Raw genomic sequence first — 60958 nt, 5'->3', positions numbered from 1 at the left:
TAATGCAGATCTCTCATGTGACATGGCTATAGCTCTGCAAACAGAGCTGTGTCATGTTGTTCCTAAGCCAGTGTAGTATTTTGATATTTACATCTTCAGCCAAATCATGACCAGGAAGTGAAGAGGAATTTCTGGGGATAAACATTCATCACCTAAATTGGCTTGATGACTCACATGGAAAGAAGGAGTTAGAGAGGAAGAGTGTGAGGGAGTTTGAGAAAGATGGGTCAGGGAGTAGTCACAGGAGTGAAGCCACCCACACTTACCACAAAGGCTTGAGTCATGCGGTTTGGTTGGCACACGGCTGTGGGACAGGGACATTACACTGGGTCTCCTCTCAAGGATGTGATGCCTGCCCACCGAGCTGGAGCAGAGCGGAAGCATCCAAGTTACTGACAACAGCTTTCATGACTGGAGCCACAGTGACTGGTGGCTGATTAGAGTAGACACATAATTATCTAAATCATGACATACGACCCTGCAGAGAGCACACTGTCACAGCTTGCTGTCATGCATGTTGTCTTGATTCCTACTATAGTGAGGGTGTGTAGCAAGCTTCAGTGAATAACTGAACTCTGCAAGACTTTCTGATTCTGTTTGTCTAATTATTTAATTTTCTTTATTTAAAAAAAACATATTTTTCTAAGAAAGGGATATATAACTTAGAAAAGGACATATAACTTAATTACAGACAATGTTTTGCACTGTGTTTTGACTGTGGTTATAAACACTGTTGACAACACACTGATTGGCCAATTGTGTGCTTGTTATTGTTCTTTTTCTGCAATCTCTAATCAGTTATATTCACGTTGCATAACAAGGTCATTTATTTCTGTGTGATTGTCAGAAAAAATTAGACAGGATTCCAGGATAACTTTACTTCACAAGCCAAAGTAAGGCATCTGAGAGAACTGTGGCGATTTATTGTTTTCATCCCTAGTTAGCTATCAACACGAGGTTATGATCATATGTAACACCTGATGTTTTGGTAGATTTAGCACCTGGCCTCTCTTTCCTGTTTTCCTCTCACTGTGTTCCTGGTCACTTTGTGTACACTCTGCGTCCCTTCAGCTTGTATAGCCAAGCTGATAAAACCCTCCCTCCTATGGACACTAAGATAAGAGCCTGTGATTACGACAGGTACTCAGCGTGCACGACACACATGTGGTGTGTATAAATCTGTTCTTACCAGCTCTCCCAGGTCTTAAGGGTGTTTCCTGATTGGTTATGTTGAAATCTTCTCTGCTACGGAAGCCACACGGTGACACACAATGCAAAAACTTTCCTGGAGTGCGGGTTGTGTGACATGATTACTCAACTGCCCAGGGGCCTAGTTGTGTTTGTCACAACTATATTGAATTAAGAGCAGGTCCCAGCTCTGCTGTTAGTCAGCTAGACCGGATGCTGAAAACTAGTGACAGATGAACAACTGGACAAGAAACTACAAGTACTGGAGGTAGGTTAAAAGTATTGCATATTTTTAATTTAAACACCTGTGCAAAAGACTGGCCTGCTTATACAGATTACTGAATTGGCATCTTAAAGTAATCATGACCTGTCATTGTTCAATGCCACAATGTTATCAAAAGCATGGGAAATGTTAAACAGTTAGGAGCCAGCTCATCCTGGAGTCAAATCAGATCTTCATTGGAAAGACCTCAGTGAGTCCTGGATCCAAGCACACCGGCTTGTTGGAATAATGTTGTGGCAAACCCATGTGTTTACAGAGCTTCCCATTGTGGTAAACATGGATTAAAAAGAGTCTGACAGCTTTTAAACTCCCACCACCCACACTGTCTCACAAAGGCAGGACGCGGTTGAGAGCGTAGCTTTGACTGGGTGCAGACCTTCTGTTCCCACTAACTGCATTTTGTGTGGCTGACTGATTTGAGTCTAGTATTTCATACACATACAGAACCCACACATTGTTTGTTTTACTTGTTGCCCTAGTGATAGTGGCATCTCTCAATAGTTGACCTGAATAGATGGCGTGGGGGTAGCGCCGGGTAGAGCTTAATTCACTTTGCTTCCGTTAAACTTATACATAGAATAGCAATACATCAGACATATTCTATAAAGGAAATCAGTATGTACTGGGTTTATTTGTTCTTGGTAGCATTGAGTATACAGTGTCTTCTTTGTTAAGATTCAATGTCAACTGCTGATATACACTTACAGTGCTGCTATCCACAAAGCTTTGTATTAAATAAGAGCTTTCTAGTAGTTAAGTTCAAAATTAGATGGTCACTTTTGGTGCCGAGTGTATGATTGGTAACTCTACCCAGAGTGGAGGAAGTCTGGAGTGTCTGTACGTGGCATTACAAGTCTGTTTCTGGAGTGACAGTGATGGAGAGAGACCAAAACAGATGATCCTGGCCCAGTGGGGAGGGGTGGTGGTAGGCTGTATACTGTTTGTTTCTGGATCAACAGGCTGTTCCTCTCCCTCTCTGTTAGCTATTTGATAGGCAGAGGGCTGTATTACTGCAGACTGATTGCTTTACAACCCATTGGCACCAGACCGTCTGCCTCAGGTAGGATCCACACTTGTGTGCTCAGCAAGACTGATAGGGAACTAACACAAACTACTACACACGTCCTAAGGCTTCAAAGCTGACTGTCTCCTGCAGAGTACTCAGGTGCTTTATGAGTAAGTGCAGTGTGCAGAGTCAGATGAACCTTTACAAAACTGTCACACCTTAGAAGAATGAATTTGATGCTACTGTGCTGTCAATATTACCATAAATATTCTTAGTGACAAAGTATGAAATTAAATTGGCTCCAATTGGCTTACACTGATACATGTGTTTAAGACTGAATAATTTGTGCTGGGCAAACTAATTTACAGAATAATGCAGGAAATTCAAATAAGTTGTGACTTTTGCACTGTGAAAACCTTGGTTGCGTTATCAAGAAATCAAACTTCTTCAAAGTAAGACTCCTGCAGAGGGCTCAAATGTCTGTCAGATAATCGTGGGGCAACACTGAAGGTTTGTCATCTGTGACTGGTTGGACCTGATCTGTCACATGTATCTCTGTCCTCTCGCTAAGCACAGAGGGTGGGGTTTACCCCTGGCCTGTCTGCAGAAAAAAAAATATTTAAACTGACTGTCTCCTCACTTTCTCAAAGTAAATGGGTAAAAAAATAAAGCTTTCTTTGATCAAATGAATTGGAAGTGAAATGGGCAGATTGTATAACTAGTAAAAGTATGTCACTAAAAATATAATGTAGCTTCTCACTTTTTATATCAACAGGCTTCTGAGAAAGGAAGGCTGCCTATTACTGTGATGCTCTGACAATACAGATACCGGTATGTAGTTTATAAAAAGTGTCACATATGTTTCTAGCAGCTGTGGTACACTTTATCTTCACCATCTCTGATGCATGACTTGGATCCAGCATGCACTCACTGAAAGAAGACAGAAAAAAAAACAGGTCAGCATATTGTGCAACCATTTGGCACTGGGATCGTTGTGTTTCAGGTCATGCAAGTAAATGTGTGCAGAAACACATGCAAAAAGTGCATTTCGTAACCTGAGCAACATATGCATTGCTGATTGTGTGTCCACCCACATGTAGAATTATTTTCTGTTAGTGGAAAACACGTTTTATATGGACACATTTTGCAGATTGAAGTACTACTGAATGAGTCAAACTTGGCCTCTCTCTGTACTAAGGACGCATTTAAAGAAAAAGAAAAAAACCTGAAACGTCAAACAGGAAAGTCAGGATTTTTGAAAGCAGAAAAATGTGTGGCTGCAAGGTTAACCCAGTGTTGTACAGGAGAAAATCTCAAAGTGAGCAACCCCCTTTAATGTTACCCATCATTGCCCGCCTTTTAACCTCTGAACATGAGTACATATGTTTCCATCACCTGTGGGTCTCTGCATATACATGTGCACTGCAAGTTCTCAGTGTGTCATATGGTCACAGTTTACAAACACAGTCTGTCTCCCGTTACCGGACACCGGAGCTATTCTGGCCTCCTCTTCCGATGCACACCATCCTAGTGTCCGGTCTCCATGTGGAAGTCTGCAAGCCAAGGTCACCAGGTCACATTCCTCCAGCTCTTTGGCATTCTGCCCCAGGGTTCAAGTAGTGTGGAAGCGTGTGTGTGCGCATGTGTGTTTGTGTGGTGTGTGTGCATTAGTTGTTTGTCTTTCATGCCACAAACTGCATTCTGTTAGAGGAGAGGCATTGCCAGAGAGTTCTGTGCTGGTGACAGATAGAGGTGCGCACACATACACACACAGAGGTTGTATTTGAAATATAGAGCTTTAAAAGGACATGTTATACAGTGGGGTGATTAATGTGGCTGTCTCCACACATACTTTCAACAGTGCTGGTTGGCTGAGAGGTGAGCGTTATGAGAAACTGCTGTTTGCTTGGGGGTGGACACTGATCCTTCAGGATCAATTGCGGACAGACATATTCTAAGTCTATCTGGTTGATTTAGACTCTGTCTACTTGACACTTGAGCACACCAGCGGAAGTAAAGAGAGTCAGTACAGCACTATAGTGTGAGAAATTCTACACAGTTTGGCAGCTTAAAAGCCAGTCACAGTGATCCACCAGAGGCAGAGACTAGAGAAATAAACATGTTTTTCATACTGGGTGCAGAACCACTCAATGATTAACTAATTTCAGAGACGATTTTATGATTTTTTTAAGATAGTAGCTCTGGATTTACATCCTTTATGTAAATAAAAGAAGTAATAACACATTATAAAAGACTCCATTCAAGTAACAGCCCAGCATTAGTTAAAGTATAATGTAATATCAACAACACAAAAGTACTCATAATATGTTTTGATCTCTTCTGTCATTGAATTATTACTGATGCATTAACATGACTTGATTTTTTAGTTGTAGCTATTAGAGGTGGAGCTAAATAACACTAATGGTGGAGTTTAATCTGTAGCAATGCATCACATTTAATAAACTTGTCACATGTTCTGCATGTAAAATCTAAACTGTGAAGTTACTTAAAGTACTTGTGTGAGGGTACTTAGTTTCATGCCACCACTGGCTATCAGCTTTGAATCTTATGCAAGATTACATGCAAATTTCTCTCAAACCCACACACATACATACCCACACACACACGTTTGGCCTGCTCATTCTCTACCAGGAGAGTTATCCGGGTGCCCCAGAAATTGTGTTTTGCCACGTAAAGACCTGTCTCTGGTCCCCATGAGGACTGCTGGTCCAACAAGATGAGTGTTTACACCAGAAGGTCCCCGATAGGTAACAAAAACACGTACACACACAGTGTCAGAAATTGGTCTTTCCCCTGAACTGACATGTTTGTTTTAATAGCCCAGTTAGGGAGAGGAGGCCCAGGTAATCCCAAAATGACAGATACCCTGTTCTTGTCTTGTCTTCTTCCCTCTCTAGCATCTGGAAAGGGAGGAGCCATCTGATGAGCTTGCAGAGGAAGGCACACACACACACACACACACACACACACGCATACACAGCAGATCTCTGTCTGTCTGGAGAGGGTGGGACGAGGGGCGTGGGAGGCCAAGACAAAGCCTTTTTTCCTGCAACAACTGTGATTACATGACAACATCAGCCAATCACCAACATGAGACATGTCTGATTGCTAAAGACATACTAAATACAAACAGCGCTGTGAGGTTTCTTGTTGGATGACCAACTGATTTAGTAGTAGTAGTAACGATCTGTGGTTAAAACATTAAGCAGTGACTTTGTGTGTATATCTATCTTTCTACATATTCAAATATGACAGGTGTAGGCCTACATCTTGAATTGTCACTAAAAAGACAAAAAAAAAAACGCTAGGGGTCCTATGAGGTCATAATGCTGATTATACAACAAAGAAAGCATATTACCATACCTTTAGTTATGCATGTTAACTACTGGTCAGCATGTAACGTGAGCATTTTAGCATGTTAAATGTTATCTAACATTTACCTAGCATTCTAAATATTAGGCTACATGCTAAACTTTTACCATGTTATTTTGGCTTGTTAAAATAATATTGTTACTAAACTCTAACATAGAGTTGCAGCTCAAAATTTAACATGTTTTCTGTGTTAGCATGATGATATGCTTCATTTAACATGTTAGTGTACTATGTCAACAATAGCACATTAGCATGCTACGTTACGATTTACTTTAAAGAAGAGCTGAGGAATTGGGTCATCATTTTTCAGCAAGCAATAAAAGTAAGTCAGATTTCTCCTCTGGGTACTTTAAAAGTCAGTATCCAATGTCATCTCAAAAGTTTGGAACAACTGGCCTACTGCTTTTATACTAACAGCACATATGCATATGATAGCATATTTTAGCAGGTTGAGAATGTCTAACCTAGAATCTGACTATCAAGTCCAAATGTAAACAAACTACGTACCTAATTAATAGTAATAACCCATGTCCAGTTATGAGGGCAAGAATTGAATAAAAAATAGAGACAATGTGTCCATCAGCATTTTGGAAATGGTACATTATGTCTTTTTCTGACCTCTCTTACAAGACTGTCAGTGGGTATAATATGCATACTTTATTTTAGTTTTATAGTTAGCACTCACTTACTGTACTATAAAACATTAAACTTCTGCAGACCAGTTGAGTTCATAGCTCTGATCTATGATTAGTTATAGATCAGTCATCGATATCAGTTTGTGAATGAAATCAACCTTACTGATGTAAAATACAGTTTTTACCCTTCATACCTATCATATCCATTATACTTTAATGCTTCAAACTTAATTTAAACCTATTTACTAAAACTTTATTTGTTCCATAGTAAAACCACTAAAATTCTAATTTGTTAAATAAGAACATAACAGATATATTATTTACAAGCGTGAACCCAAACAAGGCCATATCCCAGAGCTTCCGGGAGTTCTGTTCCCTGAAATTCCAAGAGTCCTGCCGGAAATCCAACATGAGGCAACAGGCCGCCCCCTTGAAAGGGTCGCAGAGTGTGAATAAGTCCACAGAGCGAACATGGCCGTGGCTGACAGACGGACTGAGTCAGCGCCACATTCCAGTGGAGTCAACCATCCACTTTACCCCTCAGCACACGCACCCCTCCGCACACAACACACATCACCTCTTTACCCTCTTTTTTTATTGCTCATGCCAGTATACTGTACACTATACAGGTGTATCAGGTTTATAACATCCAACTTATTCTAACAACACTTTTCCTACTTTCACACAGTCTGACTCATGTGCACATATACAATATATGTCAAATGCACATCACTCTTTGTATAACTTCCTCAATCTTGCCATCCAAATGTAAACATATTAGATTTTAGATCTGTTAGATATGAAGAGTAGCTCCTCCCTTCTTTTTTTCACTGCCTGCTGGTTTGTCCACTCAGCTAGAAAACACACACACACACCCACACACACACTCTGTCTGAGCAAGCTGGGGGCCAATGGCAAGTACAGGAGAGCTGCCACATGACAAGGTCTGGAGGTGAACAACAATAGCTGTGTAGTTCACACTGCTATGTCTCTCAGCAGTAGGCATGGGAGACTGACTGCTCACCGAATGTAAACTGTAATGTAAATGCACCTCTCTGTGACATGACAGTCAGAACAGTATATCCCATGCAGCTGCTAATGGATGTCTGCATGCTGCCCTGTTTCATCTTCTCACAGACAATTCCCCTGCCATATCAATCCAGTCAGCCATACTTTACAGGAAATAGAGTTTTGTTATCTGTAAAAACTTAATATCTGCATAGAGTTTTGTTAATCTGGTGTTTTAAAAATAGCAAAAGTAAGCTGCACTGCATGTCAACAGTAGGGTCACCTAAACATTACACCCATATATCTCTAGTTTCAGGGTCATGGGCATTAATACGCTGCAGCAACAGCTTCCTCTCTTCTGGGAAGGCTTTCCATAGGATTTTAGAGCTTTGGGGATTTGATTAAGGTCAGGTACTGATCTACGAGAATAAGGCCTGGTTTGTATTGTGATCCCAAAGGTGTTGGATGGAGTTAAAGACAGACAGGCCAGACACACCAACCTAGTAAACTGATTTCTTTATGTTCTCTATTTCATTATAAACACAGGGGCATTGTAATATTAAAACAAAAAAGAAAGTAAAATCACACTATTCATCAAAACGTCATAGACAGGGATGTCCATATACTTTCTGTTTACATCTTTCTCTGAATCTTTCTCTCTGGAAAGAACTTTATTGACTACAGTTGGATAAAATTTTCACAGCACTGCATAAACATTGACATTCTGTGTATTCAAATAAGTAAATGTGTAACAATCAAGGACTCAAAGAAAAGTATATATATATATAATATACATATATATATATATATATATATATATATATATATATAATATGTAATTGCAACAGTCATTTTAACATGCCAAAGAAAATGCAATTGAAGAAATAACATGAGAGAATTTTATTTTTCTATCGTGTGTCAATAAACACCAAATAATAGAGTGACGCAGGAATGAGTCCTAGTTAGCATTTTAGCACTTCCAGCACCCTTGATGCCTGAAATATAAGATCTATGATTAAGCTTAAGAGATGTTTTTCTGTTTTGTTCTATGACACAGAGTATGTCAGTAAATACCCCACCTGTGAATTCTGAAGCTTTTACATGTCTTAAAAAGGGCACCATTGCTAAAACAAATTGATGTATGAGACAAAGTGACATTAAACATCAGCACACCAAACCCAGAGACTTATCTCCTCACTAGTCTGGCTTTACATCCTCATGTTAGCTTTTTACTTCTGGTGTTTGCTTGTATGCTTAAAAAATCATAACAGTGGTGTTGAATTGTGAAAATGATCTTGCTAAACAAAACATGTGATCATAATTCTTTGTTGTTTATCCTGTTTGCGTTTTGTTGAAGGAACCAGGGCGATGCTAACTTCTGGGTTGGCCTACAAACATACGTCATCAATGCAGAACTCTACCATGAATTATTAATTAAAAGCTATTTTTAAAAAGACATTTAAGGTCTAATATAGATCAAACACAGATCAGTCTGAGTCCGTCTCATTGTTGGCTCTCTTTCTCTTCCCTCACTGTGGAACAGTGCAGGGTTGTTCTGCTTTGCCGTAAAGGTGTGTGATTAACTCTGCGTGAGTCAGATACAGGTGTTTTGCAATTTGAGGGAGGCCACCCCCTTCCCCAGGTTTTTTAGGTTTATAGTTGTGAGGCAGCCTGCATGTTCACACGCAAGCCTGCTGTCAGTCAGGAGGAGCCGAGGCGTACAGGTTATCATTCATCACATTGGAGACAGTTGGAGGGTCTGCAGCTGGGGTGTCTGTGTTTACACGTTGACAGATTTAGACCAGGCTTAGATATGACTGATCTCTCTCATGGGAGGAAAGTTGATAGCAGAAACAGGTAGAGTTTGCTCTTAGTGTGGTTAAGGATAACAACCACTGATAAAGATTGCATTAAGCACCTTAACAGAGAGAAACAGGGTCAAATCTGGGTGTTCAGATAAGATACACTAACACAACATTCATCCTAATTTACATGTAGGGAGACGGAACAAAGTCTGGGGTCTGCAGTCCAATCCAGAGCCCTGCCCTGTATCACAGTGCTAGCATGTCATCATGAGGGCTATTACCAATGTATGATAATGGTGATGACTGGTATTGTCACTTGCCGGGAGTAATGCAATGTGGATTTTCCTGTAAGGTCACCAGAGTGACGCAAAACCCGTGTCTCAAGAGCACAGTCATCTATCCAAATAAAATACAGTGTTCCTGTCAAATGTCTATTACCTTGTGTTTGAAATAGTTCTTCTACAGGTTTCAGCTTGTGTCGATGACCTGTGTAGGTCATATGTTATTTAATTTTGTAAAAACATGATGGCTCAACACTATTGCCTCGCAGCAAGAAAGTCGTTCAAATGTGACCAGGTCCCAGTTGACTGTGTGGAGTTTACATCTCTCCATATGGGTTTCCACTTTTCCTCCCACAAGTCAGATGAACTGATACTGATCTGTATCACATCTTCAACAATATGCCAAGCTCATACAAAACAGAGAACATCTTAAAGGATACGATCACATTTATTTGTCTTAAACCAATATTAAGCCGTTTGTGTTAGCCAAGCGGGTATCTTTCAGAATTATGGTCTTTTTCATATGTTTTTCTATCCAGCTGAAATACCTCAGCAAGCCAACAGTCCTGGGAAATTTCTTACTCAAAAGACTCTAACTTGTTGTAACTTTGGAAGACAGCCTCTTGAATTGAGCCTGTGGATTTTGTCCCCCATCTCTTACAGTCACAGTACAAAGGGATCTCTCCACAGACTTTTTGATTTTTGACTGTTTTGATTCACTCGTTGCTCTCACAGTGTAATTTGTGGCTGCAGCAGACAGCTGTATTCAGCAAAAAAAAAACCTAAAACCCACTGTACTCTACCTGCCCAACAACACACAGAAGACAAACAAAGTTAGCAACTAGCGGGTGACCATAGAGGAAGATTTAGAAGCGTAGGAGCCAGATATCTCCTTCAGGAGTTAGTGGAGACAACAGAGCTAAAAGGACAGTGCATGTTGGATCTATATATATTTACCAGGTGGACAGGGCAACTTCACATAAATGTTAATGTAATTGGCAACTGTTTCCTAACCAGAAGCTAAAAAACAGTTATTGCAGGTTTAAATATATTAATTACTGTTAAATACTGTTCAATGGCCAAAGAAAGGAATTGAAAGGAGTTTAGAATTTATAGTAGGTTCATCTGTTTTGATACAGTAAACATACCACCTGGAAACCATTCCTCCTTCCTGAAACAATAAATCTTCCTGCTTCCTTTTTTTCTTATTTTACCTATTTCCCCTTTTCATCCTTTCTCTGTCTCTCGTTTCTACCTCCTTCCTCCCACCCACGCGGCTGCCCTTGGGCTGGCGGCACTAAAAATAATTGAAATAGTGATACACAGTTAAGCAGCCTTAATGAGCAGCTGGAAACTGCAGAGGTACAACTGCCTTCATCTGTAACTCATCAGTGATCTGGAAAATATGGGCCAGTGATGGAGTGATAACAGTAATGCGAAGGCGGCTTTAGTTAAAGGATGTTCAGGGTTTGCAGCTTTGCTTGCTAATGAGCAGGTAACTAGCAGCCAGTGTTACAAAACGATTCTGTGTTTCCATAGAAAAAGAGACTGTGCATGTCTGAATGATTGTTTTTTCTTAAACTATGTAGCACTGATAGGCGCTGTATAAACATAACATAACACATGGTCTATAACATTTTGTCTATATAGTTGTATACCGATATTACGTGTTAATTAATGTTTTTGTCAACAATAATAATCCCTTCTGTTGTCAGCTTTAAGTTGAGGCTGCTGTATGAACAGATAATGATTGAAAATATAGTAAAACACTGTTGTAATAATATAAAATAGGACTTTATAGGATAAATTATCATTGAAAAGTACTGTATACAATACTTAAGATGTCCTAACAACAGCTCGCAACTATTAAGTAATTATCCAGCATTTCAAAGTTGACCAAAGACGAGTAATTTACCCAGAAAATGCAAATAAAAGCACCACCTCACTCACTTAGCACTGATGAAATATATGAAAACATGTCATAATGTTTCCGGTGTGAAGTCTATGTCTGGAAACGGATTCAGTTTACCTGAAATGACTGGGCGGGCATGTGGCTGCATGGGGCAGTTCCTAACCTGTGATGAGGAGGACCCCCCTGAGGGTCAAACTGTGGCAGCTGGTATGTTTCTAAAAACAGGCAAGCCTCCCACCCCCCGCCTCCTCCTCACTCCTTCCTCCCCCTCCTCCTCCTCTGTTCTTCATAGCAGATGCTGATCTCTGTCTGTCTTCAAAAGGAAGTAATTATTGAGTCAGAGGGAAAGACACACCTCCTTTTAATAAACCCACATCAAATCATCTGATGACTGACAGCCTCAGAGTGTGACTCACGTGTTGGACGGAAACGGAGAGTGAAAAGGTTCAACAATGACAAAGAGAAAACTGAATTAGAGGTCTTAAGAGAGGTAGAGTCATGCAGTCAGGACAGAGCTTCAGGCACCAGACATCCCAGGCTTTTCATCCCCCTTCATTTCTCTCCTCATAAACACAATTTTCCTCCTCCACCGCCTCCCCTGTCTTTTTAGCTGCTCTCCTCTCCCTGTCTCTCTCTCTGTCTGTCTGACTGTATGACTCTTACCCTCTGTCCTATGTCAGCTCAGCCTCTTACATAAGGTTGACCTGGTAAAATTCCACAGTGCTTGCTTGCTCCCTGCTCCTCTAACTTCCAAGTGTTTCACTCCGTAGCGACAACAATTTGTTACTGTTCGGATCCAGCCGCCCACTCATAGGATGTTTTTCCAGCTGCTCACAAACAGGCTACCTCACTTCAAATGAGGCTTGAATGGCAGAGAGGCTTTACTTTTAAGAGAGTCCATCATGTGAAAGCACTGTGTGTCATTGTTGTGAGTGGTCTTGCCTCCCGGTCTGAAGCATCTCCTGAAGCTACTCATGTGACCTGGAGACGCTTTGGCTGCCACTCATTTGAAGAACATGAAACGGCTCTTTTATTCATAGGGAATTGGAAATTGGCTTGTCTGGCTAAATGTGCACACTGTGATCATCAGATTGTCTGTTTCATATGGCAGGAATACTTTTTTTTCTCTCTTTTTTTTTTTAAAGTACTAACTTATTTAACCATATTTAGTTTGTCATTTTAAGGTCATTGTACACATGCTTCAAAGTTTAACAACGTTTTTTATTGTGTGCAACTGTAATAAACAAAAATCATAATGTTTTAATACAAATTAAACCTGCAATAATGTATTTTTTGGCTACTTGGGGGGCAGTGGAAACAACAGACATTTCACCTTTTATATATATGGCGAACCTGTTAGCAAACAGTTGCTTACACATCCCGCAGTTAAGGATTATTATGATAATTTTACCCACCTGATTAACGTTCTCCAATATTCTCTCTCTTTTAGCTCTGTTTTTTGTCTCCACCAACTGAGTGTCTGGCTAGCTGCTAAATAATCCACTGTGTTCACCAGCTAGTCACAAACTCTCTGTCTAACTGCTGTTTGCTGCTGGACAGGTAGTGTGCAGTCGGTCTTCCGTGCTTTTTTGCTGAACAGTTGATAGTGAATCAAAACAGTAAAGTTGGGGACCGGAGAGCTAAACAATGAGCTGAAACTTGCTATAAAGCTCCGTAAAGCCAGAGGAGCCGCAGATTCAGGTGATAATTCTCTGTAGGTTCATCACAATAAGTCACCCTTTTCACATTATTTTTACATTGTCATTTGATATGTAGTTATGGTAAAAATATAAATCTTAGCTGATACGATGTATTTGAACATTTTAGTCTCACTCGTTTGAACTTTTAATTGCTGTCAGTTTAATCTTTACTCTTTAACAGCTCACATCACCAGTTCCAGCAGGTAAAAACCACAGCAAGAGATCAGACTAACTCCAGAGATCACAGATAACTTGTCTGATGAGTCACAGACCTGAGGATGACAGATGAGACCGATCAGTTAACTTTGGGATGTAACACGACACCACAGGAGTGCACACACACTTAAACACACGGATACTCAAACATGACAGATATAAAAGTCAGATATTAAGTGCTTTCTGCTGCATTACTCATGTTCATTTGAAATCCATAGGTACACAGAGTGGAACATCAATAAAATGGATCAGTTACACACATCCTGGCTGATGCAATTCACAAACAGACTGCTGTCTGGACATACATATGTGGAAGGAAAAAAACAGAAAGTGGTGAGAGCTCTATTCATTTCTTTCTTTCTTTTTCTAAGCACCAACATCAACATAAATTATATCTGAAAATGTCTATATAGTATGATCATAATGATGTTCCTTATCAGATGACCAAATAATACCAATGTGCAAAATAACAGCTGAGTTCTGTTTAACATGTACAGTGTGTGGTAAGTGCATTTATTCAACTTTAGCTTTGTAGGAGTCTGGAATTGGTTGTACAACACAAACTGTACTAATCTCCAATTCATTAGTCCACAATGTTACAGCTGTGACAACCTGGCTATCTAAACATTGTGCATTTGCACAGACTGAAAGATAACTGAATCAATACATTGATCTCTGAAATTCAAGGTCCTTGGTCATTCTGTCGCTACCCCCTCCCCTCTCCAACTTTCTGCCCTCACAGTCTGAATAAATCATGCAACATTTCCAAGACTTAAAATAGGAACTTTGGCGTGACAACTGTGCAAGTCAGTTGTTTGCCAAACCCTTTTCATTTCACACACAGAACAAGCTTCCAGCACAAGGTGAAACACTTTTCTCTTTGTTGCTCAGATAATTCAACAAGCTCATAAAATTGCTAATGCTTCGAGCCCATGGGCTGCTGTGACTCAGTCATTCACTGCTGCTGTAAGTAGCAGAGCAGACTGGCAGAGATGAAGCCAAACACTCTTGTCCCTGATTTGAACTGTACATGCCACCCCCTCTCCCCCTCTCCCTCCCCTGACCTGCAGGTTAGTCAATCCAGTGTGCAAACATCATTGTTCAAGGACTTGGACTTCGCTGACACAGTTAGAAGAATCTGTATAATTTGTATGTCCTTTTTGTGGAATTTTATCATATTTTTCTCACTGCTGTGTACAGGAAAATGTTAACAGTAGCCATGAAATAAACCTCCACAGAATCACGTGATAAGTTCAAGCACTAGCTGACTTAAAATCGACTTTAAGTACAATAAAACAATGCACAATGATGTAGTCCATTGTTTATATATCCCTGCACATGTGAATGTATGTACAAATACAAGTTGCAACACACTTGTGAGCCACACGCACACACACGCACAGGCTGAAGACACGAAGAAGAACAAGTTTTACTGCTGGCAGGGGGGAGGATGAATCCTTTATTTAACCCTTCAAGGTGAGGTAAAATCACCTCCATAACACACACGTGTTCAGGCTGTGATAACACGCACAAGCTTTTTTGCATGATGTTGTAAATTGAGCCATGTTACACCACCATGGCTAGTTCAACCCTGACCAGCAGCCCCCGCTGTCGCACAACAGGATCTCGTCGTTCCCACATTTTCTCCAGCGTCATTGCCACAAAGCTGATCAAGACAGATGGTCTCATGTCCAGCAGCACAGTTTAGTATTCTGCTGCCTGGCTGCATGGACTCGCTGGCTGGCTGTACTCACTCTGCACAGAGAGGCTGGCTAATAATTTGTCAGCCCCTGTGGGGTATGAGGCCAACATGTCAACAACGGCCCCAGTGTTTCTAAGGCCAGCGATGGAGATTAGAGAGCGAGGCTGATCTGGCCATTCTGCAGGCAAAGGGGGGAGGGGGGAGTAGTGGGAGGGAAGCAGGGCAAAAGGAAGCAAGGGAGAGAGGGTGGTATTCCTGGGTCTCTCTCTGGGAGGGAATGTTACCCAGACTGTGTTTTGCAACGGTCACAGCCATTTGGAACTGACAGAAGGGGCACTAGAGGCACATTATGTTTGCCACAGTACATTACCACTTTCACAAAGGCACAAAGTACCCTAACGTGCAAGACTGTCTGTTTCTTCACATCAGGTCGCACGTTCCCTTGATCCCTGATGCAAAGAACGTCTATGTTTTCTCAATCCAAGAGGTGTTGTGCAACAGTGTTTCCTTCATTGCAGGTCAAAAGGCTAACCCCCGGAAATCTACAGACAAACACAAAACCTGTTTCTACAGAGTGAATCAAAATATTAGGACCAAGAAAGTCATTTCAGCATTTACGCAGGTTGACTCCCCTCTGTTATCAGTTGTTCAAACAGCCCTGTGCTACACAGTGTACCTGCTGCCCACACAGCTACAGGAAGCTCCACCTTCGCTCCATCACCAGAACAACACAGTACGTCTCCTTCTGAGTTTTCTCACCTCAGGCCTGTAGCTCCTCATAACATAAATATTACCATTCTGTGTATGTCCAAGTAAAGATTTCAAACAGACCTACAGGCAAGGCAGACTGTGTGAATCCAGTGGGTGAAGATGATAAAATACACACATCTGACATCTAGTGGCAGATTTATGTAAATGCCAGCACTCAGTAGATGGTGGACTTGATGCACCAGGGTGAATAAATGAACATAAACTGTACAGTATCAAGGCCAACAGAGTCATCCCAGACTAAAGTATAAGTGTGGTCAGTTCACCCAAATTATGGAAACACATTTTCTCACTTACCTCTAGTGGTATTAAGTCAAGTAAATTTTATTTATAGAGCTGCAACCAAATCAGTGGATTAATTGATTAGCTGATTGTATTAAATTAATCAGCAATTAATGGTAATAAATTCATTATTAATTTCATTCATTTTTAAGCTAAAATGCCAAATTTGATGGATACAGCTTCTCAAATGTGAGACTGCTGCTTCTTGTAGACCTTACATTGAAGTAAATTATCTAAATGTCTAACAAGACATTTGAAGACATCATCTTGGACATTTTTCACTGTTTCTGATGTTTCATAAAACTATGAACAACTTTTCAAGTCAACAAGAAAGTCTGATAAATTCCCTCGAGTGATGTCTCTTGAGTCGGTTGGTGCAGCAGACTATAAGTTTGAAAATGAGAAAAAGAAAGAGTTAGAAAGAAGTGATCTTACCTCACCTCTGCAGCTCGCTCCTCATCTCAGCTTGAGGTTAGTGGCTCAAGGCTACATTAGACACTACTGGCATAACAAATCAACATCTCCAACCGAACTGTCTGCTGAGTTGCATTGTGGGCTATGTGGGTGCCAAAGAAGAAGAATGTGTGGAATAAAAAAGACAATATCTTTGTTTTTGCTGCATCAATTTTGATCTTTTTTTAACTCTCTATTGTGAGTCCAACAATGTTATCAAATTGTTTTCAATAAAAACAGTTTGACAGCAAAATATGTGGATTATCCAGAGTAACTGGGGCATTGCTTTTGTAATTTTTCAATGCTAATGCACCACAAACAAAACTCAATTCCCTTTCTTTGTGATTGAAGCAGAAATCAATATCCAATCAATATCACAAAACCCAGAAAAAATAAAACAGAAACTACTTGCATGGTAATTTTGAAATGACCCTGTCATCTGAGGTTTAACAAGAATCCATTCTAGGGAGCGCACTACATCTACTAGCAATAAACTACAACATTGTTGTTATGCATTTACTGTTGAATGAACCATCCAGTGGTGGATTACTTTTATGATCATCAATTGTCCCAGTTTAATCATAGTGATTTTCCATGTGCCAGTTGTGCGTCAGGCCAATGAGAAATTACTTAATACCTAGAAACAAAACAGAAAATGTGTTTGCATGTGTGTGACAGTAGCGTAGATCATCAATGAAAGTTTTCCTTAGCTACAACACACAACAAGGCAAAAGGTGAATTCATGCTTGAGAAAGAAAGCTGCTCAAACATAAACAAGATGTTAATCTGAATGCACTGTCTGCACACAACAACAGTGCAGAAACACTGAGCCCACACTAATCACACACAAGATCCAGTCAAAGACGGGTATGCAATTTTAAATGTATCTGCAAATAAAGTGATTCTGACTATTCACAGGGAGGATAAAATCTTAAATACTGGCTTGTGGTAGAAGAATGAACTGTAGGTGGAACAATCAGACAGGCAGTACTAAAGAAAAACATTGAGTTTCATCACCGGCCTTCTTACGTCAAGATGACTAACAAGATAGACGAGAGAATACCTCCTTTATGTCCCTGAACAAACCCTTCCTGTAACTGATGCATCCTCAAATCAGGCATGTTCACCACAAAAGATAAGTGTAAATGGCAAAAATGGTAATGAAAGTAAAGAAAAGTTTCAATCACGTACAATTACAAGAGCTTAAGCTAAATGTGTGTTGTTTAATGCAAAACTATTAGATGGGAACTCTAATTCTAATTCCAATTGTTATATGCTATGAAACATTTTTTAAAACTCAACAATAAATGAACAAAAACTATGTATTGTCAAATGTATTTAAAGTAAGTATGTAAATAATTAAGACCAAAAAATATGACTACATAGTATTTTTTCACATAAACTACTACTTCAAATCACTGCAAGGGAAAAAAAGAGGTCATAGGAACCAATTTTACTCTACAGTTCAGGAAAAGTACAGGAAAAGCAATTCATTGTGTGAGTAAAGGTAGAAACTGACATGTCCAAGTAAGCTTCAACTAAACTTATATTATTCATGAATGACAAAAACTGTATAAAGTTGTAAATTCAAGTTGTAAGTTTTGCATTAATTGTTTTGCACTGCAGCTTTCTCTGCCCACTTTAGCAACTCATTTCTAACCTGAATGAGAGTCATGTGCTCACATGTGATTCGGAATAATACTTTCGTCCATGTGGGGCAAATAAGAGCCCACTCCTTCCCCTGACTCTGTTTGGGACTTTGTATGAAAGTGAGAATGCAGACATCAAAGAACATTAAGAACTAGACTGACAAAACCTAACTCTTCTTCTTCCATACAATACTATTAATCAGTTTCCCTTATGTTTCTGTTTGTATTTGTTGTTATTTCTGCAGCAATATCTAGTGCATATCCTCAAGCCTCTGACATGTGCACTGAAAATGATTTCATCCACTTTCATTTTCCTAATTTTCCCTCCATATTAAAGTCTTACTTTAGTGCAATACACAAAAAAGATGTGTGCCAATTGAATGTTGCCTCCAGGAAGAACGCTGAAAAAACAATGGTTTAACTCATATTGAGCCTTTGTTCGAGAGACAGGTCTGCCTGGTTCACTGTTTGGATTAAATTTCCACAGAAAATTAAACCGATTCTTACAAGAGTATTTGTATTCATCTATCCATCCATTATCTATAGCTGCCTATCCTGGTTGTGAGAGAGCAGAAAGGTGAAATAATGTCATTCCTCAGGGAGAATTTTTGCTTATTATAAAAAGATCTTCAGACATTCAAATTCAAAAATTCAGCTTGCAAATTTAAATATTAGCTTGAAATATGGAAATGTATTTGCCCTTGCCTCAGGACCCTAATCCTCTGGGCAATGAATTTAAAACATTAAACACATTAAACGGTATATTCATTCAGAAGGAGAACCTAATTAGGGTTAGGGTAAAAAAAAGGGGGAAACTTCATGAAAACAACATTTTATTCAAACTATTTATTCAAAAAATGTAAGTCAAGCATCTTATCATTTGTTCTTCTTTCCCTAGAGGCCAACTGGGTAGAGAAGCTGTTGGCAAAGATGGATGCAAGTGGTGGTTCGGATGTTAGGAATGTCACTTTAATCATTTTCCAGCTAGTGTTTTCATGTTTGCCTGAATTCACATTGGTTTTGTCTGGGTGCTCAAGTTTCCTCCCACAGTCCAAAGACTTGTCAAGGCTTGTCAGATGGACAGGAGGCTCTTAAAGAGTCTGTTGTTATTGATATACAGTCGATGGCGTTTCTCTGCATTCATTGTAGCGTAGCTATTTTCCCCTTTCTAGTGGTATGTATTGTGCTATTTCATACAAATGTAGTTCAAAAGGTGTTACATAATAATAAGATATTAAAACAAAGAAGCTACGTGGATTTCATAATTCTCTGACAAAGAGCTTTAAAAACAAGTACTGTAGCAGTAATTAAACTTGTGAAAAAATCTTTTTGTTCACCAATTGACCAAGAAGACATTTAAAAGACTGTATGTCTACTGTAGTTTTATGTAAATAGCTTGGGAGGAAAGGTGTATATTTGCTTGTATGTATGACAAACATCCAGTGTTGGTTTTGAATGCAAATATACATGCAAAACCAACACTGAGGTGAATGCAAAATATGATGACAAGAAATTGACAACATGTAATAAAATGAGCTTAGCACGGTATTATGAGCATTAGTAGTATCTAGGTTGATACTTGTTACTGGTTTTCATAACCACACACTGGTCGCAGGGACTGGGTTAGTGTACATAGTATACATTTTCACTAAAATGACATGATAAGCCACCCATAAAAAACACCAACATTTGCAAAGTGATACATTTGAGGTTTTGCTGTGATTACAACTCAGGGTGGGTAGGAAAAAGGGGGATTTAGTGTGCTTATGTGCTCATCTCCTGAAAGATAGTTACACCAAAGAGAATCAAAGAGCAAACCACAACCAAATGTCAGGAAAATGCTCCGGAAAGATATAACCAACCTGCACAATACACGCGCACACACACACACACACACACACACACACACACACACACACACACACACACACACACAGGTACAAATCTTTCCTTCTTACATGCAATGCCCTCAAGTAAGATGCCACCATTCCCTGTTCCTTCAAAAGTAATCAGTTTAGACAAAATTATAATAATACCCTAACCCTCATACTACAGCTGTTTTTTTCTTCTGATAATTGTAAAAAATAAAAGTTAGATCGTGCAGGTCTTTCACTTCATTTCCCTTGATACCACAAATGGAAATATGGGTTAATATTATAAGGACCATTTCACATGATTTGCTGTTACTTGGTATTACGCCTGCGGAAGGGGAGGGGCCAATTACACCAACTTGCTTTGGGGCTTTCAGGTGCGTTTGCATGCAACAATATTTCCTGATGTACTGACACAGATGCACATTGTTCTCATTACTCTAGCTCACATCTCCGACTTGGATCATCATGGCTGCACATGTCATTCTGCTGGTTTTGTGCTGTGCTTTTAGACTGAGCAGCAGTGCGAGTACACCTGCATGGTTCGACAACATTTCTACCAGTCTCTTCAATTTGTCTGGGGACATTATGCTCGGAGGGCTTTTTCCCATTAACCAGCTCACCAGCAACCTCAGTGAGAGGACGGAGCCTGACAACATCAGCTGTGAAAGGTAATGGGGTATGAAAAATAGCATTTTTGGGAAATTAAGATCATATTATCTGAGATTTTGTAACCAATAGGTATGTTTAACCTGACTAACAAGGCTTCTACTTTTTTTTTCCTGCCTGTGGTCCCACAGTTTAAATGAGTATGGACTGGGCCTCGCTCTAGTTATGAAATATGCAGTGGATGAGATCAACGCAAACTCAATTCTGCTCCCTGGCATCAAGTTGGGTTATGAAATCTTTGACACATGCAAACAATCTGCTGTCATTGTGAAGCCTACTATCTCTTTCCTCACTGCAAAATCGACCGATGCGCTATCTGTAGAGTGTAATTACACCAACTATGAGACCAGCATATCAGCCGTAATCGGTCCTCAGACCTCAGAAATGGTGTCAGTCATAGGAAAACTCCTGGGATTCTTTCTGATGCCACAGGTTTGGTTACAAATATGTCTCATCATATGTTTACATACATTCTCTTTCTGTACTGATTTGACATATTCCTAATGTTGAAAGTAAAACTTTAAAGATAACGCTAAACGTTGGCCGTTACAGAATCCCACAAGAAGTTGATTATTTTATCTAAGAGGCCAGTTGTCTTACAAAAGAAGCTGTAAATATTAATTTGCCCATTCAATAACATCAGACATTAATTGGTTTGGCATTTTAATTTTGTACAATTTGATTACATAAAAAAAGTTGCCCACCTGCAATGCAAATTATCTTTCAACCTCAGTATATGTGCATTAGGCCTTATGTGTCAATAATGGACATGGCTTGGTAAAATCAGTGGTAAAGTTCAAATGTGGTATAATATTAATAATCTTAATAATCTTAATAATCTTAATAATCTTCTCACTTCAGATTAGCTTCGGTGCCACTAGTGACAAATTCAGTGACAAGCTTCTCTACCCGTCATTCTTCCGCACGGTGCCCAGTGACAAATGGCAAGTAGAAGTCATGGTGCGTCTGATGAAGGAGTTTGAATGGAACTGGGTGGCAGTGGTGGGCAGCGAAGAGGAGTACGGACAACAAGGTATGCAGGAATTCTCCAAAAGAGCAGAAAATGAGTCTGTCTGTGTGGCCTACCAGGGTCTGATTCCAGTGTACACTGACCCCACACCAGCGGTCAAAACCATCATTGACAATATCAAAGCAACCAAGGTCCGAGTGGTAGTGGTCTTTTCTCTCGCAGATCCCGCTGTGGTCTTTTTTAAAGAGGTTAGTGAAGCAGAGAATTATCATGTGTGGGGCAGCACTTTGGACAAGTATTGTATGTTATTGGTGGATGGATAATATTCAATCCAGTAATCCAATCTACTTTTTCAGGTTATCAGGACGAATGTAACGGCTGTGTGGATCGCCAGCACAAGTTGGGGCATCAGTAATAAAGTGACTTCTCTCCCCAATATCAATACAATTGGTACAATCCTTGCATTCACTGACATGACACAGACCCTGGGTCTGCTCACTGACTATACAGAGGAACTCTTCAGCAAACTGAGCGAGGAGAGCGAGATGTCCCCTCCAGCACCAGAGTCTGGCAATCCTCTCAGTCCCTGCCCACAATGTTGGAACTTGTCAACTGCTAATATTAGCTTGGTGCAAGAGCCTGCAGTGCAGCGCACAGCTTTCAGTGTTTATGCTGCCATCTACAGTGTTGCACAGGCACTGCACAACCTGCTTGGATGCAATTCAACTGCCTGTGTGAAGGGATCTGAGACCAAAATCTATCCCTGGAAGGTGATTCTTCTTTCTGTATATAGGTGATGGCATACAATTTAGAATTAAAAGGACTTTTTGAAACATTAATTAAATAATTAACAAAATCTTCTTTTGCAGCTGTTGAAGGCTTTAAAGAACACATCTGTAGACATAAATGGCACACATTTAGAATTTGACACAAATGGCAACCCAAATATTGGATACAATTTGGTTCAGTGGGTCTGGAACGCCTTGCATGTTGACTTCATTAAAGTTGGAAGCTTTTACAGAGAGCTAAACATCAGCAAGTCCCTCTTCAAATGGCACACTCCAGAGGTAATTTCTTAGAAAAGTGATATAAACTTTTACACACATACTTAAAAGCTTTGTGTTTAAATCGCATTATCATTATGGATCATAATCCAGTTTGGGTTACTGAAATTTTGCATTTTTTACCATAACAATCCTAACTGTAGTACCACAACTTTTGCAGGTTCCTGAGTCCACGTGTTCAGCACAATGTGAGAAAGGCCAGGTCCGCAGAGTCAAAGGTTTCCATTCATGCTGTTTTGATTGTATCGACTGTGTGCCAGGCACTTACCAGCAGAATGAAGGTAATGCAAATGTCCACACATCTCTCTAATACAAAGAGTCATCGTGCAACATTTTGGGAAGTGTCACCTATTTGCTTTCTTGCATAGAATTAAATGAGAAGATGTATGTCTGGAGAATACAGTATATATAAGACAGGAGGCAGGGGGAAACAGCTAGTCTGGCTCTGTCCAAAGTTAACAAAATCTACCTACGTACCTCTAAAGCTCTTTAATTAACACGTCATATCTTGTTTGTTTAATCTGCACAAAAACTAATGTATGAATATAACTATTTGTGGTATTACGGGCTTATGTACAGTAACTTCCGAGAATGTTGTTGTCATGAGGTTGCCAGGTAAACAGCAAAGACTCCAGGAAGTCACTGTGTGTGGCCAAGATATAATCCCGCACATAGCCCCTCTTAAATCCCCATTCTGACATTTTCATAATTCAGCAAACAAGTAAAATATAATGAGTTAATTAGTGAGCTTTAGAGGTGCTGGAGGGCACCATATGAAGTCAGCATAGCTGTTTCACCCTGCCTCAAGTCTTTAGTGTTAGACTAGCAAACCAGCTGCTCGGCTGTAGCTCCAGATTTAATGCACAAACAGAGTGGTATTGATCTTCTCAAACCATGCGCTACCTACTGTTGTGATTTGATTGGATTTCTATATGGTGTGCTTGTAAATCAAACCAATTCCTGTTGTGCTTTCTGACTTATAGACGACATTCAGTGCGCTAAGTGCCCTACGGGTCAGTGGTCTGAGAAAAGAAGCACTAACTGCACTTTACCCACCTTTGACGTTTTGTCCTGGGACACGCCTGAAGCTCTGGCAATGATGCTGGCTGTGGTGCTGCTGTTGATATGTCAGGCGTCAGTGGGTGTTGTGTTCCTGAAACATCGGGGAACCCTATTGGTAAAGGCCTCAGGGGGAGTCCTGAGTTTTGTGGCTGTGCTAAGTCTGATGGGAGCTTGCCTCAGTCTGCTGCTCTTCCTGGGGCAGCCCGGGGATGTGGTGTGTCGTCTTCAGTTGCCCCTCACCTCCATTTTCCAAACAGTGGCCCTCGCCATTATTACGTCCATCTCACTACAGGTGAGGAAAGACATGTAACATACATTTCTGTGTTGTAGAGTGCACATTGTAATCAAAGTATAAAACCCCTCTTTTCAAACAGATATTCTACGTGTCAGAGTTCCCAAAGACGGCTGCCTCTCACCTGCATGTGCTAAGAGGCCCTGGAAGCTGGCTGTTTGTCGTGATCTGCTGTGTTGTGCATGCTGGTATCTGTGGCTGGTATGTTCAGGAAGGGCCATCGCTGACTGAATATATGGCGAATATGACAATAAACTTTGTAAGAGAATTCCTGACATGTCCAGTGGAACCCTTGTCTGGATTTGCCTTATTGCAAGGTTTCAACAGTGCATTGGCCCTCATATCATTCATGTGCACCTTCATGGCAGTAAAGCCTCTTCATCAGTATAACCTTGCCAGGGACATCACCTTTTCCTCCCTGATTTACTGTGTGATTTGGGTGACCTTTATTCCGATCTACATAGGCTTGAATGTCAAGAACAGGTCTATTGTCCATGTTTCTTTCACCCTGTCAAGCAACCTGGGACTCCTGGCAGCCTACTACTTCCCAAAATGCTTCTTGCTGTTGAGAAAGCCTGAGCTCAATACAGCAGAACACTTCTGTACCTTCCTCGAGGGCGTCCCACCAACACCAGCTCAGGAGGAACCACAAACACAGACAGAGTCAGAGAAATAAACTAAAAGGTACTTGTAAGAAATATATATATATATATATATATATCAGGTAAAATTTACATTTGTATGCTTTGTACGTGAAAAAGATAACGTATTAATAAATGTTTGTGAATTTCATAATTAACTAGCCTACAGTACAGGTTATGAATACATACATTCACTAAGGTAGGGGTTGCTCATGTAGAGTAGCATATGTATGTGTATGTAACTTTTGTATATTTTCATCATGATTATGGTTATATAGTTATTATTGGTTATAGTTATAATTATGATATTAAAGAGGCTGTAATAGGCTGATTCTTGTAGCTGTTTTTGCAAAACTAAAACACTTTTCTTTTTTTTTTTTTACTATTATTATTATTTATTTTGTATGTAACATTGCTAACATTTATACAACATAGATAGCAATAAAGGTGCAATAAAAAATGTGTGTATATATGCGTTTTTTTGTTGTTTTTATTTTCCCTGGTTGCATTTAGCAAGGCACTGCTTCTACTAAGAATAGTCGTCCTTCACATAAATAAAAGTAGCAATACTTTGCCTTCAAAATAATAAAACTTGAGTTCAAAGAGTAAAAGCACCCGTTATATTTGTCCCTTTGCATTGTTATATGACACATATTGTAGCCTATATTTTACTAGTATAATTATTATTAATGATGTCTAAACTGTAAACATGGTGGAGTTACTTTTAACTACATATACAGTGGGAAAGTTTAATCAATATTTTTAAGCTCATCGTGTACCTCAAACACACTTACAGTATTTGGGTAACACTTTGTCCCAGCACTGAACTGTACACTGCATTGTTCAGCCTCTTACACATTCAGTGTTTATTCCTATACCTTTGTCTCTACTGGTCCCACACGTCATGAAGTCATGTCCCGCCCCTCTCTGCCTCTGATTGGCTAGTACCCGTTGCTTTCATTGGTTTGATTGGTTAGGTTAAGGCATGAGGATTTGGATTGGTTAGCGTTAGGGTAAGAATTTCAGGGTGATCCAATCAGAAGCAGAGTAGGGCGGGTTATGACTTCGCCATCCTGGGGGGGGAAAAAATACCGCGTCCCGCACTTGTACAGTCATGGTAGCCATCACCTTTGGCCACTACAGCCCTGGCAATCTTGTCAGGCAGCTCCACCTATCAAGTTGTGTGTGTGTGTGTGTGTGTGTGTGTGTGTGTGTGTGTGTGTGTGTGTGTGTGTGTGTGTGTGTGTGTGTGTGTACAAAGCCATTTAAAAATGTAATTGGCAGACTGTGGAGCCTCAATCAAGCCCATAACCTTTCAACCTGGCTGTAAACGTTACTTCTGCCTGAGAGGCTCAATTCAGGGACTGCGAGTCCCAAGGTCCCTAGCAACGGTTGCTAACAACTCAGACTGATGTGAGCCTGCTGTGTGTCCTGGGAGGTGACACTGGGGTTTTTAACTTTATAAACTCTGAGCTGGTGAGAGAAAATTCTTATTTGTCCTAAACAGCACAGACACTTTTCTTTTTCGATAAGCTTTCAAGAGTTTCAAGAGTTTATAAACAAAGCTAAATATGTTCAATCTTCTGTAAGAGCTAACTTAGCATTAAACATGGCTGGTGTTTTGTTTCCCTACTAATGTGCGTTATGGGTATTTTTAATGACCTGTTTAACTATTCTGTTAGATGAAAAACAAAATTTAAATATCTATTAGTCACAAATACTGCAGATGTTAGATGAAAAACAGAATTTAAATATCTATTAGTCACAAATACTGCAGCCTGAATCAATGGACACTAATGTTTATTAATATGAATGTATTATTCAATGCAAAACTATTATGGGAAAACTTTTTACATTGTATGTATTTAAGATGCTATATCAATCAAAAATGCAACAATAAAATGTAACTATAGGACAAAATATATATAAAATATGCAGCATTTTCTCACATAAACCACCAATTCAAACCCATTGTAAGAGGGAAAAATAGATAGAGGCAGACAATATCGGTGCCAATCAAATGCTGTGGTAACACTTTATTTGGATAGTTTACAGATAGTTTGTAGAGTTTGTAACATTTCAAAAGTGTATTAATTGAGATTCCACAACCTTTTTCTGGTTAAGGTTTGGTTAGGTCTAGGCATAAAAACATCTCAGTTAGGGTAAGTTGAACAGTTAAAACATTACAAATGCTCTAATAAACTGCCTATCAAAATAAAGTGTTACTAATGCTTCTTCCAGGAAATCACAGAAAACAAAAACAGTTTGAACTTATTTTGTAACTTATGTATATCTAGTTCTAGAGTTTTTTTTTAACACTGCAAGTTCAGTATTTTCTGTTATCAGCATCACTTTACTTTTTATTTTTATATGGTGAAGCCCAGTGTAACGATGCCTCGAGGAAGATCGGCCACGAGTGCCCGCTCAGACAGCAGTGAGATGGATGCTGATGGTACAGGTAATGTTGCTTATGTTGTTATTATTAACTATTAGCTGTTGATGTTCTCTCACTAATCTTATTTTGCCAGTCTTTTGGTTAAGAGAGCTACAGTATGCATATGGTGTTTTTTAAGCAGAATCAGAGATAGCCAAACTGCAGAGACAGTTCAGGATCATGGAAGGAGATCGGCAGGCCTACAACCTTCAGGCCCGGGAGCAGATCCGCAAACAACAGTGAATAAGCACCTACATCACATTGTAAGCATTGTGTGTGTTTTTATTTTAATTTTATTTTGCCTGATCAGCTGTTTATGTGATGTGAATAAAGGCAGGAGATAGAGAAGCTGCTGAAAGAGCAGGAGGAGCTGCATCGAAACCTTGGTGCATGTAAGAGCTTCACACGCCAACAGCAGGAAAGTGGGGACACCCAGAGTCTCTGTGCTCTGCTGGAGCAGAGAGACGTGCTAGAGGAGGAGCTGGGGAAAGAGAAGCAGCATCAAAAAGAGATAGAGAAAGAGGTGAATTAAATCACTCTATGATAGTAAGTTTAGTTTCATTTCATGTTTACTGATTTTTCTGGTCCAAAACAACAGTTTCATATCATGTGTCTGTAATGTGGGCAGATTGCAAATATGGAGTTGAAGCTGGCAGACCTGAGAAAAGGGGACATCAGTACTAGTGATTCACAGAGGTCTGAGGTACGGCGGACTCAGAAGACCGTACGCACGTTGGAATACAAACTGGACAGAGTGAGTCATGAAATTCAGTACAACAAAACACCTATAAAACATAAGTATAATATAGAAGTTATATTGTTATTTTCTGTCATATAGAAAGTAACGTTGTTCATATTATATTATTTTAAAGCTTGCATGTGTTCCGTCCTGTCTAGGCCTTGACTCGCTTCAATGAGCAACTAACCAAAAACGGCCACCTGAGAGAGGAGTTGCAAACTCTTCATATTGAGCGTGTCCGTTTCCAGCAACTACAAAACAGGCTGGACAAGGTCAGAGGTCGCACCATAGATAATTCACAGACAAGGCCACACACAACTTTAACATTTTAACATGCTTGTTATTTAGCCCATTATTGTTTGTAACGTAGCAACACTGGACAAGTTGATACGCTGGTTTAAGTTGACAAGAAAAAAATACCTGTGATTGTTGTGTGTTGTAGGAACTGCACGATGTCCGCAAGAAGATTGGGGAAATTGTCAACTTGTCCACTGCTGCTTACGATGCCAGGTCAGATTTGAGGGAGTTATGTAATGTAGTAAAAAATCTGTGCTATGATATACACCTCGTGTTCCTGCTTATGTATAAAGCTCTCTACTTCAGGGTGGAGGCTCATTCCAAGATGACCATGATGAGGGAGAAGGCAGTGAAGGACCTTGCACAGTACAACGCTGAGATGAAGGAACTGGAAAGGGTTATTGCACACGAGTGTAGCCTGAAAGAGTTCATGACCACCAAGTGCAGCGAGAGGACTGGGCAGGATGATGGCCATGACATGGGACACAGGCAGTGTAGGAAGCAGCCACAATACTGCTCTTTTGATTTACTGACAATCGTAATAATGGCAATGCTATCAGTGATGATAAAAACACTGGCAGTGATTATCGAATGTTCATTCAGAGGGGAATCCCACCAGTTGTCAGCATGTGCTCTATGAATGCCCAAGCACATTGTCCTACAGTATATCCCATGAGCACACAGAGAGAGGAATCCCATCTGTTCTACATATAGCACAAATGTAACGTCCTTATAAAGTGATTTTGACGCAATGGAAAAGCCTAATGTAGCCATATTGGGAATGGTTTTAGTGGATTACGTTGCATGTTCTGCTTCTGAACTGAACGTTGTGCAATAACAAAAGAGCAGATCTTATTTAAATTTAAACATTTAGAGGAACATCACTGAGCATTACCTGGTTTCTGTTTAGTTTTGTGTCACAAAAACTGGGATGGTTACCTAACATATGTCCTCAGATGTATCAAAACATTGCTTTTAATTGATTGGTATGTATTCCTTTTCAGTCAGGAACAATATGAACATAACTTCTTTACCACAACTACCTGCTAATTGCAAGTAATAGATAAATAAAACCTTGTTAACACAGTACAATCGACCATAGTACAGCCTTTCTCAACCACTGAGCTGCAGCCTACTGGAGGGCCTCAGAGCGACATCTAGTGGGCCTCAGAGGCAATGGTACTGCCAAATGGTTAGATTCATTTATTTATTTATTTTGGTAGATGACCAAGTTAGTTATTTTTATCTCTAAATGTGCTCAAGAATTGAAATGTTACGTTACAATATCACCACGCCAGTAGCGACACTTCATCAGGTACTAGAGACAACCGTGTTTTGCCACTGTTAGTCAACACTAATGCTCTCTGGGATGCAGTGACACCAAATGAGATAGATACTTAAACACAACACACCCGGGATGAGTATCTCCCTTTTTTGTCAGGTGTTGGTTTATCATTATTTAGTATTTTACAACACAACACAACACAACAAGACAGAAGTCAGAGTAAATATGGGTATCACACATTAAATCAGTAAAACAAAAAGGTAGAAGCAAGAAGACAGTGTTCATTCCTGTTGGCTTAGAAATCAACATCACTGAAACAGTGTAGTCAGTCCTTCCAGCGAGTCCTTGAACATTGCAATAGAAATAAAAGGATCCTTTTCGCAGTGTTAACTTGTGTCAACCAGCAGTAGCAGTACTGTTAAAAAAAGGAAAATCTACTGTATGTAAATTGCCACAGTGTAAGACTGTTGATGTACAGATCGTTGATTTAAGTTTGTCACATTTGGGCAGGCATACAGGAGGAATACGTGAATAAGAACAATGTCAGTATTAACTAATGATGGTATTGCTGGCAGATGATGATGGTGACAGTGGCTGCTAATATGATAGTAATGGTGCTTGTTTGTCCCAGCGTCAGAGATGAAGGAGCAGAGGAGGATGGACTCCGGGGAAGAGTCTCTGGACGCTCTAGAGGAGGTGTTTGAGAGGATCCGGACTGTGACAGGGGAGGACAACCTGGACATGCTGGTTACCAGGTTCATCCAGGGTAAGCGTTAGCAACCAGACTATTTCATACTCATCCATACACAAAGACGATGTTTCCGAAAAATATCTCTTATTTGTACATTTGTATTAGATTTATAGAAAATGGCACAATGTATTTTAATTTAGTTTACATCTCTCTACCTTCTAAGGTTCCACATTGATAATAAGAATAATAATCAGTCTCTGTTAAGAATATTGAAATGTATCTCATTGCTGTGTTGCTGTTTAGTTGAAGACCGCAACTTTGCACTCTTCAATTTTGTAAATGAGCAAAACAATGAGGTCGAGGCACTGAGGGAACAGATTAGCCAGGTGAGTATGTTTTCTCTGTATGACTGTGCCCGTGGACACACATGTCATTCATTTTCCGTTTTTAACTTATAGTCTGATTCAGTGCAACAGTAGAATAAACGTAATTCCTTAAGAACTTTAGAGTCGGGCCGCCCCATTAGCTCAGTGGGTAGAGCTGGCGACCCATGTACCGAGGCTCAGGGTTAAAATCTGACCTGCAGCCCCTTGCTGCGTGTCATCCCCTCCCCCCCTCCTGTCTGTCTTCAGCTTTTCTGTCAAATAAAGGCAATAAAAGCCAAATAAATACTTAGAAAAGAAAGTTTTGAAGAACTTTAAATGAAAGCTAAAGAGATAGAGGTTATTTTTCACAGCCGTTAGAGCGAGTGAAAGGGAGCACGTAGTTTGTTAGTACATATCAATAATCTATATATTTATCTGTTTTTTGCTGAAATGTTTAAATCTGCAGATACAAGCGGAGATTGAGCAGTTTCGAGTTGCAGGTTTGAAACAGGAGCAAGATCATCGCTCTTTGCTGAGAGACATTGATGAGCAACAAAAGGAAACCGAATCCCAAGCTGAGGACTATGAACATCAAGCCAGCATCATAAGCAAAACCCTGGATGAGATTAAAACAGGTTTGGAAACTATTTATTTATTTATTTTAAGGGGCTGTAATTTCCAAATAATTTCCTAGAAGTTCCTAAATTTCCTAGAAAGGTGTAATTTGGTAGTAATAAGAGGGGAACTAGAGACAGTGTTCAATTAGTTTAATTCCAGTGAACTGGTAGCACAACCTGGAGTCTTTTAGTCAGTGCACAGCAGGTCAGATCAACATGCAGAATGTTTTTTCCACCAGCAAGCATACAATTCAACACAAAATACATGAAAAACACTGTTGTGTACTAAAGGAATGATCAATGAATATTTACATGGATTAAACTGGAGCAGTTCCTCGAGGATTTTAGGGAAATAAACCTAAAATTAGTATCAAATTAAATATTATTTTATTTTCTTTAGGAAATGCCCCATGAAATTATCAGACTTTTCTTAAATACTCATACATATATATATATATTTATCTACATTTAATTAATATCTGAGGTACTCCTGACTCTTGTTTCTCCCATCTCACAGGAGTGAACAGTATTTTCTCTAAAATGGAGTGTGACCGCTCAGTGATAGAGGATGCACTCGGCTCCTCTACAGGGATCAGTGACAACAACATCATGTCCTACCTGGGTCTGGTGGAACAGAAGACCAACGAGATGCTCACCATACAAGCTTTCCTCAATTCTAAAGTAAATTTTCAACCTGTGGTTCGGTCCTGACTTTCCCACATACATTCCTGTTGTACATGCAGTACGTTCTTTCATTTCTGCATTGCAATATAATGTCTCTTACAGGATCTGGAGAAAGACTACAATCCAAAAGATCTGGCCAAATTTCTTTTGGGGCAAAACCCAGAACTGCTTCAGCAGAATATTGATATCCAACCTGCAATCAACAGGTGGGCCTTTTATCTTTTATCTTCTTGCTGATGGTCTTGTTTGTTATGTAGGTCACATGGAGGCATCCGTATTAAATTGAGACTGTTTCATAACCAGTTTCTGTGTTGGTTGGATTCCTCAGTGTGGATTATGATGCAGAAGAGTCTCCCGTCACTGATGAGGAAGAACGGCCACTGTCACAGGAGGAACTTCGCAGAAGAATTATAAAAGGGGTCGGTGCAACAGTCCTGTTGTGTTTGTGCTATACGTGATGATCACTTTTTTAAAGTTCACTGTTGATTTTGTCTTTCTGGATATAATTTATAGGTTCGGCAGAAAGAGAGGATGATGCTCCCTGGGAGACGCACCGAGCTGAAGCATTGACCATATCAGTGTAGTCAATGTGCACATATTTAAGAAATGGGATCCTCATCTGCACCATCAGTAGCAGCTGAAGGGTCTGCTTTCATTTTTCTAAAATATAGATCAGAGGAGGCTTTGACCGCTGATGGAACCAGCTTGATTGGCCATTTTGAAATGTTGCAGCTTGCACACAAAAACAGTTAAAACTTAATTATGTTATGTGTATGTCGCATTTTATGATGAATCATTGGCATGGCCTGAATATTACATCTCGGTGTGATTTGTTTAGTTGTAACTAATTAGGTTCGGAGCTATAAAGATGCCTTTTCAGACTCTGGTAACCAGCTGTCCTTTTGATGTGTGACTTGCCATCTGGCTTTGACTGTACAATCTGGTCTGAGTACAGCCCTCCTTCGCTGGCAGCATTTCATTACATGATACTTGCTGCTATGCTCAAAAGGAAAGGTGGGGGGCAGCAGAACCTTTTGTAATTTTAATTGGCATGCTGAGACCTTGATTCTGTTTCCAAAAAGGAGGTGAGAAGCTTTTAGCGCTTCACTGTACACACTGATTTTGTACACGTTTTTGTTGGTGGAATAATTATGATTTTTTTCCATTTGTTTTGGTGAATCACCAATATTCAGATTTCTGTCTTAAAATCAGTGTCATTATTCAAATAAACTGTCCTCTACAACCTTTCCATTGAATGAGTTCTCTGTTCATGTACACCACAATCATTAACATCAGTCCCTATTTAGGCTCAGTCAGTTACCTATTCATAGTGTAGCCATACCAGGCAGGTTACAATATTGCTCACATCAGGAGCTCCTCTATTTTTTTCCCCTACAACATTCAGTGTGGCTGGTAATGCAAGGAAAAAACATAACTTTGATCCTCAGGAGTTTCAAATGTCATCTTATCCAAACATCCTGGAGCGAGCCTGTGTTGGGGTAAAGATGGCAGTCACTGCAGCAGAGAGCGACTTCCTCTGTACAAAAGAGAACGTCAGGATGGGGAACTTATTTTAAGAAACATATTTTTACTAACAGCACAGTGAAACAATCTACAAAGTGTGTTACTATATTTAGATTTTAAAGGTCACACTGATGCCATCATACTTTTTTCTGTATCATGGGCTGTACGAGGCAGGGGGCTGATTTGACAGAAGCGTACCTGTATAAACAGGAAAGGGACACATGTAGGTCATTGTGTTAATTATCCAGCTTGTATGGTTTTAATTAGCTTATCTTTTAAAGGGTTCCACTGAGGCTTTGACGGTAGCGGTTTCAGGAAGTGAAACTGCTACTCTGTAAACATTTATGACCAATGACTTGGTTTGCTCTAGATAATCCCCCTTGCAGTCTCAACTGTGTGGCTATGAAAACAGATTATCAGAGATAAAAAGGGCGCTGTGGAAAAAGCAGAAGGGTGGCGGTGGTGGGAGATGAGATGGAGGAGGCTGCTTTCTTTGAAATTCTACTCTCACTTAGCCCCCTCCACTCCCAACAAATTCTCTGTGCACACGGCTCTCTGCATTGCCATAGAAACCTTCCTTTTAATCACAACAGAAACCTCATTTCCGACTCCTGACAAAGAGTCCTCATTGCCTGTACAGACCGCCTGCATCAGCCATTTCCAAGGCCCACCTCCTTCTGCAGGCTGTACCTACCAGCCCCCCCCCTTTACCCAGTCCTTATTTACTCCTCCTCTCCATATAAGCACATTTTCCACCTTTCCTCCTCCCTCGGCTCAACTGTTTCCCCATTCTCTAGCGCACCTTCTTCTTCACACTTCATAATCTCTTGTCATTTTAGTGGGTTTTTTTCATCGTTTTGTAAACACTGTAGGCTGCTGTTATTGTTGCATTTAGTTCATCTCATCCTTATTAACTAGTAATCATCCAGAAACCTACACACCCAACTGTGCAAACAAAAACATGCAAGCGCAGGTTGTGCTGCTTGTTTGCGGCCTATTCATCAGTTCCCTGTCAAACTGTTTGACCTTATCAACTGTAACGGCCTATGTCCTGTTTTGCCAATCTGTTTCACTTCCACTCTGTCTCTCCAAAAACTAATGCCGGAGTCCATTTTGTTTAAAATAAAAAAATACTAGCAGTTTATGATGTTTTACAACCTTCTCGTCAACTTTAATCTTTTCATCTCACTTTAGAGAAAGTTCTCAGTAGCGTGCTCTCAGCTTCCTGTCCCCGGTCTTTTTCTGCTTTGAGAACAAACTGTGTTAGCACTTGTAAAATGCCTTGTTCCCTTTATCTCGACACAAGACTGTTATCTGGAAAATACCCCTGTCCTCTGTCTCCCACTCTGTTCTCCTCTCTCTCTCTCTCTCTCTCTCTCTCTCTCTCTCGTTTTGTTTATTTGGGAATTGTGCCAGGTATTTCCCCAGTCAGTCTGCCTGCACCCAAAATGCTCCATCCCCTTGACGCCCCACCCCCCTCCCAACACTCACACCCTCCCACCCACATCCCACCCTCCCATGAGTGTTGCTAGGCAACCGCCCGCCATGAGAGCCTGTGCATTTTCCAGCCAATCAAATTACTGAATGTATTTTCAAACTGTGGAAAGGAAAGGAAAGGAAAGAGGATATCACTTTTTTCCCCCTTCTTCAACTATGGGGTTCATACTTTGCAGGTAATTGCGGCTATTTAATCTTACTGCACATACATGCTTTAGGGAAATGAGCCTTTGATCACTTTCAGTGCCAGTTCATCTCCAGCATGTTCTAGCAGTCCACCGCTGGGTGGCAGCAGGATCAGTTTCTCTGTTACCACACAGGCTGCAAGAATTTTTTTTACTGCTGTTGCTAAGCAATCCTGACTCTCATGTCTTACCTGTAAAACATTTGTGATTTTTACAGATGTCCCTGACACCATTTTGTCTTTGTTTTCACCATTTTGAAAGGCACCATATTCTATGTGAAAAGGCACAATTTTGGTTGCACAAGAAAAAACCTATTCACAACCAAAATACTAACCTTCTAAACCACGATATTATTACAACACAGTAGTGCAGAGACAAAGCCTATTGAAGAGAATGAGGTACCCACTGTGTTTGAGATCCAGGTTTAGGTTAAATACCAAAAAAAAGCCTTGAACAGCCTCTGTTGACTCCATCTCATCATGCGGGAGGCAGGAAATGTGCTCTTGAGCGATTAGGCCAGAAGCTCTTCTCTTCCACTTTACCAGCAGTGGAGAGATCCATACTCTGTGGGTTCATATGTTGTGCAGCTTCTTGTTGTCTTTCTTCACAAACCTCTTCTTGACTTCTTTGATTTGTCAGACAAACTCCAGCTGATCAAGTCATGTTTAAATGTTTATCAGTGATTAGTTTTCTTTTTTATACCCTCCAGGTTCCTGTGTCCCTCCCCCCCTTCGGTCCCCCTGTGTGCGAGTCCCTCATCTCAGCTTTGGTTGCTGTGCAGATGGTTCTTTGTTGATGCTTCACAATGGGTCTAAGGTCAGTGTGCCTCATGCCATCTACACACTCAAACTTCTCCACTCCAGCTGTCTCTAGCTTTTTTTGTAGTTTATCTAAAATGTTTCTCTATCGAGCATCAGGTCTGCTTATGTGTACATGGTTATATTGTGGTGAATTAAGAGGAAGTTATAAAACCGCAGATGTAGCGTAGGGGTAGTCTGGACCTCTCAGGCTGTAAACACGTTAACAGATATCATCTTGTTTTCCATATCTGAGCCACACCTTCTGTGTAATCTCTAAAGCTCTTGTCACATTTCTCGATTCTTGATTCTTACATGTGTCAGTTGCCGGCAACCTTTGGAACATGTGACATCTCCGAAACAAACCAGACGCCAGAATATCAGATCAGCCAGAGAAATAGAAATGCAAATCTACCATCTGTTCTCTGATCTCAAACCAACCCTTGTTCATCATTCAAGAGCTAATGTTATAGTTACATATTGCTTTACCCTTAATAGATAGTAACAAGATACAATGTACTATCAAAATAGTACACAGAAAGGAAGTAAGAAAGGGTTGTGTGGCTCAATATCAGTACAAATGACACATTTAAAAAAGCATTTAACTTACTTATGCACTTTTGGTTTAATAATCTTTCATCCAAACAGAATAGAGATTAACACTGATCTTTAACAACTTTAAGACAAGGATCATATATCTGTGGCAACATACATTTGATTTGTAAAACAATGATGAGGCCAGAAACATAAAAAAGATGTTGTGTTTGTCTGTCTATCTAAGTAAAATCTTCAGGGCACTACAAGGTTCAGCAGCAGAGGGCCATGAGGTCTTCAGGCCAGTCTGCAGCAGAAAGGAGCAGGTAGAGTGAAAGGCGGGAAACTGAAAGGAGGAGGAGCATTTCTTGCGAAGCAGTAGGGATTACTGGAAATTTCCACTTTTCTCTGGCAAGGCAGTTGCAGGGGTGGAGCTAAGAGGTGAAATAAATAAGGTAGTACAGCTGAGGTTGAACTGAAGTAGTGCAGAAGGGAAACTTTTGCTACTCTGTCAAAAACAGTTTATAGCGTGACCACATAATATTACAGTTTCCTTAGTTATTATAACGTTTTATTAATTACAGTCCCTTTTGATGTATAGTTTCATGTATTTTTTAATACCACATTTTGTTTGATTTTTTTTTCACTTATATCCATCCGATCACTGATACCTGTGTCTCTATTAATGTATCACTGTGTTCAATTATGCACCCTCATTATACACTACATCAATGTAATAAAATGCCACAACATGGCCACAATAAGTTGTTGAATAATTCTTGTGTGTTTGTATTTTTTGGATAAGAATTCAGTACTAAATAAATAAAGAATAAATGGATGGATGGATGGATGAATAGTCACTGTGGCAACACAGCAAAATATCCCAGGTGGTCTTTTCCCAGCAGTTTTCTTCAACACCTCCACCAAGCGCTGCTATGCCCGCTGGGAGATATAGTCCTTGTGGCTTGTATTCAGTTTGTTCTAGGTTCTTCTTCTAGTCCTTCAGAGGGAGGTCGGCACAGGCAGGCTTGCATACGCATTGATTTTGGTCACTGGTCAAATTAAAGATGAACAGCCAAGAAACATACTGTAGCTCCCTCTTCAGCACCATGGTCCAGTACAACTGTTACGTTACTGCAGCTAATACATATTAACGTCACTCATGTCACAATATGTTCTAACCACATTCATAAATAATGACACTGTGAACTATATGAACTCCTCCACATAGGGTGGTGGCTTTCCCCTCACCTGGATGGGATAATACTTCTTTTTATGGAGTAAATGTTAAGCCTCAATTTAGGAGACCAGTAGCAGTTGGCTGCTGCACCAGAAATGTAGCCAGAAACAAGAGAGTTGATAACTCAATGTCAACAGAACAACATTCTCCAAGTTTTGGCTGTACCTTCATATCCTGTCCATTAGTATCAAAAACAGGGAAAGAGGTAACACACAACCTTGAATAAATCCGACACCCATTTTTAACACAGCATTAAGTCCAGAGTGTATAGAGAGCAAAAGACTTGCAGCATTGGGAAACACAAGCTCTGGCATTTTCCAAATCCTCAAAGCACCTACAGACTAATCCATGCGACACTGAAGAGACATGTCAACCACAACAGCTCCAACAATATCCAGATGCAGGATTTCAGGATCTTTTGGCACCGTGCCTCAGAAGCTTTGGTTCACATTATGTGTGTTTCAATAAACGTATTGTGTTGTAGCTGTTGTTTTATTTTGTTTTGTTTTTTCTTAGCGCTCTGTATTATTCATTTATAGGAATGGATTTATTGTTCACAATTTGTATCAGAATGTAAAATATAGTTATTTAAAGAAAAAAGAAGAATCGTTTTTCTTCTTACACAGCCATAAAGACAGTACACACAAATATCCATTGTTGTTTCACAAAAAAGTAGATCTAAGGTATTATTTTTGCATAACTATATTACTCTACAGAAAAGTTATTATGACTCTTATATTACTTACCTTGCAGTTTTTTTAATTGAAAAGTATACAGTAAAGTGTACATTACAGTATAAACTTCTGAAGGTCTTATGGCAGCACAGCTAGTGTATATGTCTTCATTACTGTCAATAACGACTGTACTTAATTGTATTAATTATAGATCAATAATACAAAGAATGCTTCCTCACTCGCTGTGCATTTGACTGAATAGTTCCAGTGAGAAGTCAAATTTATGTTGTCCCTGTACTCAGCCAGACCATGCAGAACACTGCTGTTCAAAACAAAAGAGCTCAGTTTGCCCCCCACCAATTTCTCCAATTATCGGGACCCTTCCCCCGCTTAATCCTGACCTCTCCTCTTTGATGGGCCCCACTTTGCTCTAACCCCTGCCCCAAGCACTGACATTCCTCAAGTCAGGTCAGTCCTTTGTCTTCAAGAAATTAAGGTGAAATTAAGGTGCTGCACTTCCAATCCTACATCCTTTATCCTCTGACCTGTTAGCACAGTGGAGAACAGTTTAGCATTCACAGAAAGGTTTCCCCCAGGCTATTGGAACTGGTGCAACATATTTAATTTACTGTCAAACATGTGTCATTGTGAACACAAAGAGGCTTTTCTTTTTTACAGTATTGCTTTCTGCGGTTCTATAACTCTAAATAGTCTTAAAAAACTTTTCCAGTTCCTACTTGTGGAAAGTGTGGTAAACACTCCCGTTGTTGGCAAATAAGAAGTTTATAAAAATCACAACATGAATTGCATCTCTTTTTCTACTTTTCCTTGACTGCCCTATTGGCTGCAACAGTTAGGTTAACTTCTTTACCTGCAAAATGAACAGGCTGCCCATAGACAGATTTTTTCTTTGTAACAGATTGGTGGCACATGGAAACATGTCGAGGTAGGCAAATGAGGGGGGAAAAAAGACAGGAAATGATCTCACAAACACCCCCCCTCTCTCTGATTGCTCCCATTTTCCAGTTACAGAAAAGAGTGAGTAATGCCTGTATTTCAGTCTGCTCTTCTGCTCCTCCCATGGACCTACTGAAGTTTCTGCACACACTGAGGCCATTACATTGTGGATGTCTGCTTCAATGCTCTGCAGTCTCCACATGGTCTTCATTTCCCACACAAAAGGATAACACTTAATGCAATGCTAGGATGAGCCCTTGTCTTGTTAGCAGGTTTAATGTGATGGTAGAGCAACAGACTCAGCTTAAATGAAAAAATAAACCCTTATGTGAGACAGAAAATAAATCTCAAAGTAACCCGCTAGTACACTGACACACAACTCTTTGATCTCTGCATGTTAATTACAGTCTTTATAATTATATTTCAGCTGAATGTGAGGTGAATGACTAAATAGGGTCTGGAGGCTTCTGCAAAATCAGTGGCTTGTATTCTGGCATGGCATGGAGAAGATAACTGAGGCGGTATAGGATTAGGTCCCAGTAGGCCCTAAAATTAGAGGCTAAAATAAATACTTGAGTCAAGATATCCTCCTTGCCTGTTTGGGAAATTTCAGGATACAAACATTAGTAGGGCTGTCTAGAAATATTTTAAGTGGAAATTACACTGTTGCTCTGACAACTATCTGATAATATCTATCTATCTATCTATCTATCTGATAACTACAGGTGAATGTTTCATGAAAATAAATGATAGCTGCGTGTGGGCGAAAACAATGACAGGCGTGGCAAATAGTGTTGTTCACGGTCAAAGGATTTTGTCGATAGTTGAGGAATTCAATTGTGTCGTTCCACAGAATATGTAGATTTCACCTGTGAAAAAAAAAAGTTTTTCCTTTATTTGACTTACAGTGAGGCACTGACCATAAACAGGCTGAAATTACAGAGTTCAGGGCCCACAAAGTTGTGTGTTGCCACTTCCTTTGGTTTGACAGTTGGATGAGCGCAGTGACGAGCAAAGAAAGTTCCCCTCAGAAAACTCCTGAAGAAGGTAAAAAGCCAGTATAGGTCATCAATAAGACCAAAGGGTTCTTAATTAACAGGAAAAGGGGAAAATGTCTGCAGGTAAAGAATGTTTAAATCATGTTTTGTCAGACCTGAAATATAAATGAGAGACATTACAGTTTCAGAAGCGTCTGTGAGGTCTGGAAAATCCCTTCAAGACGCTGTATTCATAGAGCGAATACTATGATTTTTCATGTGTTTGTGTTGCTCTGATAGCAAGGTCACTTCTATTGTGTGATTTAGACTTCGACTCAGATGTATTTGCAGAGGCCCCTCGTCCGCTCTGAAAAGTGTAGGCTACTCACTATCACCTTTAATAGTATACAATGACAATAGTTGTGAATGCATACTGTAAAGCTTTCCACACAGTAGCTACTGTAGGCACACACACACTTGCGGTAGTTAACTATATCACACCTCACACCCCATTGTTGTCTCTGATAGACTCACAAATCACAAAGCAATATATTTATGGTTTAGCCTATCCTCAGTCAGTGTGTGAAACATGTTTTCTTTCTTTTGCTGTTTCAAATATTGCCTGAAACTGACTATTAGGTTCCCTTACTGATGGTTCTAATACTAAGCGGGAACTATAATAATCTAAGTTTAACTGACATTTATAAATTCAAATACATGGATATCTTTTATTTATTTTATTTGTATTATTCATTGTTTGTCCAGTTTTAGTGTTTGAAAGATTTTTTGTATAATTGATGTATAGCTCTCAGGCTTTAGAAGTATGTCTTTAGATGATATAGTTTTGTAATAGAATAAATTGCTTAGGCTAATTGTGATTTGTGTGTTTAATGTCCAAATTGCACTGTTACTGACTCAATTCAGTCAGGTTTGCAAGATAGTGAAAGTATAAGCACACTTAAGCAGGAACACATGTCGTTACAAGTGTTAAATATAGAAAGGGGGAGGGGCCGCATGGTTTTCACTTCGTCACATTATTCATTTTTGCATGTAATTTGACACCCCATCTCTGCAGAGAAAGAGCGCTAAGACAAAAGATTCCGTCCATGTTCATGTATTTATAAACTTTTACAATCCATCTACTAAAGAGAACATTCAGCCGTCAGTAGATTCTGGTAGATTATAATAACTTTAACAACGGGGCACTTACATCCATTGTTTAAATTTGGGTAAAAGATCAATCGCTAACTGATGGGTAGTAGGAAAAAAAAAAAAAAGAACTGTGGTATCATAGTGCAGCGCTTTAAAACAATTGACCAATCAACGATGAGATATCCAGTAGGCGGGACGTCTCGTCAAGATTGACAGGAAATTCCTCCAATAGAATGCTCCGGGGGTCGACATCGACCAATCAGGTGCGGGATGGACTCGCTGTATCCAACGAGAGTAGATTTTCAACGAGCTCGAGAGAAAAGCGGAGACGGGCAGACATCATTTCTCCCTCAGCGTCTTTGGACTATCCACACGGAGGCAAAGAGCTAAGAATAAATAAATAAAAAACAACAAAAAACCTTTTTTTCTGAACAGGAATATAATATAATTCACTAAATTAACCATGGCCGACACAGCTGTTGACACGACTGCAACTGCAGAGGTTACCGCCAAGGTGCGTTTCATTGTTTTCTTGTTTTTCTTTTTTTTTCCGGTTGAACTGTCGTGTTAAAAGATTTTGTGAACTTTTTTTTTTTTTTTTAGAAGTTGTTGTTTTATTTGTGTTAACAGTTGATTAAGCTAGGTTCGTGTTCAGTAAACCTCGGTTTATTCGGCGGCTGTAATAAACGTTACCATTAATGTTACTTCATGTAAGTTAAAACAATAATTGCGGGAGGGGGGCGAAATGTCAATTACTTAAATAACTGTTATCTTGAAATATCACTTGTCGACAGTCATACTCTACAGAAGTGGACTTGTTTGTAAATTTTTTTTAGCGTCGACAGCTAAATAATGTGTCTGGAAACTCCAACGTATGTGATGTGGTTTGCTAAAAAATGTCTTGTTGAGCAGACAAAGCGGTAGAAACGGTACAGCTGGTTGAAGCGGCGCTGCTGCTGTGGGCGGGAAGCCACAGTAACCTTAACGCTACATTACCGGTTTGCGATAAAAAATAAAAAAAACCTTCACTAGTACCACTGTTGCATTATAAGACACTCTTCCTTCATTTAGAGTTAAATCAGATACGACAAACGAGCTTTCTTCTAATTAAAACCAGACCGCGGCGAGCAGCGTGTGACACTATATCAGAATAAACTCTTAATTTAAGGGACGTGCTTTTATTTTGTAGGAGCTGAAGGAGAAGAAAGAAGTAGAAGTGGTGGAGAAGGAGAAGAAGGAGAAGGAGGAGAAGAAGAAGACCGACAACGGAGACGCACCTGCCAATGGCACAGTGAGTTTTGAGACGAGGACCAGCCTCATGGCCTTTTGTCTTTGCACCCCTCATCATGCAGGTGTCGCTGCACACCCGCCTCTCTCCCCCCTCTTCCTCCTGTTCAGCTGCTCTCCACACAGTGGCTTTGTTTGGGTTGTGAAATGGCACAGATGTTAGTTAGCAAGTCCGTAGACGGTTTTTTTTCCTTTTTTCATTGGTGTCTCAAGTCCTAATCCTCTGGGGAGTGATAAGAGCTTCACACACACATGCCCTTTTTAAGTGTTCCCAGAGGAGTCTGTACATGTAAGACTCTGGGAGGATTATTTCAGATATGTTTGGGATTCAGTGTTTTGATCTATTTGTGTACTTTTTGCATTCTCTTTCTAATGTTGTCCATAACTCACATTTTTAAAAAAAAAGGCCTAATTGTGACACATGGTGTGTTATGGATTGACATTTTCCCTCTCTTCATTCAGAATGGTGCTGATCACAGCGACAAAGTGGAAAAACCCACAGAGGAGAAAAACGGAGATGGTATGTTCATATAAAGCACCATTACTACTGTATTCAGAAAAAGGACTGTTTAATAAGTCTCTACATTTCTTATTCTTATCTCATTGCTTATGAGTTGCCTCAAAAATGCTGGTGTGTGTGTGTGTCCTTGAGTTCAAGACGAGACACATTTTCCCCATGAATCTTGTCCTGATTTACACCCAAAAGTAAAGGATGTATTTTCTGAAGTGACAAACTGTCCTTACAGGGAAAGCAGAGGAGGCGCCCCCTGCTGAGGAGACTGAAGCACAGCCTGTGAAGCGTGCAGCTGAAGAGGAAGAGGTGGGTTGTCACCAGTCTGAAACCATACAATCATAAACAATTGTTATGTGTTGACTAATCTGGTGATCTTTGCTAATGTATGAAATGTGTTTATTTTTATTTTTATATTAGGAGAAGGTGGAGACAAAAAAGCAGAAGACAGAGGAAAATGGAGATTCAAAAGAGGCAGAAGTGGAGGCTTAAGTCTCTGCCCTGCTACTTGTTTGCAGCACTGTCTTACCAGCCTGGTCAACATTGTGTTGTAGAGCTTGTGCTTTCTGTATCTTTTGAAAAATATTTCTTTTTGTTTGCTCCCATGTTATCACATTGCACTGGAGTCCTGAAACATAGTGGCCCTGCATTCTTTTTTTATGAAATGTTATTTATTGGTCTTCAAAATGAGCTTTTTTTTTTATTACTTGTACAAATAGGGCCACACCATGAGACCAGTTTTTTTTTTTTTTTTTAATTTCTTGAGGTTTTATATCGGTATGTTAGAAGCACAATCTCTGATGTCAGTGCTGACCAGATGATTCATTCATACAGGCAGCTGCTCACCTCCTCCCAGGCTCATGTTGACCTCTCAGATTCACTTAAAGGACCAAAGATAAGTTTTAAGCAGGGGCTAATAGACAGTTGTTAGCATTATTAGTTGAGGCATGATTTTTTTTTGTGTTGAGCTGCTACTTAATCCTTGGCTTGGCTGCCCTGTTAACATAACAGATGGTGCAAATGAATAAAGGTGCTCTGTCTTGTGCCTCCATGATGAGATTACTTGATCTTGTGTTTGGAGGCAGGATTTTGCGATGTTAATTAACCCCTCTTAAATCTTAAAGCTTTGGTCATTTGTTCTGTATGCATTCCACGCAAGTTTGTACCATTTATACTTTGTTTTTCTTAATGAGTTTTATGTTAATGGCTGGGTGGCCCAGTTTTGTGTCCAAGACTGCCTTTTTCAGAACCAGAATGACATTCGGTTACTTCAGCCACTGCTTTGTATATTCTGATTAACAAATAAATTGTCTTTTTACTTAAGTAGATCGACTTTGTGTGTATGTTACATGTGTAAATATCATCACTGCTTCTTAAAACCATGGCTTTTTAAGTAGATGATGTCACTTGACCCATTTTTTTTTTTTCTTAACATGGAAAATGGCTGGCTTAGATGCAGGAAGGAACAGGAATAAGCTCACTCACTTGGTAATGGAAAAGGGTGCACAGAATCAATGAATTGTGGTTTTGGGTCTTCTGGCTCCCCCGTGTGGTGTACTTAAAGATTGCAGATCACTATCTCAAGTCAACTAGAGTGACCACTGGTCTGGGCAATCATGATAATCAGTGACAAAAGTATAACAATAATTCACACAGGAGTCCAAAATGGCAAAATTATCATTTTAGTTTTAAATGAACCCTGAATAAAAGTAGCTTTTACAGTAACACTGCTAATATTGAGCAATAGGTGGTACCATAGAACACAAAAACTCAGTGTTTTGTTATTTTTCTCAAGCAAGCTGCAACAGCATGATCCATACAGTTACTGTTTCCTCAGAAACGTTAGCATGGCGTGCATCCAGTCAGTCCAGGAGGCTTTAATAGTAGGCAATTATTGACATTCTGCTGAGGCAGCAATTATGACTGGCACCATAATGTTGGGGTGATCAGTGTGTGAGCCAGTCAATGAAACCATCACAATGGTCAGCATAAAACAGGTCATATACTAAAGTTAACCTCTTGGGGAAAGCCCTGAAGTCATGTATGGTGCGTGTGTTGAGGCTGAACAGACAAAGCATACTGTTTTCCATGGCACAACAGATGTAAAAAATAAATTACATGTACCATTTTTCTGATGAAGATGGCTTCTTTAGAATGGAAAAAGGGGAAAGAAGTTGAATACTTCCTGTGAGGAACTCTGATAACAAATGAGAGGTCATCACTATACTGAGTTGATGGGCTGAGCGTGGTGGAGCAGAAGCCTTCTACCTAAAGCATGCGCCCTAAAGATGACAATAAGCACTTGCTGCTGGCTCTAAGAACCCCCACAGTCTTTTCTTTCAATGTTGTCCACCTGCAGGGTTACCCATAGTTCACATGAGTCTTCTCCCTGTTTGCTGTTCTTCTGTTTTGTTCGGTTTCCGACTGACTGTTGATTCACACCCCAGTTTCAACTTCTCCTCTTCCTGATAATGACAAGAATCACTGTCATTATTACAATGGCATTGCCAGGAGTAGGGTGACAGCTCACGGCTGTCCATGGCTTAGTGAGGGCCCAGACAGAATTTGCCACCAGCACACATTTCTCTGTGTTTTTTGAACATTTGTGTACCAGTGTGTGTCATCCTATTAGTCATGGCTCTATGCTGAGTTTAATTGGCATTGTACTGATACTTGGGACTTGATTAAGAGTCACCCAGCACCAAAGTGTGAAATTTGGGGGATAGCACTCATAATGACTGGACTGTGTGGAAAGTGTTGTTTTTATTTGCTGTTAAAATGTGAACAATGTGAAGCCCTTCAAGACTGTAATTGTGATTAAGCGTTGTTCAGCTTCATGTGAATATTCAGTATGTGTTTGCTAAATTATGCCAGAAGAGCTCTTGAATTAATGAAGTATTAACGTGTGAGTGGTCACTGGCAGCACATTCATTTAGTCAGATAGACCTGCCTAAGGTGTGATGCTAATATGCTAACTCAGAGAAACAGGCAGGTAGACATTCCCTTGGCCGTATGACCAAAACAAAATTTTAACACAAGGCTTTGAGAGATTTACGTTGCAGCTCATGCAGACATTAGGCAACTGATAAAAGGAAGAAAAAGAGGGGAAAGCTGTGGTTAGCCTGTACGTAGTGATCAACATTTCTATACCAAACACCAACAAGCAAGAAAAGATAATGCAAGATTTTACAGCAAAGAATCAGACACAAGAACAGCATAGACTCATCTATACTAAAAGAGGTCAGTCTCTCTCTCGGACACACAAACACACACACACATCCATTTGCCCCACACTGCATTCAAAAAGGTCACACATTCGTTTGCAAAAGTTAGGAAAAGATGCATGGGCACACACACTGTATGAACACACGGGTCATGTTTACACATATTAGAGCAGTGGCCAATGTCTGTCTGTCTGTCTGTCTAGCTCTGAGAAGAACAGTGCTGATTAGTGTGAAACAATATATGGAATTGTGCTGTACAGTGTGCGGCAGGGTGTACAGTGTGTTGGTCCTATCAGTGCCGTGAAGGTCAACACACTCGGACACTAAGCAACAGCGTGAGAGCGTGTGTGCCGTTGAGTGTGTGCGTGAGGTAAAGTAAACTAAGAGGCTTTTTTTTTTTCCCTAAATGTGCACCAACAGTGGCTGGGTCTCGCTTTCGGGGGGCTCACCCTCAGGGGGGGGCAGCTGGTACACCACGCAGAGAGAGGAGTACAGGCAGCCCACGAATGACATCAGGCTTGAAAAGTACATCACTCCCTGGGCCCCACCCACCAGTGAGGTCAGAGGTCCCATCGCCACAGAGACCAGGATCTGAGCCAGAAAATACTGGCAGCTGAGCAGAGAGATGTCCACCCCCATCCCTCGTCTGGTCCCTTCCTCTGATGAGCCACAAAACTGAGGGACAAAAGTGCAAAGTTTAGTTATATGATCAATTAATGTGATGCATAACAAATGACAGGGTTAATTGAATAATTCAACATTTTGGGAAATGCACTGCAATTGCTTTCATGCTGAGAGTTAGATGTGAAGATTGACACTCTCATGTCTGCATCCATGCATATGAAACTACGGCCATCATATGGCTAGCTTAGCTTAGCTGGAAACAGGTTCTATTCAAGGTAATAAAATCCAGCTACCAGTGCCTCGAAAGCTCAAGAAATAGTCAGACACACAATCCTCCATAAGACCACCAAGAGTCATTATACTTTGTTTTTTGTACTGATTAAAAAAAAAGATTATATATAACATGCTAATTAAGGAGCTTTAGAGATGGAGTTCATTTAGAGTCTTTGTGCTAGGTTGAGCTAACTGGCTGCTGGCTCCGGCTTGCCGTATAGTTGCAAGAAAGGGGAATTTGAACGTGATACCATGAAGCAACTACAAATGATCCTACACCTTAGTATGACACATATCTAGATACTGACCTGAGGACTCTGGTAGTATTCACACAGCAGAGAGTAAGGCAGCGTGCATAGAGAGGAGAAGAGCACCCCATAGGTGACACAGAGAGAAAGTACCACGTAGAGGTTCGTGGATAGTGTGGCCAGGCCCGTGCCCAAACCAAACGCCAGGTAGGCAAAAAAATATAGAGTGCGAAGAGAGAAACGCTCCTCCAGTTTCTCCAATATGGCTGGAAGTTGAAGAAGAAACAAAGACAAACAGAAGGAACAAATGTAAGCAGACAAATTCCAGGTAAAAATGACAGAGCAGCTGTGATAACGAGTGTAGCTTACCTGAGTAGAAAGCAGCACTGAATGCATAGATGCACATGCCCCAGCAGCCCATGCTAACACCAGCATTGTAGCGCTGGTAAGCCTCGGAGTCATGGGGTGCCTTTGGGTCACCTTCAAACACAACCTCTCCCATAAAGTCAGTGTAGAAGAGCAGCATACCTTCAAAGGACAGCCAGCCTAGAGAGAAACAGTAAGAGCATAACACAAAACACATAGTTTTTAAGGTGTTTTACAGGGTTTAATGTGCAGCTAAGTTTAAAAAGTGATTATTCTCACCCAAAAAATGATTAGTGCATAAACTCCGCAGAGAGGGAGGCATCCTGTAGATGGCTATACACAGCAGCTTCATTGACATTTGGGATTCTCCTGTCTCCACATTCTCACTCAGATCACTCTCATAGCGCACACCATTCAGCAAAATGTTTGCAACCTTCATCGGAGAAAAAAAAGACAGACACTGAGTTTTAAAATGCTGTGGTGGCTACTGACTAAACAGCTTCTGTCATTTTCAAATATGTGTCTGACCTGCTGGCTAAAGGTCACAGTTCTCCTGCGACCATTCTCTAGCCCAACAATCTGGGTTGCCATGGGCTCCTCAATTAGTGCAAGACTCTGGGGTCGCTTCAGGATACCAGCAGAAGAGCCCCGATGTGACCCTGCACCAGGTTGAGCCCCAGCTGTGACCTGAGATGCTCCATGAGATTGCGCATCTCCCTCAGGCTGTGGCGCTTCTGCATCCTGAGCTTCCCCAGCTGGATGAGAGACCACATCAGCCTGGGCCTGTCCCGCAGGATGGCTTACTGCTCCCTGTGTGGACTCGTCAGGAGGAGGGGAGTCTCCTGGAGGCAGGGGGGCAGTGGTGGAGTTGGAGGCCAGGGCCTGTGGTGTCTGCTGACCTGTGTAGCAGTTTATGAGCACACTGTCTATATAGGAGGTTCCCAGTGAGGAGGCAAACTCGTTGATTCCAGTGAGTGAGCTGTCCCGACTAATAAAGCTGCCATATTTTGGTGTGAGGGGGCTCAGGGGCGATATGGGGCTAGTGAGACCAGCACAGAGACGTGCATTGGCACTGCAAGAATGGGCCAGAGGGTCAGAGTTGGAGGGGCGAGCGTTTGTAGAGAAATTGTAGCTGTAAAGACCATCCATATCTTCCTCATCCAGTCCCAAAGCGGATCCTGGGGGAACAGGGGGAGAGGGAGGGAGAGCGAGGCTAGGGCTTTTTAGATGATTTTTGCCAGAGTTTTTGTTAGGTTGGCTCTTTGGTAGGGGCCGCTCGGGGATACTCATCAGAGTCATGGCTGTGGCGATCACCAAAGTGACACTCGTGAACATGTATATGACCCGCAGTTGACCTCCCATCGACCTTCCAAATTGTGTCTGGTCCCAGTTGATGCCGCCTACAATGTAGCCAAATCCACCTCCTAGTCCTGCAGTGCAAGATTAAGAAACAACAAAATTATCATTTGCAATGATTGGTAACTGTTTTAGGTCTTTTTCTCCAAATTATCTTGAAAGAATGGAAGTTTTAGCTGCCATCTGCTATGCTAGTAATATATAATGACAAAGTAACCCTGAGTTTTGGACTGTACAAAGGGTGTTCTTACCTGCCAGTAGTGCATGGATGTTCAGCCCCCGATCCTGGTCCTCAGGGCTGCACACATCCATCATGTAGGCATGACTCGGGTTGTCGGCTGAATCAGCACTGAAGTCCATCAGAACCACACCACACACTGTCAGGATAATTCCCCACTTGTGATTTGATGCTGTGTCAGCCAGCGCACTTCCAATGTCCCGTCCGTTCAGCACCAGGGATAGACCGACCAAAGCCCCTGTGAGGGAGAAAGGCAGAAGAAACTTAAGTTATTTAAACGTCAGTACTATAGTTCAACAGACATCTTGCTAAGTGGGGAAAAAAATCAGGCATGTATCCATCCTTAAAGGGGCACTGTCAATTCACTAGTCATGGAGAGTAGTTTAAAATCAGTCAAAACTGTTGTATAATATCTTAAGTGGCTCTGGAGGAGTCATGTCTAAACAATATTAGTGACATCAACAAAGTATCTCAGTGCATTTACAAGGTAGGAAAGGTCTAACAAAAGATGTGAATCAAGTTGTATTATGGGAAGCATAGAATCCACTTTTTGTGTGTTTTTGCCTACTATTATGGACTAAAAGTCAGGATATCTCAGCCTCTGTTGCATTAGTTTTGATGATTTTTTAAAAAACATTTCTCTCTTAAGTTTACATAAGTAGCGCTTACATAATACCAAATCACTGGAGTACATTTCTTACCTATAGCCAAGGCAAAAATAAAGGGTCTCCTTCGCCCAAACCGGGATGTACAACGATCACTCCATGCTCCCAAGAGAGGCTGAACGAGGAACCCTTCAAGCCAAAGACAGAGGTCAAGGTTAGAGTCCAAAGAGATTGTACTGCACAAGATTATTGCCACTCAGAATCACACGATGATGTATCACACATCCGTGTCCACCAGGTGGTCATCTAGTCTTGCTGTTCACTCACCCAGTATTGGACTAATAAACCACACCAAGCTGTAGAATTGATCAGGCAAGCCCATCTGTAGAAGCACAGGAGTCACATAGGCTGTTTCCATGGCATAGCTAAATTCAATACCAAACAGTATGCAGCCATTGAAGAGCAGTTCTTGGAAGGTACGCCTCGGGGGAAGCTCACTGAGGTCCAGCTGGTCCAGGGGACAGGGTGTGTTGGGCGGCGGAGGTGGCGAAGGTCTTATCAGCTTCCGACGCTTTGGCTGTCTTTGGAAGTTGTTGGCTCTGTGACTCAGGTGCCGAGTGGTGGACGTTGGGAAGCTGGCAGTTTTGGGGAGTGAGCTCCTCCAGATACCTTCCTGAGCTGTGGATAACCTCCCTCCTGGACTGGCCAAAAGGGGGTCACTGGGGGTACCCATGCCCGGAGATGACATCTCTCTCAAGCCAGCTTACACTGAAGCATAAATACAAGGATGAGAAACATTGTCAAGTTAAACCTTGCTTTAGGTTGGGGTTTCACATTAGAGGTCATTCAAGATCATCACAATGTAGCACAGAAGTAATCTGAGTAACTTGCTAATGGTTATGTAGTGCTACCAAGAGGACACTGCAGTCATCAGCAGACAGCAACGATGGCACAGCAATGATGGGCACGACGCACTGCAACCAATGCGCATGTTAGTGTTGTGCGCAAAGCCCATGTGCTCGGCGTGGCAGCAGTGTAGTATGCGGCACCGCTCTCATGAAGCCTGTTTCCATTTTAATTTTTCATGGAGGAAGCTTAAATCGGAAACAATGGGGGCCGCTGGGGGCTTTAATGACGGCTTTCAAGACAGTTACAAGGATTACGCATCATCATCGCTCAGATTTAAACTAAACATTTGATGATTACATATCCTATATGTAGCCACGTAGCCGATCGATTGTTTTTTTTTTAATTATTTTTATTTTATTTATTCGGGTAATGATCCTTGAAATTTTCCTCAATTTGACATGTGGTCCTAAAGGTGGAGATCACACAATCGAGTTAACTGTGTTAGAAGACGAAGCAGGCGTGCAAATTGAAAGATGATAATTACCTTATCGGGGAAGCTCGTCATTTATTGCGGCACACTGTGTAGGTAACCAGACCAAACATTATGATTTATAAAAGAAAAACGATGGATGAATTACGGGAGTCATGATTGTTGTTTTGTTTTTTCCTTTTGATGCAGTCATCCCCCCTGCTCTCTCCTCTCCGTCCCTTCTCCTTCCCCCTCTCCTCCTCTCCCCCCTTCACCGCTTCCTCCCGGTCTCTCCCGTGACGTCACGCCCCTCCCTGCAACATCAGCACCGCCGCGGACAGTCAAAACACATCTGTATCTCCACTGTATCCATCCTCTGAGCTGCAGAGCATGATAATGAGTCAGTCGGTGATTTGTCAGCTGACTGGCTCTTAACTTTGTGCAGGTACATCGATGGATCAAGCACTTTGTTGTCTATCTCTTAGTTAGATAATAGGTTTATAAAGCTTAATGGCACGGTTTACTTATTGGGGGAAATGCCTGCAGTATGTACACATACAAGGAATTTGAGTCTTTCAATGTATTGACACACAGTTTTAATAACAATTTACAGGAAGATAGAATGCAGCAGAAACAAGGGCAACAAAGCTGAACAAAAATAGGTAATAGGTAAGTACATTTAACTATTATGTACATGTCTAAACATTATAGAGCCAAACTAAATAAGTGGAAAAAGCTGAATATATATGTGTAAAACTACTTAAACAGGAAAGGGGAAAACTGCATGTGATGGGGTTACATAAATTGCAATCTTTTTTTTTTTTGTTTAATGTGTATACTTGTGTAAATTATTCATGCGTTTTTCATTTATATTTATGTCACTGGTCGCAAAACCACTGTTGGTTCAATTATACACCGTCTACTACTGTAGTGTGCAAACATGTCTTACTGCTTCTATTCTGAAACAATGAGTTGTGTAATTCAAAATGTTCAGTTTATGATCTTCTTTTACACAAAATCAGCAGGAAATCCTGGAACATATAAAACAACAGTAGACTACTGTTGTAAAGGTTTCTGGTGTATTTATGTGGACTTATGTGGACTTAATGTAACAAATAAAATTAAACTTAAATAAATTAAAGTTAGAATGTCACAAAAAGTGCAAGCAATGTAAGATCAATGAAATACATCTTAAGATAAAACTTCCATTATCCTTGAGGAGACTGTGATGCATTACGATGTCTAAGACAGATAGATGAAGAAAGTGAAACAAATGTCATTAACAATGACTCAGAACCATCAAATGGACCATTTAGTGAGCCAGCATACACAAGACAGGAACTAGCTCCCCTAAAAAGAGTGCAGTCATTATTATGTCATGGCAGACTGCTGTGAGGCTGCAGGTATCTCTTCACTGTTTTTGTTGAAGTTTCTGGGCTGTGCTTGTGTTTTATTAATATATTTGTAAACAGACACCACATTTAGGTTTTTTTTTTTTTTTTAGAAATATATATATATTTATCTTTTATATTTATATATATTTAATATTCAATTCAATTCAGTTTTATTTGTATAGCGCCAATTCATAACAGAAGTTATCTCAGGACACTTTTCAAATGGCGCAGTTATAGACAGAACTCCTTATAGAATTATTTACACAATCCCATTAAAGTTAGCCTAATAACATCCCAATGTTCTGGATACCTTATTTCATTAACTGTATCAGGATGTAACGGTCCCTGTAGAAATACTGAAGTGAGTTTTGGCCTTCCTCTGATAGCAGACTCATCACATAATTGACTTGTAATAAGATTTGGCTCGCAGGTTGTCTAGCTTGATACAGGAGGGATACCCCCTAAGGCCCTGATGTATTTAATTTATTGTCACTGAACCACAGGTTTAATACGTTTTTATCCACATTTTTGTGACATTATTTCTGTTTTGGATAATGGTCAGATATACGAATTAAAATCTAAAGTCTTGATCTTCAAAGTAAGATTTTAGATAATATTTTCATCTGATATGCAATAGTACGAAGTGGCAGAAGATAAAAATCAAATTCCATTAAAATTGTAGCCTACTAAAGTGCAGCACAGTGATTAAATGTTCACTGGTTTTCAAAGAGAGTAAAAGCTGAACACAATGGCTTTGCTTGTCTCAGGGGTTAATAGAGCACAGACAGGTGGGACAAAGGCAACAGCAATAAAAGGCAAATCTCAGTGATGGAAGAGAGCAAACAAAAGCCATGTAATAAATCTCATTACCTTTGAGCTCAGTTATAACACACCTTATGCAACCTACATTATGAAAAACTGGTTGTTTTCCTATATTCAGTCACTTTGAGTTAATATTAGTACTGGTAAGGCAGGCTTATCGGCTGTAAGGAAAGAGAAAACTGACATTAATAGTTTATTAAGGAAAAGAAATTGATTGCAGTTATGAGATGCATTTGATTAAAGTTTCCCTCACGAAGCCCCGCCTCCGATCCTCACACCGTGCGCTGTAATTGGCTGTTTGTTCAGCACCAACAGAATCTGATTGGATGCAGAGTTCAGTGGGCGTATCAGGATGCAGTTGTTTTGTAACTGTTGTGCGGGCGTTACTCAATCGTAACTATAAGACTTCACTCGGTACAAATTAAACTTTGTTGCCAGTTGACAGTCCGTGCTGAAAATGGCGAAAGTCGACCTCGCTCAGGTTGGGAAGAACCTGCTGAAGAGCGCTGAAACTGAAGAGGTAAGTCACAAACTGGGTAACCTGTTAAGTTTGTACAGCTTTCCTCTTATTTGTCACATCTGCTCGGTTGGTTGGTTTGTCTTTTTAATTAAATATGCCCTCTTTAGATGTGTATACAACCTGTTAGGTTGACTTGTTCCCTGCTGAGATCATACTGTGTTAAACCTGCCATTACCTCGCAGCATTGGGGTAATTGATGTCAAATGACGCCTCTAGGGTGACATACTGGTGTCCTGAAGGGAAAACACGTGAATATGAATCATAACATAGCACTGTTATAATCTATGATGTATGAATTCACAGATAATGGATAAAATTAGTACAATCTGCCTCCACCCCATTTCCCATATGTTGCCTATGTGTCACCTGTTTAGTGGTTTCATTGTGAGTGATTCTCTCTCTCTCTCTCTCTCTCTCTCTCTCTCTCTCTCTCTCTCTCTCTCTCTCTCTGTGTGTGTGTGTGTGTGTGTGTGTGTGTGTGTGTGTGTGTGTGTGTATGTGTGTGTGTATTTCAGAGTGTAGAGCTCCAGTCTCTGTGGCAGGACCAGCCGGTGGTCTTGTTCTTCCTGCGCAGGTTTGGCTGTCAGGTGTGTCGATGGATGGCATCAGAGATCAGCAAACTAGAGCCGGACCTGAGAGCCAGCGGTGTGGCCCTGGCAGGCGTCGGGCCAGAAGAGTTCGGGCTGGCAGAGTTCAAGGAAGGAGGGTTTTTCAAAGGATGTGAGCAGTACTTGCACTTGTAATACAAACAATGTTATTTTTCTTGTTTGTGTTGCGCTAACACAACAGCAAAATATGTGGTGCTTTAACTGTTCTGGAAAACACAATATTGACACACAAGGTAGAACCGGTCTTAAATCTGGTCCCCTAAAACTATATTTACACTACAGGCCTAATTGATCAGTTTATTGACCACATTTTATGATAGAAAACCATCCAATTGCACAATGTATTTTATTTTTTAAATCAAACACCTGTTTTAGGGCCAATACTTAAATTCTTTGATTGGATTAATAGTCAAATAAATTAAAATGTTCCCATCCTGGTTTTGTTTAAATGGAGGCACCCTCCCAATTGCATTGGATTCGATGAGCAGTATTACAACAACAGTGAAATAGGATCTGACAGTGCAGTTCACATTGCTGTTAGTTGGCCACAATTCAAATATTTATCACATTTTGAACCACTTATGAGTGGACTCTGTCCAGGAATAAAAATATAAGGATCAATTTTCTGGCAACTTTGAAATAAGCCGATCTATGTTAGACTAGAAGGAAAATTAAGTTGCACAATTATTTTCTTTACTTAGCTGCATTGTCACTTATGTAACAGGGAGTTTGAATGTATACCTGTGTGAAAAGGATTCAGACATGCTTATTGAGTCCATCATCAATCATCTTCTCTTCCAGCTCTTTATGTTGATGAAACAAAGAAAACCTACAAGGATTTGGGCTTCAAAAGGTGAGTACAGTAAAACCACATTCCCTTAAAGCTGCTTCTTTTAAATGAATGACACTTTGATCCTGATATGAATAGCTTCCATTTGTCAAAGATGATCAGTCTTAACCTTAATTATATACTTTGGAGCTTCAGCAGTTAGTTGATTAATTGATTAGTTGAACAATAGAAAATTATTGTGAAGCTGATTTGATTGTTTTAGTCATTTTAGTTGCTGCTTTTCTTTGACTAATATTATAGTAAACTTAATATCTTTGCATTTTGGACTGTTGGACAAATACATCTCTGTGTGCTGTGGGGAAAAACAGGCATCTTTCACTTTTCATTAGGTTTAAAAACTCATATTAATCTCCTCTCCTACCTCAAATTGTTGTTGTTTCACACTCTAGGTACACAGCCATAAGCGTGGTTCCTGCTGCTTTGGGGAAGAAAGTACGAGATATAGCTGCAAAGGTATGTATTTTGACGGTTATATGATTACTTCACCTCATATGTCCTGTGGTCACAGGAGTAGGGGCAAAGTTGTTCAGAACCAGGCATACACACTGACCTCTGACTGCATGTTTCCTCTGCTGCTTTCAGGCCAAAGCTGACGGCATCCAGGGAAACTTCTCAGGAGATCTGCTGCAGAGCGGAGGCATGCTCATTGTGGCCAAAGGTACTAGAGGGGGTCTTTAGTGAGGCTCGGTTTTGCGAAGGTGTACAAGTGAATTGAGAAAAGTAGTGTTAAAGAAAACCTACTGAACCGGGCGGGGGGGGGCTCAACATGTAAATGACCTTGTAGCGTGGCATTGATAACAGTTTGTTCAGTCAGTTAAATGATGGTCAATAAATGGTCAAAGAGATGCATTTATTCACTTTGTCCTCTAGAGGGCAATACTGCTTCACATCATCGTACTAAGCTCTCCAAACCACTCTACCTCAATGTCAGAGCTTCCCAGGGTTGCTGACTTTCCTCACTTCTTCATTTCTTGTATCCATGTGTGTATGGATTTAACTATGAGACTACAAGAGGAAAAGGAGGGGAGAGACACAGTCCTTCCTAATTTGCAGATCAAGATTAGGAAAGCAAATCATTTGCTGGGAGACTTGGCACTATGATTTGTGCATAGCAATGTCAAAAAAGGCTCTAAAGACGGCACATAAAAAGACATTTTAAGCAGGTAAATACAGTTTTTTAGGAAGCAATTTAGCCAAAGTTATTGATTAGAAGCTTTGAGGTAAAACCAGAATGTATTGCTAATTTTTGGAGGACTTTACCTTTTTTTACTGTCTGAATTCTGGTATTTATATTATTGATATTATTATAGTATCAATTTTTGGTCACCAGTAACACCTGCATATGAAATCAGTGAAAATAATAAATTATCTGTGCTGTATTTTATTACTGCTTTTATGTGTCAGCCGTAGTCATGAGTTCACCAAAGCAAATTCATAACAATCTTTGATTGTCATGCATAAAATTCATAAGCTGCACTCTTGACGATTCCTCCTAAATAAATTTTGCTCTGTTAAGGTGGAGAAAAGGTCCTACTGCACTTTATCCAGGATTCACCCGGAGACCACCTACCTCTGGAGGATATTTCTAAGGCTTTGGGTATCTCAGCCACGGTAAAAGCAGGACAGAGGCCGGTGGTAAGACATCCCATAAACACACAACAAGGATACAATACATCTTGTTCCCTTTTTCCCCCTCAACTTAAATTGTTGGTGCAGTTGCCTTTAACGCTGTATGGTGAAGCGCGAAATAAAATTGAAACAAACGCTATCATTGTGCTTACTAAAGGACACTGGACTTTCAGCAGACTGTTTTTTTACGTCAGTAGCAACACACGCATCAGAGTAGCCTCTTCAGAGACAATTTCACACCTATTACTCCATCTTCATGGTCTGTCAGTGTCTGTGTCATAGGCCCCCAAAACCCTTTAAACTTGACTGATGATCTCAGTCTGTACTTAATTGTACTTAAAAAATGCTCTGCAAACACAAATAGAGATGTTATAACACAACTATCATATAAGTAGTCCAACATGGAAAACCAGTGTTGGCAGCCTTAACCTAGATTTATGAAATATATATTCTTGTATTTTCTCTAAATAATTTAATGTCAAGTATATCATGCAGGAATTAATAGCTTTAACATGTTTGTGAGTAAAAAATAAAAACATATTACCTTTGAGGACAGGGTGGTGAAATGTGACATTCACTTATGAATGGCTTTGGAGTCTGAATCCTTCTCATTACTTTGGTGCAATCTCACAACAGTTTTGTGGATCAACATATGTCAAATGCAAAACAAATATAAAATAAATATAAAAAGTCAAGAGCAAAAACTCTGGGGGCATGTAAATATTTACAGAACATATGTATTTATAGCACACCGCAATTTATTACTCAAAAACACTATAGATTCTATCTTTAAGAACAGAAAATAAGCCACATTGTTGATTCTGGTTCGGTGGTGTCAATATATAATCATAAAATACAAAATACAATGTAGAACTCAGTCACTGATCTATACCATAAAAGCACATTTAGCTAACAAATTGCCAGTCCAGACCGACAGTGGTTTAGTCCTGTGATCATCAGAGCTTTCGGCATGCCCCAGACATCCAGCACATGGCCTTCCCTGCACTTGCCCCCTGGCTCTGTTGCTTGTTTCCCACAAAACTCACTATGTCAGATTGCAACATGTACAGTAGGCTTCCCCATGACCTGTCTGAAGACCAACAGATGTCATCACTGCAGCCCAGAAACAGAATAGACCTTGTTTTCTCTGACGGGGCCAAAATGTGGCAGAAAGAAGTTCGAGTCACAAGCTATCTGATATGCTTTGTTAACAAAGCGAGGTCATTGGCTGATCCGGATAGAACCAAGTACTGTCGTCTTGTTCAAACCTTTCCTGTTCAGACAGCTGATAGACAGTGTTTATTTTTCTTATCTGCGTCTAGAGACGGAAAACCTCCAAACTAGATTTCCCTGAAGAACACTCTGTGTCTCAACTTTTAGTGCAATGATGCTCAGGCCCCATAAACAAGACATGTTTAACGCTTGGTCTAGACAAAGTTGCCTGCAGATGGGGTTTTATCCCATAAATTGGAGAGCAACTCACCTTATCTGTAAGTAAGCCACAGATAAGTGGTTAAAAGTCAACAACACTGGGCTTCACAGTGGCCTAGACAACACATACTTCACCACGATCCTTTTGCATACCACTCTCCTCTACCACTCAGGGTCATTAATAGACCAAAGGCAGTTTCCAAAAATGGACTTCAGCAACAGAACATGAAGACTGGTTTACTTTGGTCCTTTTTATCAGATTCTGAATTTGAATTCGTACCAGACAAGAGAAAACAGAGATGTCAAAATATTATTTCGCTCAGAGACTCATTTGGCATTAACCCTTTTGTTGACATTGACTTTACTTCCTCATTGTTTTGTTAAACCAAAAGTAAATACTTCATGTTTTATACACTATATGGGCTTTGCATGAACAATACTCACGTTCTCCCTTGTTTTATTCCCCTATGAACAAACTGTTACAGAAGTCCAATAACTGAGATTTAAATTCACTGCTTTGGTATTTGGGAGGGTAAAACTACACAGCACCAGTCACAGATACAGAGCATTTAAAAGTCCAATGTAGCCATGTGGTGTCATTTTCTCTCTTGGTTTTCTGAAACATGTCATCAGTTCAAAATCATTCTTATATGCAATTCACATAAAATTTTCACTTATATCTCTGTGTAACATTTTCTCCTGCTAGTTGAAATGTCTCACAGCAAAAAGAGAAAAACACTGCAATGCTATCAACTGAAGTAATAATGGCCAGTGTTTCTTCTTGCACCATCATCCTCCATCACTAAGGAGTTAGAAAATGTGTGGGGCAAAAATGGGAGTTTCATGAAATGACAGGAGAAAGGACGTTTCTGTTCTAATTTAGAGTTGAGATTAAAACTGTTATTGAGTCACCACATTGATCAATACCCTTGTCAGCTGTCTGCAGATACATTATGACCATTTTGTGGTTTGGGATAGTAAAAATATTTCCTCTTGGTTTGGGAATATTTGTGTTTTTGTGGTTGTGTTGTAATTTATATGTCGACAGAAGCCATTTTTCCCTCCTGGAACATGAACCTCGCTCTAACCATTAATCTGTAGTTGAGGTGTTGAGGTGAAGTTGATAATTAATAGTTCTGTTATATAAACATGTTTCACAAAACTGGATTTGTGGGAGATTAGTTGGAGCAGATTGACTGCCAATAACTGAACTTACAGCATGTCCACACGGGAGGAGTTAGCTCTCTGTCGATGTCTCCACAGGATGCATTCACGCACAGTATTAAGTGTAGTTCACTCACGTCTCAGCAGTCACTGTAGTTACTCGCATAAAATGGAAAAATATAGACTTGAAGTGTAAAAATATGCTTTACGTGCGTATAGCGCAAGTGATACGCGGCCTGTGGATTGATTAAAATAGGAGCGAATCTGTTCTGTCAGACACTTTCTGCGTAGAAAAGCTGTTCAACCTTAAGTGTGAATAACATCCAACACCATGTAAATACATGCCTCTTGCTCATTATTTAATGTTTAACCCTTGTACTTTCTCTTGCAGTGCAACGATGATGTTTGTACACGATGAATACCGTCACATTGGGAAGCTGAAATGGAGATTTAACAAGTGGAATATCAGTAAAATCCTGAAGTGAAGATAAAACTTCTGCCAACATTCTTGTGATTTCTGTGTCACAGTTATATAATAATCTGCAACAGTGACATTCCTTTATAATCGTTTCAATCAAATCTTTTAACACATTTTAAATTTACTTGCACTTATACTGATCATGATTGGTTTTTTTTTTATTGGCTATTTATGACTTTGCAGTTGCATTTGCAGTTTGTATTAAACTCAGAGTTTCTAAAATAAATGTATTCTTTTTTCTAATGAATAACAATCTAATTATAGTAAAACTTTACAAACAATACTTGGCTGCAGTTTCACGCAGACATGAGTGGAGTTTCAGTAAAGGTGAGGGTGTACTAACTTTTTTACATGACAAACACGTATCTAAAATACAAGATCAGTGTTTTGTTTATTACAATAATTATTCAAAACTCTTATGGCTCCACCATAGGATTACACATCACCATTATAGTTCCCTTCACTCGCTTTATTAATCTTTAGAGTATATCCAATGCAGTGTTCATCAATGTA

At 40.2% G+C, this 60958-nt stretch overlaps 5 protein-coding genes and 2 long non-coding RNA genes across 8 annotated transcripts; 5 read left to right on the top strand and 2 right to left on the bottom strand.

The window, feature by feature from the left end:
- Positions 1 to 20560: 20560 nt before the first annotated feature.
- LOC127372407 (taste receptor type 1 member 3) lies at positions 20561 to 25388 on the top strand. The gene is made up of 8 exons (XM_051416077.1): positions 20561 to 20823; positions 20953 to 21253; positions 21683 to 22039; positions 22148 to 22561; positions 22661 to 22858; positions 23016 to 23136; positions 23839 to 24209; positions 24292 to 25388. The coding sequence occupies exons 1-8, from the start codon at positions 20621 to 20623 to the stop codon at positions 24883 to 24885; spliced, it is 2559 nt and encodes an 852-aa protein (XP_051272037.1). The 5' UTR covers positions 20561 to 20620; the 3' UTR covers positions 24886 to 25388.
- A 663-nt stretch (positions 25389 to 26051) lies between these two features.
- On the top strand, positions 26052 to 33209 carry odad1 (outer dynein arm docking complex subunit 1). Its single transcript, XM_051415736.1, has 15 exons — positions 26052 to 26326; positions 27230 to 27308; positions 27427 to 27523; positions 27618 to 27807; positions 27913 to 28038; positions 28182 to 28295; positions 28466 to 28533; positions 28627 to 28814; positions 30237 to 30371; positions 30600 to 30682; positions 31128 to 31296; positions 31796 to 31959; positions 32065 to 32168; positions 32291 to 32381; positions 32476 to 33209. Exons 2-15 carry the CDS (start codon positions 27242 to 27244, stop codon positions 32530 to 32532), a joined length of 1653 nt encoding a protein of 550 aa, XP_051271696.1. The 5' UTR covers positions 26052 to 26326; positions 27230 to 27241; the 3' UTR covers positions 32533 to 33209.
- LOC127372229 (uncharacterized) lies at positions 31414 to 35819 on the bottom strand. Its single transcript, XR_007886558.1, has 2 exons — positions 35575 to 35819; positions 31414 to 33684 (listed from the first exon to the last, which is right to left on the bottom strand). It is a non-coding gene; the product is annotated as an uncharacterized LOC127372229 (long non-coding RNA).
- Positions 35005 to 37338, top strand: LOC127372230 (uncharacterized). Its single transcript, XR_007886559.1, has 2 exons — positions 35005 to 35159; positions 35878 to 37338. It is a non-coding gene; the product is annotated as an uncharacterized LOC127372230 (long non-coding RNA).
- Positions 37339 to 41811: 4473 nt separating this feature from the next.
- Positions 41812 to 44620, top strand: si:ch211-222l21.1 (prothymosin alpha). Its single transcript, XM_051416129.1, has 5 exons — positions 41812 to 42013; positions 42689 to 42790; positions 43249 to 43306; positions 43533 to 43606; positions 43718 to 44620. Exons 1-5 carry the CDS (start codon positions 41963 to 41965, stop codon positions 43787 to 43789), a joined length of 357 nt encoding a protein of 118 aa, XP_051272089.1. The 5' UTR covers positions 41812 to 41962; the 3' UTR covers positions 43790 to 44620.
- Positions 44621 to 44963: 343 nt separating this feature from the next.
- On the bottom strand, positions 44964 to 52608 carry slc45a1 (solute carrier family 45 member 1). 2 transcript variants are annotated; one of them, XM_051416113.1, is made up of 10 exons: positions 51625 to 52608; positions 50559 to 50999; positions 50328 to 50420; positions 49640 to 49864; positions 48561 to 49462; positions 48312 to 48465; positions 48036 to 48212; positions 47727 to 47932; positions 46971 to 47196; positions 44964 to 45762 (listed from the first exon to the last, which is right to left on the bottom strand). In XM_051416113.1, exons 2-10 carry the CDS (start codon positions 50977 to 50979, stop codon positions 45734 to 45736), a joined length of 2433 nt encoding a protein of 810 aa, XP_051272073.1. In that variant the 5' UTR covers positions 50980 to 50999; positions 51625 to 52608; the 3' UTR covers positions 44964 to 45733. The 2 variants fall into 2 exon arrangements, with proteins under 2 accessions (XP_051272073.1, XP_051272072.1); XM_051416112.1 differs by having other exon boundaries at positions 44964 to 47196.
- Positions 52609 to 54115: 1507 nt separating this feature from the next.
- On the top strand, positions 54116 to 60671 carry prxl2b (peroxiredoxin like 2B). The gene is made up of 7 exons (XM_051416128.1): positions 54116 to 54285; positions 54801 to 55005; positions 55695 to 55746; positions 56133 to 56196; positions 56326 to 56401; positions 57260 to 57378; positions 60359 to 60671. Exons 1-7 carry the CDS (start codon positions 54223 to 54225, stop codon positions 60383 to 60385), a joined length of 606 nt encoding a protein of 201 aa, XP_051272088.1. The 5' UTR covers positions 54116 to 54222; the 3' UTR covers positions 60386 to 60671.
- The last annotated feature ends 287 nt before the right edge of the window (positions 60672 to 60958 follow it).

This window comes from Dicentrarchus labrax, unplaced genomic scaffold (assembly GCF_905237075.1).
Source record: "Dicentrarchus labrax unplaced genomic scaffold, dlabrax2021, whole genome shotgun sequence".
Lineage (NCBI taxonomy): Eukaryota > Metazoa > Chordata > Actinopteri > Moronidae > Dicentrarchus > Dicentrarchus labrax.
This window is presented reverse-complemented; position numbering and strand designations above follow the sequence as displayed.

Excerpts from the sequence above, each read along its gene's own strand:
- LOC127372407 (XM_051416077.1), top strand. The coding sequence starts at position 20,621 with ATGGCTGCACATGTCATTCTGCTGGTTTTGTGCTGTGCTTTTAGACTG. Across the intron at positions 22,040-22,147 it reads CTGTGGTCTTTTTTAAAGAG|GTTATCAGGACGAATGTAAC; the intron begins GTTAGTGAAGCA and ends CTACTTTTTCAG. Across the intron at positions 23,137-23,838 it reads CACTTACCAGCAGAATGAAG|ACGACATTCAGTGCGCTAAG; the intron begins GTAATGCAAATG and ends TCTGACTTATAG.
- odad1 (XM_051415736.1), top strand. The coding sequence starts at position 27,242 with ATGCCTCGAGGAAGATCGGCCACGAGTGCCCGCTCAGACAGCAGTGAG. Across the intron at positions 28,534-28,626 it reads ACTGCTGCTTACGATGCCAG|GGTGGAGGCTCATTCCAAGA; the intron begins GTCAGATTTGAG and ends TCTCTACTTCAG. Across the intron at positions 31,960-32,064 it reads AAGCTTTCCTCAATTCTAAA|GATCTGGAGAAAGACTACAA; the intron begins GTAAATTTTCAA and ends TGTCTCTTACAG.
- si:ch211-222l21.1 (XM_051416129.1), top strand. The coding sequence starts at position 41,963 with ATGGCCGACACAGCTGTTGACACGACTGCAACTGCAGAGGTTACCGCC. Across the intron at positions 42,014-42,688 it reads CTGCAGAGGTTACCGCCAAG|GAGCTGAAGGAGAAGAAAGA; the intron begins GTGCGTTTCATT and ends TTTATTTTGTAG. Across the intron at positions 42,791-43,248 it reads ACGCACCTGCCAATGGCACA|AATGGTGCTGATCACAGCGA; the intron begins GTGAGTTTTGAG and ends CTCTTCATTCAG.
- slc45a1 (XM_051416112.1), bottom strand. The coding sequence starts at position 50,979 with ATGTCATCTCCGGGCATGGGTACCCCCAGTGACCCCCTTTTGGCCAGT. Across the intron at positions 48,466-48,560 it reads CTGTGACCTTTAGCCAGCAG|GTTGCAAACATTTTGCTGAA; the intron begins GTCAGACACATA and ends TCTCCGATGAAG. Across the intron at positions 47,197-47,726 it reads AATACTACCAGAGTCCTCAG|TTTTGTGGCTCATCAGAGGA; the intron begins GTCAGTATCTAG and ends TTTGTCCCTCAG.
- prxl2b (XM_051416128.1), top strand. The coding sequence starts at position 54,223 with ATGGCGAAAGTCGACCTCGCTCAGGTTGGGAAGAACCTGCTGAAGAGC. Across the intron at positions 55,006-55,694 it reads AGGAGGGTTTTTCAAAGGAT|CTCTTTATGTTGATGAAACA; the intron begins GTGAGCAGTACT and ends CTTCTCTTCCAG. Across the intron at positions 55,747-56,132 it reads AAGGATTTGGGCTTCAAAAG|GTACACAGCCATAAGCGTGG; the intron begins GTGAGTACAGTA and ends TTCACACTCTAG.